The sequence below is a fragment of the Pangasianodon hypophthalmus genome, chromosome 13 (assembly GCF_027358585.1).
Source record: "Pangasianodon hypophthalmus isolate fPanHyp1 chromosome 13, fPanHyp1.pri, whole genome shotgun sequence".
NCBI lineage: Eukaryota > Metazoa > Chordata > Actinopteri > Siluriformes > Pangasiidae > Pangasianodon > Pangasianodon hypophthalmus.
Window position 1 is genome coordinate 19,560,264 of NC_069722.1, and position 72,089 is coordinate 19,632,352.

General features: G+C 38.5%; 2 protein-coding genes across 5 annotated transcripts in view; both read right to left on the bottom strand.

Annotated features, from left to right (window-relative positions):
* Positions 1 to 13,588: 13,588 nt before the first annotated feature.
* cacng3b (calcium channel, voltage-dependent, gamma subunit 3b) lies at positions 13,589 to 48,716 on the bottom strand. Of its 4 annotated transcripts, none has more exons than XM_034310298.2 (6): positions 48,421 to 48,716; positions 48,118 to 48,169; positions 47,653 to 47,879; positions 23,244 to 23,327; positions 18,520 to 18,660; positions 13,589 to 17,442 (listed from the first exon to the last, which is right to left on the bottom strand). In XM_034310298.2, exons 3-6 carry the CDS (start codon positions 47,861 to 47,863, stop codon positions 17,024 to 17,026), a joined length of 855 nt encoding a protein of 284 aa, XP_034166189.1. In that variant the 5' UTR covers positions 47,864 to 47,879; positions 48,118 to 48,169; positions 48,421 to 48,716; the 3' UTR covers positions 13,589 to 17,023. The 4 variants fall into 4 exon arrangements, with proteins under 4 accessions (XP_034166189.1, XP_026773035.1, XP_026773033.1 ...); XM_026917234.3 differs by having other exon boundaries at positions 48,329 to 48,715; XM_026917232.3 differs by having other exon boundaries at positions 47,653 to 48,169; positions 48,329 to 48,714.
* Positions 48,717 to 63,282: 14,566 nt separating this feature from the next.
* The window catches only part of prkcbb (protein kinase C, beta b), a 106,842-nt gene continuing 98,035 nt past the window's right edge, over positions 63,283 to 72,089 (bottom strand). Inside the window, exon 17 of the mRNA XM_026916503.3 lies at positions 63,283 to 68,935. Within this exon, the coding sequence (XP_026772304.1) occupies positions 68,777 to 68,935 (159 nt within the window). The 3' untranslated portion in view covers positions 63,283 to 68,776. The remainder of the gene's footprint in view (positions 68,936 to 72,089) is intronic.

Here is a 72,089-nt window from a genome sequence, read left to right on the forward strand (position 1 = left end):
ATTCCAGATACTATCGTCTATCATCCTAAGCCTAGTAGTGTTGCTGCCTCACAGCCCCAGGGTTGGATCCTCAGCTCTGTGACGTGTTTCACATGTTCTCCCTATGTCCATGTGGGTTTCTCCCAGGTTCTCTGGTTTCCACCCAGAAGCATGCCCATAAAAAAAGGTGCCTATAGCTGTGAATGAGGGTGTGAATGTCTGTGTGCATGGTGCCCTCCAATGGACTGGAGTCCCATTCCGGGTCTATTCCCTCTTCACACTCACTGTTCCCAGGCTAGGCTCCGGATCCACCACAACCCTCATCAGGTTGAAGAGGTTACTAAAGATGAATGAATAAATGAATTAAAATTTTCAACTGATTTCAGTTAGGGACATGTAGCTGCATATTGCACTGGTAAGCACCTTGAAATAAATCTGTCACACACTTTCCCCACTGCAGGAATTACCCAGTGGGAGATTTAATCAAAGTCTTTTTGCATTCCTTCAAATTTCAGAGATTTAAAATGATAGAAAAAGCCATGAAAGGAAGCTAATTAGAACATCAAAGTGTGTGAGAGACAGATGTTCGAGGCGGGACCTTCTCTTCATTATGCAGTCATGAAAAGCATCTGATTGCAGTTTTTGTGTGTCTGTGTGGTTTGAGGGGTGTTGGAATAACTGTTAAGTGACAGGCAAAGAGTTGGCCCTCTGTGAGGTACCACAAGCAATACACACGCACACACACACACACACACACACACACACACACACACGTATACTGTATGTATGTTGATGCTTCATCCAGATGTTCTGCCTCACAAACTCACATCAGCACAAATGGGCATATATTTCTCCATCAGTGGACATTTACAAGCAAGATAGGACATAATCCAAGCAGCTGAGCAGTTAAGGGATAAAGGCTCTGCTCAAGGGCCTAACTGAGGCTCTCTGGTGATCCTGGACTTTGTGCTCACAATACTTTAATTGCATTTCACTTCCCCTAGTTCTACTTCCTTATGTTCCAAACTGGCAGAACAGTTTTAGTGGAGGCGAGGGATGAGAGTAACTCTCTCACTCTCGCTTTATCCTGGTAGGGTCATGGTGGATCCTGATCCTATCCCAGAAACATTGGTAGTGAGGTCAGAATATACCTTGGATGGGATGCCAGGCCATGCCAGGGCAACATGCACACAGAGGCATACCTAAAGGGCAGGCAAGGCAGGCAATTGCTTGAGGCCCCGAGTTTTAAAGGTCCCACTGAAGGCCAAGACTAAGTCCATGAAAATTTCATATCTTCAGTGCAGAATCTCCCCAAAATCAGAGATGGGTAATGTACAGTGCTACACCAGGAACCCCCCTAAAGCATGTATGCTCTAGCATGTGGTACTTGCGCAGGCTTATTTTGAATTGTCATGCTTTTCAAAATGAAGAGAACCATCTGGAAGCCAGAAACATGAGATAGAACAAGAAGAAGAGTCCAGTCTGAGGCTATCTCAGATCATTACCTCATCTCATTTAAGATGTGTCTTAGACATAATATACATATGCACTTCACCACACTACCTATCAAGCATATGATCATGTCAGTTACTATACACAGTTACATACAAATCTACCAGAGTTTGTTGGTTGTTATGAAAGCCTGCAGCCACACCGGATCTTTGTGGATAAGATTGATGACCCCTGCTCTAGATAATGCAACCCCACTTAAAGAAAAATAATTAGGGAGAAACAACTTGCACCCTGGTATAGTGACATACCAGGTCATACATGCACCTTAAAACAGACCACACAAAAGTAAGAATGTAAATGGTGTTCAACAAAATTGGTAGTATTCCAAATTGCATGGAAGGAGAGCCTTCTCAGCTATAGAAAGGCTCTTAGTGCTGCTAAGACAGCACTGGTTAAAGTGGTAAATGACCTACTACTGGCCTCTGATCAGGGTTGTGTCTCCTTGCTTGTGTTGCTTGACCTAAGTGCAGCTTTTGACACCATTGATCATACTATGGCTCAGGTCTCCTCTCCTGGCTCAGGTCTTATTTGACTGATCATTATCAGTTAGTAGATGGTCACTTTCCTATGCAAACTTAGGTAAAGTTTGCATAGGAAGGTACTGCTTTTTTCTCTATATATGCTACCTCTGGGTAAAATTATTCATAAACATGGTATCAGCTTCCACTGTTACACACAGTTGTATGTTTCAGCAAAGCCCGATGAGAGACACCAGTTTAATAAATTTGAGGAATGTGTAAAGGACAATAGCCACTGGGTGCTTGTTAACTTCCTTCTACTTAATTCTCACAAAACAGAAATACTTGTGCTAGGACCATATGCAGCTAGAAGTAAGCTTTCTGATTATATAGTAACTCTGGATGGCCACTCAGTTACATCATGTGCAGCAATAAAATATCTTTGTGTGATTATTGACACCAGTCTTTCATTTGAAGTTCATGTAGATAATATTACTAGGATAACCTTCTTTCCATCCATCCATTTTCTGTACCGCTTATCCTATACAGGATCACAGGGGATCCTGGAGCCTGTCCCAGTGGCCTCGGGGCACAAGGCATGGACCCCCTGGATGAGGTGCCAACCCATCACAGGGCACAATCACACATACACTCACACACCCTTTCACTCACTATGGACAATTTAGAGATGCCAATCAGCCTACAACGCATGTCTTTGGACTGGGGAGGAAACCGGAGTACCTGGAGTACGTGAAACCCCCAAATCACGGGGAGCACATGCAACTCCACGCACACAGGGCGGAGGTGGAAATCAAACCCCCAACCCTGGAGGTGCGAGGCAATTGTGCAAACCACTAAGCCACCATGCCCCCTGTTAACCTTCTTTCATCTCAGAAATGAGAAGGCTCAGGGCTTTCTCTTACAAAGCCCAACAGTTATGGAACAGCCTTCCAATTAGTGTTTGGGACTCAGACACAGTTTCAGTGTTTACATCTAGGCTGTACATAAACATATTTGTTTAATCAAGCCATTTATTAATTGTTTTTCTTAGGTAAAGGTGCAGATCTGGAGGTTTCATGGGCATAGAGTGTTTTGGTAAACTGGGATATTTGGATGCTGTCACCCCCCCCCACTCTCACACATTCACTCAGGTTTGTTGACAGTGAAGTGGCTGGAAGTTTTATGTATCAGGGTGTCCTCATGTCTGTGTTACCATCTGGCTCTCTCTTTTAGTTATGCTATCATAGCTAGTCTTCCCAGAGTCTCTGGTTGCACTTTGCACACAATGTACATTTGCTTTAACCATTATATGACAAGAGCATACCTAATAATCTGTGTGTCTCTCCCCCCCCCCCCTCCCCAAGCTAAACATACTACTCCTGAGACACCAGTCCATCTGGGGCCATCCACGCAGCAGCGAGTGATTTCCAATTGATGAGAACTCCAACCAGAAGTAGGGCATCAGGATGGATCAGGCAGGTCTGGAGAGCAGAAGGGGCCAGGATCACAGGTATCTCAGGAGTAACATGTGTAGCTTGACAGAGAAAAAGATTAGCATAGATTATTATGTATGCTCTTGTCATGTTATGGTTAAAGAAAATGTACATTGTGTGCAAAGTGCAAGCAGAGACTCCAGGTAGACTAGCTATGATAGCATAACTAAAAGGGAGAGCCAGACATGAGGGCACTCTGATACATAAAACATCCAGCCACTCCACTGTCAACAAACCTGAGTGAATGTGTGAGAGTGGGGGGTTGACAGCATCCCAGTTAACCAAAACACTCTATGCCCATGAATCCTCCAGATCTGCACCTTTACCTAAGAAAAACTATTAACAAATGGCTTGATTAAACAAAAATTTTTTCAGCCAAGATGTAAACACTGAGACTGCGTCTGAGCTCCGAGCACAAATTCGAAGGCTGTTCCATAACTGTTGGGCTTTGTAAGAGAAAGCTCTACCCCCTGCTGTAGCCTTCACTGTTCAAGGTACCAACAAATACCCTGCACCTTTTGATTGAAGTAGGTGTGGCGGATCATAAAAGACCAAAACTTCGCTCAGGTACTGTGGCACAAGACCATTCAGTGCTTTACAGGTCAAAAGTAGTACATTATAATCAATGCAAAATTTGATTGGCAGCCAATGCAGTGTGGATAAGATAGGGCTGATATGGTCATATCTTCTGGTTCTAGTAAGGACTCTTGCAGCTGCATTCTGGATTAACTGGACTTGTTTATGCACCTACTGGAACATCCAGACAGTAAGGCATTACAATAATCCAACCTAGAGGTAACAAAAGCATGAACTAGTTTTTCTGCATCATGTAGTGACATTATATTTCTTATCTTAGCAGTATTTCTGAAATGAAAGAAGGCTATCCTAGTAATATTATCTAAATGAAAGACTGGAGTCAATAATCACACCAAGGTCTTTTACTGCTGCACATGAGGAAACAGAAAGGCCATCCAGAGTTACTATGTAATCAGAAAGCTTACTTGTAGCTGCATGCGGTCTGTGTGTCATCAGCATAACAGTGGAAGCTAATATCATGTTTATGAATAATTTTGCCCAGATATATAAGATATATATGCCCAGGTAGCATATATAAAGAAAAGAGCAGTGGGCCTAAAACAGAACCTTGCGGAACACCAAACTTTACCTTAGAATGCGTAGAGAAGTCACCATTTACATCTACAAACTGATAACGATCAGTCAAATAAGACCTGAGCCTGGGGAGGGCCGTTTCCTTAACGTCATCAACATTTTCTAGTCTATCAAGGAGAATAGCATGATCAGTGGTATCAAAAACTGCACTAAGGTCAAGCAACACAAGCAAAGAGACACAACCCTGCTCCTGTTTACATAGTTGCACTTTTTGACTATATAGTATACAGTTATAGTAAGGGAAATTATTTATAATCACACTATCTGGTGTCACCCAGATGAGGATGCGTTCCCTTTTGAGTCTTGTTCCTCTTAGCCCCTGAAAACACAAAGACAGGTTAGTACAATGGGTAAAGGAAGTGAGTGCACATGTATGCCTGAACACAGAATGCAGAGATGCCTTCATTCATTAAATGTCATTTGACATGCCCTATGGCTACCTCCTGGGTGGCACTAAGATATGAGCACAGCAGTATCAGCACTTTGAGCAATTCTTATCCTCAACAGTTTCCTTCTAGTTCCTCAGCCCCAGTTTTTGATTTTCCTAGTTCCCCTAGATATGCTAGGTATTGTAGTTCCCATTTCCTCTTAGTTCCCCTCTTCCCCAGATTCCCCTAGTTCCTCTACTCCTCCTAGATAATAGCCCTAGCTTTCTACTCTCCATGTTTTCTTCCCTAGTTCTAGTTTCGTAGTCCCCCTAGTTTTCCTAGTACTCCTGGTACTCATGGTTACCTAGTTAATCTAACCTACCCACTACCCATAGTTATTCTGTTTTCATTATTTGACCTAGCTCTGATGTAGATGAATTCCTTCAGCACCCCTCACAATTTTAAATCTCTTTAAAATACTTACAGATCCTTAGTACATGTACAGTCAGGTCCAGCATTTTAATGCACTGTGAAGAGCTGTTTTTATTTCAGTTATCACACACTATTTCAGCATATTGTCAAATGCTAACATATATTGCCATGTATTGATGAAGTAAACAGTGTGTGAGCAGGATTGGAGCAGTGCTGTCTTCTCTGTGGTGTTTTTATTAATCCCAGAAAGTGTGCTGTCAGCGCTTGCACTCTTTCATTTGGGTATTAAGCAGCTTGTGTGCTCTCTCATTATCTGTTCCCACCAATTGACTTTGCCACTTCCTAGCACCCCTATCTCCCTCACGCAGAGTGTGAATGACATTATGAAAAGCTTCTATGAGTGCTTCCCTCGTACTGTAGGAGGAAGCATTTGAAATGAACTTCATGTTCAGCTTTTTTGTATGGCCGCTGATAAAGAAACTGAATAAATAAATAAAAATTGGGGGAAAAAAAACCCTGCAGCTGTTAGTCAAACAAACAGAGGGAGAAGGCTATTTATTCAGTGAAACTGACATCAAAGAACTCCTTTAGCTCTGGCCTTTGAAATAAATCTTATTTTATAGCAACAATAAAAATAATGTTTTTTCTATATTGTCACTTCATTAACTCTGCTGTGGGATTTGGAACACTGTTCTTTCTGTTACAGCACAAAATGAGTTATTTGTCTGTTTATATATCTACACAATTATTGATTGTTGTGAGTGAAAGCATCCCCATATGTTTAAGCCCATAATGTCATTCATTTATTCATCTTCAGTAACAACTTTATCCTGGTTTGTCATGGTTGCAGTGGATACTATCCCTGGAACACTACTGCAGGTTTTAATAAGGTTCAAATACAGAGACTGAGATTCCCATTTCAAAACACTGATTTTGAGTTCCTGCAACTATTTCTCAATCAACTCTTGATTTCCATGAATGTTTGTATGTATGTATGTATTGTCATTAACCATCTTTTATTATTTTACAGTCATGGGTGCTTTTCTTTGTATATAGTCCCCATTTTTCGCCAAACACACTGATGGTGTGCATGGCCAAAAAATTCAATATTGGGTCTGTATTCAGAGTTGAGTTATGAGACATGTCTCATATGTGCTTAATTCTGACCTAGAATTTTGTATGTCACTTAACAAATCTTATAAATACTACTCTATACTAAATATTTTGAAATCTCAGTACACAGAGAATAATTGTATCTTATTTTTTGCAAGAGTCTGCATTTGCAAATTTTAGAAAGGGGAAGAAAGAATTACATAATTATTATTAAAGCAAATAAGGGAATTTATAATATTGTATATGTCAGACACACACACACACACACACACACACACACAAAAGACCCTGTTATGTTTGAGGTTTAAAGGACTTTTATTATAAAATGTTAGCACAGGCTTTTACTGTGACGAGTTGCAGGTATGAGAGAGACACCAGGAATTGAGCAAATAGCAAGCAAGCATTGGACATGTATATTTTGGCTTCTGTGTGAGTTATTTCTCATGTATCAGGTTCTTCAGACCCAAAAGAAGTCTATGTACAAATGTACAATACATAATGATTCCTGGTCCAATTGACTGCTGGTTTCTAGCTCATCAAGGCACAAAAGCTTGATGGAGGTATAGTGGTAGTAAGTCAGAGTTTGTGGGTGTGTGCCTTATAGGGCTTTTTAAAGAATTTTATTCCCCATTCAGATCTAGCACCATTCATGTTTCAGAGATGTTGCTGGTGCTGAGCGGTGTCAGAGAGTCAGAGGGTTCATGCTAACTCTGGATCTCCCTGACAATGGTTATAGCTGGTAATGATCTGGGAAGACACACTCTCCTATATGTCTGAGACTTCACAAGGACCTTTGATTGATTGATTGATTGCAACAGTTCGAATCACTGTTAAATTGACACTATGTTTACTGTTGACAACTGTATGTTTATCCATTGTGCTCATCAAAGACATTTTTGTTTTTCTTGGGCCAGTATACCACAATGCATTGGTGTTAGTGAAAGCAAACACAGATGTCCCCTCTCTGGACTTTTCAACGAGTTCTTTTTAAAAGCTCTGCCTTGTTTCTATCTGACAGAAACTTGTCAGCTTTTTTATTATTTTTTTATTTTTTATACATTTCCTCCCCAAGAATGTAAGTTATATTCTGGTCACATACGCACTTCAACTGTCAAATCCAGGATGACCCACATGCCCTGGTCCTTTTAAGGATAGTTTTGTAGAGTGTTTCCTGTATAAATTAGCATTTCCCAAGCATAGTCGGATTTCATATCACAAGTGACCCATAGCATACATGTATTTTGCCAGCTTGTTGGGCATATACTCTCAAATGTCACATTTTCCCCTGAAAGCAATAAGACATTTATCAACAGTTATGTATGGCCATGAGTTGTAGAAAAGTGGCAATTGCTGAACCCATCCCTCCCATCCCTTATGGCTGCCAGCTTGTCATGTTTCCATCTATGTATTCTTGTATCCCTGTTATCAAAGCGTATGTCACAGGAGAGTACATGGAATGTCTCATAAGACATTGTGGTTGGAAATATTAACATACCAGTAACAACATTCCAAAGGCTCGATGTTGCTTCACCTTTAGACCTGTATGTTCTTGCCAGAATTAGTAGCCCAGTGTAGCCTTTCAGGAGGGTCCCAACTATATTTTTCAATTTTTTCCATACACCCACCTCCTTTCTATGTTTATTATCTCAAGAATGATGTTCTTTATTATATGTGAGATGTACAACTTAAAAGCTAATTTGATATCTATGATATGGCTGGCAGCATATCTGGTGGGACTTGGAGGCATTTTGATTGTATTTTCCACACTAAGTCTGCCCCATCTTTCAGGTGGGGTGAAAATTTTCCTTTTTAAGAAATGAAGGTAATCTATATAACTAGGCAACAGGTAGCTGATGGTTTTGAGTAGAATCACTTTTACTAGAGGAGGACCCTTCATAATCCAGGTCATTTTCATCACATTCAGACACATCATCATGTTCACTCCCACAAAATCACATTTCTAGGACCTCAGCAGCAGTAAATGTCATTTTGCTTGTTAGTAGCTTTTACGGGTACTTATGTCTTTCAAGCTAGGTTTTTTAAGGGTTTTTTTTCCTGATATTTTAGAAATTGAGTAGGTCAGATTTCACTGAAGTTAGATTTAAGTAAAACTTTACTTATAAAGGTGAGGCACATTACCATCTAATATTTCAAAATAAACAAATACTTAAATCATATAAACAAAATGCTGAAAGAAATTAATCAAACACCAAAAGACAATATCAGAATGAATACAATTGCAATGTTGATATGAAATTAATAATAATAAATGTGCAATAATAATAAACGTGCAACACAACTTATAGCCCATTATCCCAGACCGTACACAGTTTATATCCTACTGTCCCAGACATCTCTATAGATTTTTCAACAACACATGCTCAGCAGCTCACAAACCATTTTTAATTAACTTTTATCCCCCCCTTGTTCCTCCCTGGACAGAATGATGTACACAGAACTGGTCTGTAACTTCTCAGTTTTTTTAATCCTCCGTCCAGTCTTGATTTAAAGACTAATGCCCTATTGATGATGAAGATGTGGACTTCACAGTTCATGCAGTGTAAATAGGGCCCTTATTGATTTAACAGCTCAGTTTGGTGCTAAGCTGTGCCCTCTCTAGCATACTAAATTCTTGCCCTTTCAGAGGGGCTTGATAAATTGCCTTTCACTCATCATTCTGTACGTGACATGAATGTGAAAAATGTCTTACCTCTGCTGCAGTCCTGTGTTCCATTCCAGGTTTTAATGCATACAGTAATTTGCTTCCCATTGATTGTTATGATTTCTCAGCTGTTCAGTTACTGATTTTATTTCTGAAACCTGTATTTTATTGGTTGAGGGGTTTGTGGAGGAATTTTGTCCTGATTGATAAAACACTGAGAGGAGACATGGAAGGGATGAATTTTAGGCAGATCAACTTGGATGGGTTGACAGTCTTAACAGCTGAACTGAAATTGATGAATAGCATCCTAATGTAGGAGTTGCTATTATCCAATTAGGTCAGGGCAGACTGAAGTATTGTGCTGGTGGCGTCCTCTGTTGACCTGTTGGGACAGTAGGCGAATTGATAGGGATCTAATATTGAGGGCAGGCAGAAGTTCAGATGGGAAAGGATTGGCCTCTCAAAATTAGATCCCTGTCAATTCACCTACTGTCCCAACAGGTCAACAGAGGACGCCATCACCACAGTAGGCGAATTAATAGGGATCTAATATTGAGGGCAGGCAGAAGTTCAGATGGGAAAGGATCAGCCTCTCAAAACACTTGGCAGTGTTGGTGGTGAGGGTGACAAGATCTCTTTGAGGGACATGACAGTGGGATGCTTTGGCATTGGCACAATGGTCGCTGTTTTGAAGGGGGTCGGGACCACTGCTTGGGCTAGAGACAGGTCCATAAAGACCCCAGCCAACTGCTCTGCGCAGGCCCTGAGCACCTGTCTTGGTATGCCATCAGTGCCAGCAGTCTTGCATGCATTCACTCTGCTGGCAAAGTGAGAGAGTGTGAATGGTAAGTCACCAGGTGGGAGCTCCGCTTTAATGGGCAATTCTATTTCCCTGGTTGAAGTGGGTTTGGAAAATTCAGGGAGGGAGGCATCACTGATTGAGGGGGAAATGCTGGTAGATTTGTAGTCTGTGAGGGTTTGGATGCCCTGCCACACGCGTTGAGGGTCAAGGTTATTGAAGTTCTCCTGTATTCACAGTTTATGCTCATATTTGGCCTTCATCATTCCCCTTCTCAGGTTGGCCCGGGATAAACTGTATACTTCCCAGTCACCAGACCTAAAATCAGCATCTCGTGCCCTCAGCAGGAGGCAGATTATTCATCCATGGCTTCTGTTTGGGGAATGTTTTAATTCTCTTACAGGTACTGACTGTGTCACAATGTTGGTGTAGATAAAAATGTCAGTGTGGGGGTCTAGAGTGGTCTAAGAAGCAAACGTTCCACTCTGTGTGCTGGAACTGGTGCTGTAGTGAAGAGTCTGCTCCCTCTATCTGTACACTTCTACAGTCTTCATTGAGGGATTCACATGTTTGATGATGGAGGTGTATTTGGGGAGTAGAAGCAGTGATAGGTGATCGGTTTGCCCAAGATGGGGGAGAGGAATCGCTCTGTATGCTTCAGTAATGTTGGTGAACCATTATTCGAGTGTTTGTCTCCTCTCGTGGGACAGGAGACATTCTGATTTGGGGAGCACAGTCCTCAAATTGGCTTGATTGAAATCACCAGCAACAATAAAGGCTCCATTCAGATGTGCTTTTTGTAACTTGCTAATAGCAGCACAGAGTTCTTTCATGGCTAACTTAGCATTAGCATCCAGAGGGACATAGACTGCAGTGATTATGGTACATGTGAATTCACAGGGCTGGTAGAAAGGTCTACACTTAATAATGCAGAACTCAATATCAGCAGAACAGTGGGTCTCAGTAACAACAGTGTCCATACACCAGGCCTTGTTAACAAAGATGCAAACACAACTTGCCAAGTTCCTGTAAAAAAAAAAAAATCATAAGCATTTTCCATGTAATCCAAAGTAGTAGTTTGCCTGTTTTGTTTGCCGGAGACCATACGTTGGTGAGGAAGATGCCAGTTAGCACTGATCAGTGAGGTTTTAGCCTTAGCCTAGCCCACAGCCCATCTCACTTACCCCATCTTTGTTTATGTTGTTGACCCGGGCACTGAGTGTTCCCTGTTGGACTAGCTGGCTTACTTGAGCACAGTGTCCTGGCTATCTCCAGTGGTAGCTGAGAGAAGTTGAATACGGTGTCCATAGCGATGTCTGTGCAGTGAATTTTTATGTCCAGGAGTGCTTGTCGGCTGTACGATTGTTTGCAAGGTTTTAACGAACAACTAGACAGAAAATCCCTAGGTAGAAAATGATAAAAATAGCCTTTTTCTTTTCCCAATGGAAAATATCATATTTTCCATTATATCATTAGCCTTGAACAAAAAGAAGTCTTTCCATGTTTGCCATTATGTTCCATGTTTCCATGTTTGTTTAGTCTTGTCACCATTTATTGGTACAGTCAGGTCCACACAATGGTTTTAAGGCAAAGTATAGGAATGTTCTTAAATGGCCGAGTCAGTCTCCTCACCCAACTCAAGTGAGTGTGCTTTTCACTTACAGAAGGGAAAGCTGAAGGCAGAAAGACCCACAAAGAAGCAGCAACTGAAGGCGGCTGCAGTAATGGCCTGGCAAAGCATCTCAAGGCTGGAAACTCAGCATTTGGTGATGTCCATGGGTTCCAGACTTCAGGCAGTCATTGACTGCAAATTAAAAATCTTAAAAATAATCCTTATATTTATAATCATGTTAGTTTGTCCAATTACTTTCGAGCCTGTGAAAATGGAGGGACTATGTAAAACATTGCTGTAATTCCTTAACAGTTAATGCAATATTTTTGTTAAAACCCTTGAATTAAAGCTGATAGTCTACACTTCAATCACATCTTGATTGCTTCATTTCAAATTCATTGCGGTGGTGCACAGATTCAAAATTACAAAAATTGTGTCACTGTCCAAACACATATGGAACTGACTGTATATTAAGTGTAGGAAATAATCACATCCACAGTTTCACAAGGCTTCCTATACGAACACGACTCTCCTTCCTTTCCCAGAAATGCTTACACTCCCACTTATGGTCACTTACAAAATAATACTTGGCTTCCTTGCTATTGCACCAAGAAGTCTTTGGGAGCTGTCATATATTTCAGGCATGGGGAGGTTACTTGATAATACAACTAGGGCTATGATCTATGCTTGGAGTTGCACTAATTTGATGGGCTACACAGTGGAAGACATGTATTAACCCCTTGTTTACCTAGGACATTTTTTATGCTCTCTGTAATTCAGCAGACTCATCAGGTGTTATGGCCCCATATGCCAAGTTTTAAAGTTTTAAAACCTACAAGGCAAACAAATCCAAAGTACAGTCCTGACTGCTATGAATCTCTTGGGTCTATAATGTAAATCACATGATGATTAGCAGCAGCTGGATTTCTAGATTCCAAAGCTCTCTTTTGAGTGGCCAAATTGAAGCTTTATGCATATGTAACTAATCTGTGCAGTTTATGCAGACTTAAATATGGGATCTTCTTGGGCCATATTTGACATTCCACTGTAAGAACAAAAACACTCCCCACAATCTAGATTCTTTAGGGGGCTCCCCTGGTTCTGTTGTCATCTATTTTATCTTATTCAAGTTAAGAAAATCGGTCCTAACAATTGTCAGATTCTTTTTAAGAATATTGTCAAAATGCTGTACATGCTACTTTAGTAGTAGTACTTTTCTTTACTACTCTACTTTTTACTTTTCCCCAATTTAGTCATTCCCAATTTTCAGACACTAGCTAGTTCTTCCTATTAAGAGATTGAGGGTTAACATGCTACTGTTCATGCAATGTCATAGGAAGGCTGAATGCACTTGGAAAACAGTGCCGATTGCTCAATTCCTTGATCTCAGTCTCATGTCTGCGACTAAGTAGTGTCACTAATAGGGGCGAGAAATGCTGTGCTTCCCCACAGAAGGCAGAGCCAGCCAAATTCTCTCAAACTCCTGGACATGGATGGATATTTTACTGTCAAGATTTGAATTTGAGATCTTCTAACATTGGACTTCCAAGTTCTGTAGTGAGTAACAACCTTTCTCCTCTTTCGAAAATAGTCTCACCTGCCTGGTAATTTTGTGTAGACTATATCATACTTTCACTAGTTTGGGAGTAAAGTATCTTGTTTTCCATTTCAAAAGTTCCACTTTCTCTACCTCTGCTTGATCTGATGTTTCATTCTGTATGCTGGAAAAAATAGCACTTAGCTACTTTACTGTTCTTGATTTTTGGAATTTTGGATTTCAGTTTTTGAATTGAGACACTTGCGCTTGAAACACAATCACAATAAGTCAGCCATAAGCCACACTGTTTTTTTTTTTTTTTTTTTTTTTTGGTTTTAAATGCCAGTCGCATACATATCTTGGCTGATTGACTATATTTAGGGTTGAACTGTTCCTTTAAACGATCAAAAGAAGCACAGATAATAGACGTGCAATTTTTTAAATGTACTTTATTATCTATTTTTAAATATCTCTGGCTATAATAATTTTATTTCAACTACAGTATTCAAAAGGTGTGCTTTTTCTACAGCATGTTTAAACTGAAACTGAAATTTCATTGAAAGGGTCACATGCATGGCACAAGCTCCTGATTGGTTGAGCCAGGGGAATGGAGGTGGGGCTTACAGGAGTAATAACAGTCCTATTACAGGTTTAGACATGATGAAGACATTTTAACCTGTTTTGTTTCAGGTCAAAATAACAATTTAAAAGTGTAAAGCTAAAAATATATTTTTTTGCTAAGAAGTGCACACTACAGGAAGTTTAAACACACCCAGTACACACTCATTAGGTTACATATAGAACAGCACAACTTTAAGAACACAAATAAAATCATATCATCAGTGTATAACAGTGCACAACAATAACCCAAATAGTCATGGCAAGCTTTTGAACAGGGTTGTATACCCAAAGTTAGTTTTTGATTATCAGATTACGTAATAGAACCCCAGTACCTAAAGGATGTGGTGGGGGGGTGGGTGGGGGTTGGGGGGAGATGTATGGTTTTAGATGGTGTACACAGACACTACTACACAAAAAGAGTTGCTAGAAAAGAGAACGCTTTAATGTTCCTATACTGTAGTAGCTAGCTAATAGGGTAATTAAAGATTAGCGTCTGAGATAGCACTCTCAGGGCACCTATAGTTTCACTAAACATACAGTGTATGGCCTTTAGCTCTAGGTTACAGATATCCTAGCAAACTTTTCATTTCACACTCATCTGAATGTTACGTATTTCTAAATCAACTCGCCACTTGTGATATTTGTTACCCTGCGTTCACACTAGGAAGTGACAAAATGACAGGTGACCATTTATTTTCTATATACATGCACAAAAAGGAGCTGCTATTTCAGTGACAAATGACAGTGCAATTTTCTCAATTCTGTGGAAATTAGGTAAGACGCTGTGCAGTGAAAAAATCCAAATGATTAGCTTGAATGATTCCGCATCCTATGGCTTGTGTGGTCCAAAATTAATTCAGTCCCTCACTCACAACTTTACCTGCAATTACTGTTTGACACATAAAAATAGATGAAAACCTTACAATCATGATTTCATCCTGTCATACACGACCTCTCATTAAATGTGTATAGAGACATTAGGAAAAAAAAAAGCTTAGAAGGAAGTAGCAGAGATAGTGAGTGTATGTAACTAGTACAGTTTTCTTGCTTCGCTAATCTGCCCACAAAGTCTAAAGCCTGGCACATAACATGTAAACAACCAATTTTCACATTGATTAGTTTATTATTTAACATGTTTAATTAGATAGCTTTAGAAGCTATATATATAGTTGCTGCCACTGGACAGTATACGCCCACAAGTGACAACAGTAGCGTAGTCACTATATGCCGACAAGAGACAAACTATCAGCAACACAAGTGACTACTCGCTTGGTAGCGTGAATGTAGGGTTAGTGTCAAACCTGATGTATGCTAGCAGTGCATTATGGGTAATAAAAATTCCCTCACATACAGGTTTGTGTGTTTGTAACATAGCTTAGAATGACCAATGGTGTGGTGTAACATTAATTAGAAACCTTCAAAATGATCATCATTCTAGTAAAGCATGACTTCTAATTTTTGGGCGTGTGGGACCCACAACCTTTAGACAAATAATACATGACAGATGTACATTTGGACTTGACATGACAGAAGATGAACAAATAATGTATTTTTACATGATTATACCATATATCTGCATGGCTTTGTAGTTTATTTACCTTTTTTTTCCGAAAGATAAAAGTAGAAGGCAGTAAATTGCATTACTATGTTTATAGCAGTATTTCATCTGGCCATTTTAATACGAATATGAATATGTAAATGTCCTATATTTAAATGTGATTCAGTTATTTCCTCAGGCATTTCTATATGTTGAATTTAAACTTCTTCAAAGCCCTTGTAAGCGTAAGTAATTTTTTTTCCCAAAAGCCCTTGGAGGTGTGATGTTAATATATACCACTAAAATACTGTATTGTAATTCTATTTATGTATTTACATCACATTTATATAGGTGTATGTATATAATAATGCATGACTCTAGAGTTTAAAAAGTGCTAATTATGTATTTTCTTCTGCTGAAAAGGTAAGGTTCTTTTGTATAAAGAGTTTGAACATCTTTTCTTATTCGGAGATTTATTTTTAAACTTCTGAACTTCTTTAGTTTATGGATAAAGAGAGAACATATCTAATATATTCTATTTCATTTACTCGCTACAAATAAAATAAGCCTACTCTCAGCAGACACTGGCTAATCTGTTCTCCAATACAATATAATTAATAAATACATATACAATTGCTATTATAATTTTGAATAGTACTAAAAGTAATGGAGAAACATAACACCAGGGAATGAAATGGACTGTACATGACATTTAATAACAACTTTTTTTTCACCCTGTTTGTATTAGTATTGTATTATGTGTGTGTGTATGTGTGAGAGAGAGAGAGAGAGAGAGAGAGAGAGAATATTCAAATAAGATACAAAAATTGGAATTTTAAGGTACAAATGCTTGCCAGTGGAATGGGGAATGGGGTGGGACCCTTAAGGGTACATGCTTTATACCTTCAGTTAGAGAAACACAATTGTAAAGGAACACCTTTAATATATATCAGTGGACCTGAAAGACCACCATTGTACATTTGAGGCTACATTTAAATTGTTTGTACCTTACAAAAATAAAAACAAAAGGAAGCATCAACGATCTAGCTCAACTTCCATCTCACTTTCCTGTTTGTAACATCCTGGTGGAATAACTTCCTGTGTAAAAATATTATATATGTTTGTGTATGTATGTATATATATGTATGTGTGTATAGAGAGAGAAAGGAGAGAGAGAGAGAGAGAGAGAGAGAGAGAGGGGGGTTTATGTGAGGTCTATGTGGGCACCCAGCTTGCGTTTGTCATTTTGTGTTTGTTTGGATGCTGGGATTTACACTTAAAACCCTGGAGAAGAGTGTGCACTTGTTCCAAGGATGAATTGATGACTGAAAACAAACAAGGACTAAAAGGAAGCACCAAAAAATCACTATCTAGCTTTGACTATAACATAAACTGATCATATAATTATTATCCATAGTGTTCTGTTCAAATCAAAGGATTTCCTGTTAGGCCTCTGTGAACAAAATTCCAACTGTGGCAAAACTGGCACTTCCTGTGTGCTTGTATTCCTCCTTAAATCAGTCAACAAAATTAAAAGAACTAACAATCACTAGCTAGGCTTTTATATTATTATAGGAAGAAGGTTTATATTAGGAGAGAAGGCTTGTAAAGTTATTTCGATGTCACTTCCTGTGTGCTTTGTTCCTGCTGATTGGTTTCTATCCTTCTGTGGAGTTGTGTGTGTCTTGACGCCACTTCCCGGGTCCTTTGTTTTTCTCCATCCACCCGTGTCACACTGGAGTTGTTCTCCGATTGGCTGCATCCTTAGCATTAGAGTTGTGCAGGAAGTCTCTGTCAGAGTCAAGCAGCTTCCCCGCGGCAGTTTTGTCAGAGTCGCGTGAGAGCGTGAACATAGGGACATCGCGTGATGGTGTTTCACTGGAGCGGCGCCCGAAACGGTAACGGTACGTGGGGATGCGGCCAAAGCCGAGACTGGACTTTTTGACGAGTGTCTTGGCACGCTGCTGCTTGCGATGCTTTTCAATAAACATGTGCACAGCAAGCACCCCCACTGTCTCAGCCATGATGAAGGAAAGAGCACCAAAATAAAAGGACCAACCATATGAGTAACTCTTCTTTGAGTCACTCTGACCCGGATCGCCTGAGTTAGCTGAGATGTAGACAATTATTCCAATAATGTTACTAAGACCTGCAGAGAGAGAGAGAGAGAGAGAGAGAGAGAGAGAGATACAGAGAGAGACAGGCTATATAGGCTATTTTATAAGTTTGCTATAATTACCATAATAATTACAATATATTGGCAACATACTAGACTTCTATTAGATGTTTATTTGAAGGCTTGCCATCTTCTCAGTTACATATGATCATATTAGTGATCATATTATGTCTCTTGCTTTTATGTTATGTGGAATCGCAGTTGACAGCAAAGAAAAGGTGATCATTTTTCCTGACTTAAAGGCAAGTGCTTATGTTTAAAAGTCATCAGTGATCCAAAATATACATTTAATTTGATCTTTCTTATTGGCTTAGTTTTGAAATGCTATCACTAAGCAAACTTTCCAACCCAGGTAGTTACAAAATCTGGTCACAAGTGGTCAGTGGAGGCACAATCTAAATACATGAAAATACTGGGTGTGAACGGCTATCCGTCTCAGCCGTCTATTTCTGACTGGATTACATGAGCATGATGTTAATACCAGATCTAGACACGACCTAAGAAAAAGAGATGAAGATGTGAATTTGAGGAATAGGGAATTGAGAGTTAGAGAATGACAGAAGACAAAATGAGAAGAGGTGGAATCAGAGGGAGTGCAAGTGGGAGAAGTAGAAGGTTGGTGAGAGAGCAAGAGAGAATGACAGTGAGAGGGAGAGAGAATGAGGGAGAGGATTAAATACAAAGGAGAATACAGAAAGAGTGAGAACCTAAAAAAGAAAGATTGAGCGGTTAGAAAGGGAAAAGAATAAGAAGGAGTGAAATAATTTGAAGGAATTTGAAGAAAAAAGAAGAACAAAAGTGATAAGAAAGCTATAGAATACAACTCGGGCTGTGAAATAATTAACACTTTGTTAATTAGTGTTGTGCATTTGCTGACACTGAACAGAAAATGATGACCAGTTTGGTGGCAAACAATTACAACCAGAAAAAAGGGAACAAATGTATACAAAACAGTCACTACTAAGGCTTCTAATTGGATGGTAACATGGGCAGAAAGATTTACAATATGCAAAAGCAGAATGTGTGTGTGTGTGTGTGTGTGAGAGTTACCAGCAGAGACGAAGAATATTCCGGCACTGAGGATGACATTGTGTTTACTCCTGTAAAACTCGCTCGCTGCTACACACAATCCACCCATAAACAATAAACCCACACTCATGATCGGAAACACACTGGAGGCTCGGAGTGCACCTGAGAACAGAATAAACACACACACACACACACACACACACACACACACACACACACACACACGGAATTAGACTGTGAGTGCATCCATCTGTATTAAACAGTATGATAGAACATGTTATTACAATGTGTAATACTGTATACTGATTGGTCCTCATCATTACAAAAGCTTTTGTGGTGTTACACTCTCAATGTACCAGGCTGAAATAAATAAATAAATAAATAAATAAATAAATGTATGTTACTGTTTGGTAAAGCTACTTAGCTTGCGTTTGCTAAATAAGTTTGTTAGCATTACAGCAATGGGTTGTCATTAAAAGTATGTTAGCAAAACATATATAGCTAGCTAGCTAACAGCTCCATAAAAATGTATTCAGTGTATTCTATAAAAATATAACCAATCAACTTCATCCCTGTAATGTTGCTGATGTGCACCCTGTCACACCTTGGAGTATGTGGTTGTCATCTTCAGCTGGAGTCTGTGGAGTGTGGGGGATGAAGAAGCTTGCTGTTTTGTCTCCCTGCAACCTGCAGTTTACAGTTGTGTTTAGCTGTTTTTTTTTGTCTATTTTCTGCATTACTGATCACCTCACATTACTGGAAGAGTTTATCTTATGTCAGCTAACATGCTAGCAAATTTGGCTAGTTACTTGACATCAGCTACTGCTGCAGAGCATGCAACTCCCCAACACTCTTAAGTGAAGTGCTTTAAGGCAGATATAATGGAATTAAACCAAGTTCACACATTAGGCTCATGAGGAGAACCTTTTATGACTACAAAACAACAGGGGTTCCTACACAGGTAGGCTAGATAGAGTCTGGAAGAAAAGTCAAAATCCTAGAGGTGAACACCTTTCACAGTCAGAGCAGCCAGACCTGCAGACTCAGGCAACCTGGTTAGGGATGCCAAATCTTGCCTGGGACAGCAGATCTGTTCAGAGTATCTTGACTGTTACTGAAGCAGCAGTGGATACCAAGGTCTTGCCAGCCATCTGAAGCCAACAAGTAGTAAAATATAAGTGTTGCACATGTCCAAGATTGTGAAGCAGTTGTGGCTGCACAGCTTGAATATCTGCCACTTGTATCACATGAAATGGGAAGGTCTTAAGGACCCCGGTCTAGTATTCTGCCAGGTCTAGTATCCCTTTTTGTAGGGTCGTATCTACAAGATATATGTGGGGTTCTCCATGCTTACCAGAAGACTGAGAATGTACCAACAACTGCAGATTGGAGCAACTGCTCCAGTGCTAGGAGGAGAAAAGCCAGTGTATGGAGGGTGCATGCTACACATGATGCAATATTGTAAGTTTTCTCCAGGGAGCCATCAGTGCAGCATTTGGACAGTGTTCATCTGGGTGTAGGGCTTCTTCTAGGGAAGCCTCCAGCGACACAATGCAAACATCAATAGAAGGCATCAATGGCAGGACTGCTACCCAGGTATGGGTGAGCTGGGGCCTACCCACCTCCCCCCATAAAAATGACAATACAGTCTTGTTGAAAAGAAAAGCAGACAGTGTGGTCAGAAAGCCCACTCCAAAAGGAAGAGCTGTGAATGAAGGGGAATCCCAGCTAAGAATAGCAGTCTCAGCAGTTAACAGTGTGTGGTACGTAGAGTAAGTATCAACTTGACGACGCTTAGCAGCGCATCTTAGCCACAAGCTCTGTTAGCCAGTTAATTAGCAGAACCCATCAGAATGTGAAACACTCAAAGGGAGAAAAACAACAGGGAAGATGATAAAATGGTGGCAACATGAGTGGTGTTGCCCCATTCACACGACAAGGACTCACTCAGCTAACTGGAGACCATCCAATGAGGTGAATGAGGTATAATAAAATGGAAGGAGAACCAACTTAGGGACAGTATACAGTGAATAATATCTGAGTAGTGTGGTCACTAATACTATGAAAAAACTATGAAGGTGTTCAACTCCCTTGAGTCTGCAGAGGTGTTGTACGGAATACAAAAAAATCAGTGCAGAGCAGCAGAGCATGCAAGGGATAAAAACTGACTCGGGGCTAGCAAATGGTACTGAGCCCAGCAGCATTTTAAAATAATGCTTGTAATATCAGAGAAAGAAAAACAGCTTTGGAAGACAGGATACCTGTAGCTCCAACAATAGTCGAAACAAATAGGTCCATATTGTGTTCGTGTAGTCTGACATGCGTGCAGACGTGAAGGTAATAGGGAATGATTGTAATGATGCGAATGGTTTTTGTTGTGAATATGGCATCATATGTTACCTTATTGGAATATCATGGCATGATTGCACAGGTGCAGCTGTTATATGCCACCCCGGTAGTTTAGGAGGCATGAAATATCATAAATAATAAAAATTATATAAATATTATAGAGGTCAAAAATATGTTTCCGTGTTTGTGTACATTCCTAACGCATTAGCAGCCAACACCTGATACTGACTCCTCTACACACATACACACACACACACACACACACACACACAAAGACCTATCCATTCATCAGCGTCTTCAGAGGAGTCGGCAAACTGCAGTGACAGAACTCATTCATCTATTAACGCTCAGGGGAAGAACAAACACTCGTCCATCATCCAGTTCTCCTTTCGTTTTTGAAGAATGGATCAGTCACAACGTTTAATTACAGAGGAAGAGGAACACGCTCGTTGAGGTCTGACAGAATATTTTATTCAAAACCTGTCAACATAGTTTCAAATATAAAAAAAAATTGTGATACTACAGATCTGTCAGTTAAAAAGCACTTACCAATGGTAGATTCAAGGAATATAAACCTATAAATCCAAATTAATTCTTATTAAACGCTAAAAAAAGCTACTGTATGGACTATTGCTGCATTGCATCCAGCTAGTTTAAAAAGCTACACTGTTCAACAAAGGATTGTACTGTAAGCGGAGTGGTTAGAGCTCTAGTTTAAAACAAGCTTTACTGTCGTTATATAACACATATATAACAACTATCACACTGACAATGAGGTGGGAATACAGTGGGAATACAATGGCATTCGAGGGGTCAGCTTTTATTTCCTTAGTGATTGTACAGGAATCCTAACACAGGTGTGTGTTTCAGTGAATTGAAGTCTGACACTAATGACATTTTCTTGTTTATCTAATGTAATTTCTATTAGCCTAGCTAATACACACATTGCAAAGCACAGATATCATAAATATAATAGTGCAGCTATTTCACATTACTTAACAAATTTGGTATTGAGTGCATCTCACACCATATGGGCCCAAAGAACAGACACATATTTACTTAAAAAGAAGACAGCTGTGAGGTCATGTTTGCTCTTTTCCATGTTTTTGTGTTCCACGTTTCCATGTTTGCTCTTTTCCTGCTCACTTCCAAATTAACTGACAGTGACAGTGTGATAGTTTATTTGTTTGTTTGTTTTGCTAGATCATATGCTACATATGCATTATAATGTCAAGATTTATTTCTTACATGCCTCCACGATTTCTGATATCTTCTTTGTAATCTATTCTGGACAAAACTAACACTTTTGATTGCTGGAGTCTGAATTAACCATTAGACCAATCTAATGCCTGGATTAGGACACGCCCCTCTCATTATCATATAAGCAGTGAGGTTAGGAATTGGTGCGTGAGTATATAGGAAATATGTAAATGTCAATAAAAGTAAGAAAAGTGAGAAACTGAAAAATGAAAAAAAGACAGTACATGTTAAAAGGAGGAGTAATATGAAGTTGAGACTTTAGGTTCATGTCCAAGCACAACACAGACACTCCTATATTCAGGATGAAACCTGCAGGGTGCATAGGGCTAAATCTGTGTGTGACTTGTTCAATGAGCATGATGGAACACTGCGACACTTTGATTGGCCTGCAAAATAAATATAATATTTGGAACACCAAAATAGGCGCATGTGTTATTTCTTTCTTAATACTTGCTTTTTGCCACACTCGCCTTGATAACATCACCAGTCCTGTTAGTTAATGATATCTGTATATTTTTGTCCACTCTTCCACTGACTGTGTGCAAGTCAGCTGGCGTTTCTGAGTGCTTATTTTGATGCATCACCTGCTGTTCCAAATAATCCCTTGCCTAGCTAATAGCTGTCACTGGAAAAGGAACATGAAGAGGCAAATAGCCCAATATGACAGAGTGGGAAACCATTAAAGGAATACACACAAACTCTTCTGTGTTAGACCGTATTATACTACATCTAATTCTAAAAACTCACGTCACTCAAATGTCATAATACATTTTTGTAAAATTAAAATGGCAAATAAATAATATCTTGTTTATAATAATAGAATAAATAAGGACAGGACACTGAAAATCACCCTACTGACCTAGTGTTGTTATCTCTGTGGAATATGTTCAAACCACTAGCTCTCTTAGGTTTGACTAGAGTTACTTGTTGGCACAAAACAGGCTTATTTTCTTCAAACACTAGCTTTTGGGACACAGCGTTTTAAATTCTGTACAATAGAAGTCTCTGAAAAATGCTCATCTAATGCTGTCTGTCTGAACCTAACTACTGTCTGGGTGGATACATACAGCAGGAGTGTGTGTGTGTGTGTGTGTGTGAGAGAGAGAGAGAGAGAGAGAGAGAGAGGGCAGACTCACGCAGTAAATACTCAGCTGTGTCCTGTTTATAATCAGCATCCTCAGGAAAGTGATCAATCTTCTTACACACCCCACGAAATGTCCCTACAGAGAAACACAAAGGGAGAGATTGAAAAAGAGATAGACAGAAAAAGAGAAGGAGAGGCAGAGAGAGGAGAGTCAGATATAAAGAAAAGAAAACAGAGACAGCAAAGAGAGAGTGAGAGAGACAGATACCCAGTGAGACAGATGCACTGTACATATTTAATATTTTATATCTTTAAGTTTCAAACATTTGTTTTCCTTTGTGTTATTAATATGGATGGTCACACTGAGTGCTGTGTGCGTGTGTGTGCGTGTGTGTGTGTGTGTGTGTGTGTGTGTATGTGCTCTGCCTGAGGGCAGCCGTGTTATTTTTGTTCATTTGTCATCTTGAGCGTGCAGCCAAGCAAACACAAACACACACACACACACACACACACACACTAAAATGAGGTTTAGTGGCCCTTATAGTGCACTATGTCTACTAATTAGTACACTATGTGTACTAATAGTATAAACACGTCACACAGCAGCAACACTCTTCACACTGATCATCACACACTTATTCCACACAATCATCCGACTGATCAATCAGAATATAAAAATGCATATGTTTAAATCTTCCAAGATTAGATCCCAATAAGCTAAAAGATTGTTATATATACATATCAGATATACACTCCTTTAGAGATGCCAGTGATCCTGACCCCTTCTGCTTCCCGGACCTGCCTGATCCATCCTGATGCCCTACTTCTGGTTGGAGTTCTCATCGGCTGAGATCGCTCGCTGTTGCTGGGGGTGGCCCCATATGGACGGCCTGAAGAACCGTTCGGATTGCTGGGGATGGTGCCACCTGGGCTCTGTGGAGATGGCTTGGGGATCACATATGGGGAGCTGTACTGTACTGTAATGGCTTGGGACTGCGATTGCTGTAGTGGCTCTGGGGCTGCAGTTGCCACGAGCACCTTCATACTCAGAACTCCATTAATGGACAGTGGATAGATTTTAACCAACCGGACTTCTTGTGAAAACTGAGATGAATTTACTGGTTGCACATTTGCACTATTTGTCCATATAGTACACAATAATAGAAGGGATTTATTTATAACTGCACTATCTGTTGCACCCAGATGAGGATGGGTTCCGTTTTGAGTCTGGTTCCTCTCAAGGTTTCTTCCTCATATTGTCTCAGGGAGTTTTTCCTTGCCACCGTCGCCACTGGCTTGCTCATTAGGGATAAATTCACATATTTACAATATATTTTTTTACTCCATTTATTTCTATAAAGCTGCTTTGTGACAATGTCCACTGTTAAAAGCGCTATACAAATGAAATTAAATTGAAAAGAGGCCAAAAGGCAATCTGATTTCAACCATGTTCCTTAACTACTGTGTCTAAATCAAACCCAAACAATCAGAGATGCCATAACCATAAAAAAAAAGAGCTGAGCAGTGTCCGCCCACACGGCTCCTGAAGTCTCTGGGGCAAGAGACCACACCATGATTATAACACTGCAGTGTAGCTCACTGCTTAAAAGCCTGGTTAAAACTATGCAATGTGAGGATCAACAAAACTAGACCAATACAATATAAAACATACTGTATATACACAAAACAAAAATGCATGTAACTACTACACAACGTTAACATCTATACAAAAGCGTAACACTGGAGAAAAAATGTGAGTATAGAGTTTGTGCATCAACCTGAGAGTGAAGAGAAAATGGTTCATGACATATTCCTTCGCTAGAAACATTAACTACACAGTCTTGTGACTTTTAAACGTTTTAAATGTTATCGAGGTGATGAATAGAAGACAAATAGAAGTGAACAAAGTCAGTGTCCAGCTGGGTTTATACTTGCTTTTAACGACACATGAAAGCTACCAAGCATATCCTTTCATACTTTCATGGTGTACATTGTGTATGGCCAAAATCTATGTGCCACATGCTACATGCTACTGAACCAACGTAAGTAGCAGGGGCAGTATAATGTGATGTGACGTGACGACAGCAGCAGGCTGAACAAATGTATGTACTTATTGACTATAAACACTAACGGATTACCTGTTTATGGTGACAGTTTGAATAAAAAAACCTCTCATGTAGTCTACAAAAGATGTACTACTTTTAATAGTAGTAATTTGATATGCAGCTCATGACAACAAGCAAAACGATGGCGTAAAGTTTTTAAAACAAAATAACAGAGCTTGTCCATGCCACTACACAGAGACAAACACGCATCCCAGAATGAAATGAAATTACTTAACATTTCGGCTCTGACATGCCCTCTAATGGATATCGCTTTTATTCCTCCAGATGGACAAAAGGTACACAGGCGAGTATGTGAACAAATACGCTTGTGTAGCTGCCGGATCTGCAGCTTTACGTTACGTTGCTATGCAACTGAACATATAAATAACCAATTTAAGAATGTCTAATACCAAAGAAGGATTATCAAAGGAGCATTTGAACCCAATTAACTTCACAATTGAATACAGTTAGCATGTGTGTTGCAACATGGATGGCCACTGCAAACACAAAAACAGTCTTGGGAAGAATAAAGTTTAGATTTAGCTCTAAATAATAAGCGTAAGTTTAGAGGCAGGGTTGATAGGGGATGCAAATGCTACTTCTGTTCAAGAAGGACATATTCTGCTAAGATGGATTGTTACTTATTAATGTTTATTAGTCAAACACATGGCTAGCACAGAGCTAACATGAACTACTTTGTCTAGAGAACTCCGGAGCTTTAAGTTTGGAATATATCCAGAGGAATTGCTGGCACACTGCTAAGGCGCTGAAGACCTGGCAGAGGTAATGGAGGATAGCAACAGTTGCTAAGCAGTGATTTGATTTTTAAAATGACATCCCACTAAGGTACTGAAATAGATTATTACATGACAACGTAGTGACCGTTTGGTTACTGTTTCTTCTCTCAGTCAAACACAAGTGAAAACGACAAGCATTGAGTGAACACACTACTGACTCTTCTGTCACAGTGTCATGCAAAATTACAGCTAAATTAAAGTCTGGTGTCAAACCTTTTCACCTGAACAGATACGAAACTCAAGTTGTTGGGCCATTCATTTTTTTGATGAAAGAAATGGTGTGTCAAGTGTTTTGTGAAAGCTGTAGGATTGAAATTAATGTGAAACACAACCAGGACCAAGGCTGTCTCAACTACAGCCTCTGGGCTCTTTTTGTAAAGGCTTTCATGCTTTCATGCAAAAAAAAAAAACACAAGTTATCAACTTATTGAGGAAAGTTAAAATAGTTCCTGATTTAAATATTGGGTAGTATTTTAAATAAAACCTAAAATAATCTCCTCATTATTTCTACCTTCTTCACAGTAATAACAAGGTTAATTCTACAGGCAGACATAATCAGGGAAGTCATGGCTGCACCCTACACACGAGTGAGATTACTGAGGGTCTGTAAGGCTTAAAAGAATCAGCCATTCGGAGTGCTATTCCACATTGCTTTTCAAAGCCATAACCAACCACCAAAACGATGTACAGCAAAATATCAAAACAACCTAAGATTTTTTTTTCACTACTTTTTTCCCCTTATTTTTGCATTCAATTTAATTTTATTTATATAGAGCTTTTACAATGGATATTGTCACAAAGCAGCTGTACAGAAATTCAGATGTACTGTAGGTTTCGATCTCTAATGAGCAAGGAAAAACTCCCTGAGACAACATGAGGAAGAAACCTGGAGAGAAAACAGACCCAAAAGGGAACCTTTCTCTTGTGGGTGACACCCAATAGTGTGATTATAAGTCCTCACTTCTCCACAGCTGTACACAGCATTTTCTCAAAACCACCCTTAAAATCAATGATGTTTGTTTAATTCATTCATTCATTCATGTTCAATAAGCTTTTTATCCTGATCCACGGCCTATCTCGGGAACACTGGGGTGGGAATACACCCTGGATGGGACAATAATGTACCAGCGATTATGCAAATGAACTAAAATCAGCCATGCATTTTGAAATAGCACAAACTGAAATTTAGTAACATATGAGTTTAAACAAATAATAATCCAAGATATTACACCTGCCAGAGCGACGTATGAACTGTGGTTAAAATAGAAACATATCAACAATAGCCCATTTACTTTCAAGGAACTTGCTTTCTGTAAGATGTTTCTTTATCATTTATGAAAGAAAACTTATTCCTTACATAGTCAAAAACACACTATTTAAGACAATTTAGTCATTTCTCTTTAAAGTTGAGTGCAAAAGTTTGCATACAAATAAACAATAAACTGAATTATTAAAAAAAAAACAAGAAACAAAATGATATCTGTTCAAAAGTTTGAATGTAGTATAAATATTCTCTAACATACCTTTAATACGTTGCCTAAAATTGCCTATAATAAACTCTACATATTTTTGTGGAGCTTTTGGATCCTTTCAGTGAAAACAGAATACTAAAAACACTGAATAAAGCAATAAAATGACTGGAATCACCACTCAGGCTACTCTCAGTAGGGGTTGGAATGATATAATAATATTCCGGTGTGATAATGCTCCAACCTATATGGTGGTTTTCATTATGTCACGGCTTCTGCTTACGGCTTTTATTTTCACAGAGAAGCAGAAATTCACTATGTAGGGTCTGAAATAAAGGCTTCTCAGCTCTATATAGTGCAGTTTATGTTCACTTGGGATTCCACTCCAATATAAAGGCCTTCCAATACAAAGGGCATGACTTTATCCATGTGTTTCACACTTTAGTCGAGCAGCAAATTTCACCTTTCAACCTTATGCTTATAACAAAAGACTAACAATGTACCTGTTTTAGATTACCACAGTAAATAATACAGAAATCTGTGATTTCTGTGTGTGGGACAGACTTTTTTTTCTGCTTTTCTAATAAATTTAATTGGTTCTATTTCCCAAAATATAAGCAAACTTATTTAAACCAGAACAACCCTGATCCTAGTCCTGATGCACACCTCTAGTCTCAACCAGATGCCCTGTTCATCTGTCTAGCAAGCTTTCTAAAATTAAAAGAAACGGAAACAAAAAAGTGTTTTCTTTCGCAAATACTGATTTTCTCTCTCACCCTCTGTTTCTGCTCCTTTCTGTCTTTCCTTGTCTCATCTTTTCCTTTCTCTGTTCTCTCTCAGTCTGCCCCTTTCTCGAACCCAGTGTTCAAAATAGTACCCTAATCACTGTTCCCTACGCTGGACAATCAGGCTCTACATAGAACGCTATAATAGGGAACAAAACTGATGATTGAAGTAAATCATTTCATACACATTACACAGATTTGCTCAACAACAATCTGCTCTGTGAGAGTAGTCATACTCCATCGCATCAACACCATGCTAGAAAACTCGTTATCCACACAATTATTTGAGCTGTATCAAATTTACAGACAATAAACAACCATACAACCCAACAACTGTACACTGAACATTCAGTATGTCACTATGGAAATGACAGGAAGGCAGCATGCTAAAATTATAAAGTATCCAAATAAAGTGAAAAACAATCAGAAACTTTTTTAGGGAAAAAAGGAAAAAAAAAACCTTACAATAACCTAGTTGCATAAGTGTGCACACCTCTAAACTAATATTCAGTTCAATTTTATTTGTATAGCGCTTTTAACAATGGACATTGTCAAAAATCAGCTTTACAGAAATAAATACGTTCAAATTAATACTTTGTTGAAGCACCTTTTGATTTTATTACAACACTCAGTCTTTTTGGGTAAGAGCATCTTGGCAATATTTTCCCACTCTTTCTTGCAAAAACATTCTAGATCCATCAGATTGTAAGGGCATCTCCTGTGCACAGCCCGCTTCAGGTCATCCCCCAGGGTTTTAGCTGGATTCAGGTCTGGGCTCTGGGTAGGCTATTCAAAAAACATTGATCTTCTTTCAGTTAAGCCATTCCTTTGTTGATTTGGAAGGAAGACAGCCTGCTAAAATGGAAATGGCCCTTCAGATTTCTTACAAATGTGAAATGACATTTATAAGAAATCTGAAGGGCTGTTTCCATTTTAGCATGCTGTCTCCCTTAATAATGGTGTATACAGATCAAACTAATAAACAAAATAGTGTATTATGGGTATTCACTGAACAACCAGGAAAATAGTGCACTATATAGTGAATAGGGAGTCATTTTAGACTCTCTCTCTCTCTCTCTCTCTCTCTCTCTCTCTGACACACACTGTTAGTCACACTTCACAGTAAGACCCGCTTGCCTTAATTTGCTTTCACATTCAGTACTGGCTTAAAGGGGTTTACCCTTCATGTGTAACAATGTTATTTATACTGCAATGATGTCAGTGCTTCCTTTAAAATGCATTTTCCCTCCTTCTGGAACATTGCTTTACTCCTGGAATGAAAGATCTTTGTGTTCAGTGTTTTTATAAGAGCTACAAAATATAAGCCATTGCCAATACATCTAATGTTTTGACAAGCAATACTAACTCCAGTTGCATGGTTTATTGTATATAATAGATTAGATAGATTTCACACAATCCATTTAAAGTAGAGACATTCTCAGTAGGGTGCCAAGGTTGTACAGCAGGTAGCATTGCTGCCTCACAGCTCCAGGATCTCCTGATTTTTGCATGTTCTGCATGTCCTTAAAAACACTGGTAGGTGGATTAGCTATGCTAAATTGCCCCTTTCTGTGAATGAGAGTGTGCATGATGCCTTCCCGCCTCTCACCCAGTGTTCCCAGGATAGACTTGATAAAGCAACCCTGACCAGGATAAAGCAGTTCCTGAAGATGAATGAACTTTCTCAATATTTCAGCAAAAATCTAATAGGGAATGGGCATATACTCACTTGCCACTACAGGAACATCATACTAATACTGGGTAGGTCCCTTTTTACTCTCAGAACAGCCTCATTTTTTTCCCACAAGCTTTTGGAAACATTCCTTTGAGATTGTGGTCCATGTTGCATCACACAATTGCCTCAGATTTGTCAGATGCATGCTGTGAATCTCCTGTTCTGCCATATCCCAATGGTGCTCTATTTGATTCAGATCTAGTGACTGCGGAGGCCATTGAAGTAAACTGAATTAATTGTCATGGCCATGGATCCAGTTTGAGATGATTGTGCATTGTGACATAACACATTATCATGCTAGAAGTATTATAAGATGGGTAAATTGTGGCTATTAAGGGATGCATGTGGTCAGCAACAATACTCAGATAGGCTGTGGCATTCAAACAATGCTCAACTGTTATTAAGGGACCCAGTGTGTGCCAAGAATATATTCCTCACACCACTACACCACCACCACCAGCCTGAATTGTTGGTCCATGGAGTCATGCTGTTGATGCCAAATTCTGACCCTACTATCTGAACATCGCAGCAGAAATCACGATTTATTAGACCAATTGACATTTTTCCAATCTTCAACTGTCATGTTTGAGTGAGCCTGTGCCCACTCAGATTCTTGTTCCTGGCTGACAGGAAGTGGAACTGATGTGGTCTTCTGCTGTTGTAGCCCATGTACCTGAATTTTGGTCCCAGTCTGGCCTTGATATAAACCTATCATTTGAATTACAGCCAGAACTATTGTCAGATTTAACAACACCTTCTGTTTCAATAATTCAACAGTGCTGTGGCATAAACTATACTTATTATTACAGGATGACATGGTAACCAGATACTTTTGGCTACAGGACTAGTAAACAGGCCAGTGATTCTGACACTGGAACTCCTGTCTGCTTATTACAAATACAATCTACATTGCTAACAGTTAACTAGCCTCCAAGCTTTGTGCTAGCATTACAGTACAGTACAGAATTTTGATACTCGAGCAGTTGGGCTATTGTAGTTTAGTTTTTAAACTTTCAAACACTATAAATACACATTAAACAATTTATTATTCACTATAGATTAATCTTTAATGGTTTAAAATAACGTGTTCTAACAGGAAGCTAGTGAAGAGAGAGAATGTGAGAAGGACATTGGTATTAATCGGAATTTGGCAATATTCTAATTAGTATTATGTCATGTAAACGCCGCAATCCGATTGCCCAATTCAGATTAGGACAATATTCTGATTCCCGCCCCTGGAATATCCCTGTTCTAATTGGAAATTTGTTGCATGTAAACACCTTATTCATATACATGTGCATGCTCAGTCAGGAATTGTGGGTGCTAACAGATGCTTAGCTGTAGTCTGGGTATTTAAGAATGGCAACTCAGGCATACTTACAACAATCATGTATACAGGAATTTTCTGATGCCTGTACGCATATAAACATTGTATTTGGAATATACTCCGAATATAGACCTTAAACGGAATCTGATGTGCATGTAAACGTAGTCATCGTCTCTCTTTCTAGTGACAAACAGGAGACAAGCAGCTGCACTTTCAACTAACTGTAGGCAAGACAAAGATGACTGACAAACACCCACGTTAACAAGCCATGCAGCAGTCAAGACATGAAGTGAAGCATTTACCACTATTTTCAAATCCATGATGGTGAAAGCTCTGAGCTGGGGGAAGCTTGCTCTCTGAACTGAGATACTTTTTAGTCAGACTTTCATGCCTAATTTGCAATAACACCAAGATGTAGAGCGGTGGCACTCCAGATGACAACTTTGCAATCTGGATGTTGTGTGACGGGGTTGTGATTAACTGTATCAAAGGCATTTGTAAAGTTGAGTCAATTAAAACATGCACTTATACAATTACCAGAAGCAGCAGGTCAAAAGACCCTCATAAAGAATGCAAGAGCCTATGAATATTCATGAATATGTAAATAAATATATACCCCCCATGGTTGTGCTGGGATATTAGCAATGGCATACTGCCAGACTGGCTCAGTATCATCATATCGTCATATATCATATATCATCATATATATCATATATCGTCATATCATCATATTCTAATAATCACTAGCCCAGGTGCCTGGGACAAGCAAATTACATATCCAGGCTAACTCTACTCACCGACTTTTGCAAAAGAATACTTTTCATTTGACTTGTTTGTTTAAATGTAGCATTCCCCCAATTGGTTCAAATAATTCTCTGTGTTGCAAAGCAAAAGCACACTTAATTAGCTCATCATCACTTGCAGTTATATTATGTTATTTGCTGCTTTTTAGCCAAAACATGGGACTACACTGTAGCTTTCACTTGCCCCATGTCCACCCCTGCATGCTACCATAAAGACTTTTCGTAACTGACATTAGGTAAGTTAGCTAGCTAGCTCATCAAGCAGCTAAAAGCTCTCAGCTACTGTAGCATAGTCATGTTTCCACTATGGTTCCAGAGCCATCTGACAAACTTCAGGTAATGACAGTCACTTGTAAGAGTAGTCCACAGTTCCGGAATGAGTTCCTGTTCTGCATGCCCATTTTGTCTCCATTTTGTTTTTACCTCCAAAAATTAACAAACTGATGCTATATGCTAGCAGGAAGTGTAATTACCAGTAAAGCCCAATGTGGAAGTTATCTGTTCATTCATTTACCTTCACTTTATTCTGTTAAGGGTTGCAGAGGATCCAAAGCCTATCTCATCCTCTGGATGGGACTCCGGTCTATTGCAAGGCATCATACATTTTCATGCTCATTCACACCAGGGACAACTTAGGATACAAATCCACCTAATAATATGATTTGGAAACTGTAAGTGCTCAGAGAACACCGACAGAACGTACAAAAAGGATCGAACCCAGAACCTGGAGATATAAGGCGTTCTGAGAACACTACCTGCCATAACACTGTGCCACCCCAGATATATTTCTTATATCTGATGCTACATAGATGTTAATATCAGTAAGCAGTGTGCGTTTAATGGTGCAGGTGGAGGAGTGCACAGTGAGAACAACACTTCTAATGGCTTGTTGACTCATCGGCTTTCATTAAGCACGGGCTTAACGATCTCCACAGGGCGCACTTATCTCCCCCACTGCTCATTGCAAAATTAATCCACACATCGCTTATTAAACACTAGCAAGACGAACGCTGTGCTTTATCCGTACGGTAAATCAGCTTCCCAAGGAGCGTCATTACAAACATGGCACAAGCTTCTGTCTAACACAATGAGCTGCAGGAGCTCACATTTACAGCTAACCTTTCACTCTCCGAGCTGTGAAAGGTTTCACGTTATTAGTATGACTGTAGTTTCAATAGTTCCAACCCAATCTAATTCCATACTTTATCTCTCCATCTCCTTCTCTCTTTCTTACATTATATTTTACATTTCTATAAACTAAAAGAGCAAATAAAAATGATAATAATAAAAAGACATCAGTATAAGGTTTCATTTTTGGCATCCACATCAGATTATTTGTTGTTAAAAATGTCTTAAGGCAGGTTATTTTGGACTTTTGTGGAACCAAGTGCAACTGCACAGAAATGTGCACAGCACAGTGTGAAGCGAAACTGGGGCTGATTTCTTTCTAGCCCAGACTGTAGATTCATGCAGCCCCACTATGCTGACACATCCATAAAACATCATCAGTAATGATGCACGTGAAATATAGTCATAGGCGTAATGAACACGAATAAGGTGAATATTTTTTTATTTGTCCGAAAGGATCAGCTTTTCTATTTGGTATTCAGAGGAAACATAGAATGAACCCGGTAGACCATTATGGATTTGAAACACTAGAAGTCTATTATGCAGCTGCCTTCAAATGTGTGTTACACAGTTCCCTCCAAAACTACTTGAACAGCAAGGCCAATTCTTTTGTTTTTGCTGTTTTTGAGATCAAAAGATGAATATGAGACAATACACCTGACCATAGGTCTTCATTTCCTGATATTTACATCTGGATATCTTAAACAACGTAGAACATGGCACCATTGGTGGCAGACCATTCAATTTGTAGGTGAGAAAAAGTATTGAAACAGATAGTCTTAAAGTAAATTAAAGTAAATAACACATAATGGTTGAATACAGTCTGTCCTACATCATTCTTAATATGACACTGATTAGACCTTGTGATATAATGCTTAACCCTAATAGTCTCATTGTCACACTATTGATAGTTTCCTCTATCTAGTATCACACTATTGATAGATAGTTCTCTCGATCTAATATCTAAACCTGGGACCCTGAAACTGTGCAGTGGCAATGCTACCTGCTGAACCACTGCACTGCCTGTCAGTGATTTCATGCATAAAATTTTGTGTCAAAGCTACCAGAGAGAGTAAATGGGTACAGATTTTGTGTCACAAGCCAGATTGCAGCCACAAGCTGAATCCCAGCATTCTCATTCTGATGAATTAGGACCACTCATTTCAAATCAGTAGGCAGCACTGCATATTTATTAGCATATAGGGATATGTGGATTAGTGAATAGATCCAGACAAATGAGTTCTAGCAATGTCAGAAATTTTGGATCAGAATCTAACAGTGTGATTGCTGCTACAATACACAAATAAAAAAGTCATGAATAGCAGAATGTTGTCACTAATTTGCATTGTAGGAATACTGTACGTAAATGTTAAAACATGAGAGCGCTTTCTGTTAAAATTAGGAAAATTATTCATGACAGGATTGTGATGCAGTCTGATGCAAAGTTACTGTAACCAGTCAGAAGTGGATTATTTTCCTATAACTGCATGTCCCCAAATGTTTTATTCATCTTGCACCGCAGCAATTTTCCTCTCACACCAGCCACTCTTTTTTCTTTGTGTTGTCAAGACAAAAAAAAACACAGCTGGTCATGATACTGAAAAACCTGAAATCACTCCTATGTCCTGAAGACTTTTCTAAGGTGGAAGACTTACTGACAGTTAAAAAATGCTGAGACTGGAGACTCCCATTCCATTAGTGTTAAATAAAAGTCTCCTAACTGAAAGCTTCCTCAGATCAATGATTATATATACTTCTTTCTTTAAAAACAATAACACATTTTTAAATCCATGTATTATTAGCTTTAGATTATGTATGTATGTGGAGCATCTGCCATAAAGTTCCTGTGAATGAGCTGTTACTATAGAAATTAGAATGTATTAGAACAAATGCACTAATATCAACCTATCATGTGAATTACAGCCAGCACTACTGTCCGAGCTGTGTTGTTACAGAAAATTAATCAACAATATAATAGAATCTTAATGATGTCCACTGACTTGCAGCACATGTGAACATAAGTGATATCGCATATGTTACCATAGAACTTCACCACAAATTGTATTAACATAATCTTGTACAGTGTGACAGTGTGAAACTTACAAGCCCAATGTAAAGCAGCCTTTAGCGATTGTGTGATTGTGCTAGAGACCCAAAACTGAAACAACAAACTAACGCTAAAATGAACAACTAGTAATGCTTGCATCCATTTCTTATTTTTATTTCTTAAATATAGCCAAGAAGAAAGTTTAAAATTAAGAACAAAGAAGTGGTGGGACAAATGATGACTGTAATCAGTGATTGGTTGTTGGGAACAATGGTGGGAACAAAAGGCTTGTGCAACTCAGTCAGCCTATACACAGTAGCGGTAAGTCAACCAAACCTGCTCTCTCAACTCATATAACCTCAACTCATATAACCATCCCACACAGGAAGGTGCTGGTCCCATTACTTGTAGAATAGCATATTCTGAGAACAGGTCTAGTAAATCAGTGACAATCCAAAGGCAGTGCCAGGCAGCTGACCAACAGACTAAACTCACTGTAAGTTCTTTATACTAACATAACATACACAGCCACAAAGTATAAGTCTACTCTGCCGGTTCCACTAATTAATATTTATAGACCCCAAGGACCATTTTCTGAATTTTGGTATTAATTTGCAGACTTTGTTTCAAACATGGTTGTTTTTGTAGAAAAAGCAGTAATTGTTGGAGACATTAATATTCATCTTGATGACCCTCTGAGAACAATGTTTGTGTCCATTTTAGACTCAGTAGTGGTCAATCAGAATATAATAGGACCCTCTCATTACGGTGGACACATCCTTGATTTAATATTGGAACTTGGATTAAATATAGAAAGCATAGTCACACTACTGCAGTCTGAAGCTATTTCACTACCTCATCCATTTAAAATGGGTCTTAGTCATAATACAGTACATGCACCTCGCTAGACTGTCACATCAGGGGTACAGTCAAGTCATCTAATTTTTTTTTTATTAAAAAAATATCAACTTTGGTTTGATTGGTTCACCCTCTGACCCCACAGAACATGATCAGGTGAATAAATGCTTAGAGTCAACCTTATTCTACTCTAAGCAATGTAGCCTAGCTTAAGAAGAAAAATAATCAGAGAGAAAAAAATAGTATGCATTAGTGATGACTTTATGATTTTTTTCAATGGAAAAATTGAGAATATCAGATGGAAAATTCTGAGTATTAACTTATAATCGGACAATTTGATAACTAACTGCGTAGAAAGCAATATGACCACATCAGTAGATCGATTAGAATCTTTTCCTCCAATTTCACAGACAGAACTAATTTAACTAATTTTCTCTTCAATATCATCAACTTGTGTACTAGATCACACACCTACATATTTCCTCAAATAGATACTACCAGAAGCAATCGAATCTCTATTAAAATTAATCAACTCCTAACTTACTCAGGCTATGTACCTCAATCCTTTAAACTACAGCAGTTATCAAAACCTGGCCTTGACCTCTGTCAGCTTTCTTACTAAGAAACCACCACTTCAAACCTCCTATTATCTCTAAGATGCTAAAAAAGGTTGTAGCACAGCAGTTACGGTCATCGTGCATAGGAATAACATTCATGGAATCTTTCAGTCAGGATTTAGGCCTAATCACAGTACTGAAATAGCACTGGTTAAAGTGGTAAATGACCTACTGCTGGCCTCTGATCAGGGCTGTTTCTGCTTGGTTGAGTTACTTGACCTTACTGCAGCCGCTGATACCATAGACCATAAAATTCTTCTAGATAGACTAGAAAATTCTGTTGGAGTTAAGGGAATGGCTCTTTCCTGGCTTAGGTCATATTTGTCTGATCTTTATTAGTTTGTAGATGTAAATGATGGCTTCTCATTGCATGCAAAAGTCAAGTTTGGTGTTCCAAAAGGCTCTGTTCTAGGCCCACTGCTCTTTTCTCTATACATGCTACCTCTGGGTACAAGTACACATACAACTCTGGAAGAGTAATGACTCATAATTTGGTGCCTCTTAGAAGAAGATTGGTTCCTTTTTGAGTCAGGTTCTTCTCAAGGTTTCTTCCTCATGCCATCCCAGGGAGTGTGTCCTTGCCACTCTCGCATCTTGCTTATTAGGGATCTAAATCCAAATCTATATTCAGATGCATTGATAAAAGCACAATGTAAATAAAATCGAATTGAAATGTTAGCTGGAGACAGGACAGGACAGCTGACTTTTTTTTTCTTTTAAAATATGGCTTTTTTAACTGAAAGTCACTAAAGGAGTCTAAAAAGTTTACAAATCTAGCGACAAAGTCAACACTGTTTAAGGGTGTATGGGACATAGTAGGCCACTCAATTTTAAATTTCAAAGCCAATCAAATGCCTCATGTTTGCAGGGGTTAAAGTAGGGGCAGCAATTGAAAAAGACATTGTGCGAGGACAGCAAGGTACCACGACTGTAAACAAGGATGGCTGAAGTCTCTAAATAAGACACCAGCTATGCATGTATCTGTGTTTTGTGTGCACGGAGAACAGATTGCAGGCAAACAAACAAAACCAAAAACAAACAAGGCCATAATGGTTCAGATAAACAACAATTCAAGAATTGCTTGAGATGTTACTTATCTGGACATTAAAAGTGCACCAACCACAGGAAATTAGGGCAGGGTTTTTCAAGGGAAAGTCTATGGCTATAATATTGTCTGCACTTGTCCGTTTCTCATTTTCACTGTAATTCCCTGCCAGGTTTTTGAAAGACTGTCTCCAGTCTGGCCCTGCTGGACTAGCTAGCATTATGTTGGCTTAGTTAAATATAACCATGGCAGCAATGACCTGGCAATCAACCACAAATATGAGTGTTAATGAGAACAGGAAAGAAAATGTTTGCTATGAGACAGTTAACTTCCATTGTTCAGTTGGAGAAGCAGTACTTTCCACCATGTTTCTCACACTCTCAGGGTGAACAGAATGACAGAAAAGAACTACAAATGCCACTTCACACTTGTCCAATGTTGTCTCCATATCTGTCCATATGTTGCCTTCCAAATGAGACAGACTTTATCCCATGATGTCTTTCTATTCAGGCTACTGCCAAATGGAAGGGAAAAATGTTGGAAGGGCCCATATTAACAGTATTGTGTTAACTCTTGCTGTTTAACTGTCTAGCTGTTTTCTGAGCATTCACTTTCCTTATGTTCCAGAAAACACGGTGTAAATGCTGCGGGATGAAATGAGTCAATGTGTTTAACTACTGTAGCATATAAAATGGCTTGAATAAATGATAAATATTCATTATTCATTCAATCCTGCAGTTTAAAACAATGACAGAATAAAACACTTAAGTTACATTATAGAGTTTCAGCAATATCCTACAAAGACGGGACAAGATTTTTCCATTACTATAGCCACACACACGCGCGCACACACACACACACACACACACACATGTGCGCGCAACACATTCCCACACATGCATACACCCTATGCTCACGTACAGTGTTGTATAAGTGTGTGTACAAGGTGTAGTACAAGGTGTTTGGTAGTGTGTGAGTTTGTATGTGTCATTCCCAAGAGCAGGCAGCAGTGATGTCCATCCATCCATCCATCCATTTATTTATGTATGTAGGTATGTATGTATGTATGTATTTTTTTATTTATTTATTACAAAAACCTATTTATATGAAGAAAAAACAAAAAGAACTAAAAGGATTCCTTCTGGTTACAGAGGTTAAGGATAGCATTAGATTTAAGTGTTGGTGTATCATTAATTAGCTGCATTAATAATTATGTCACTGTAAGGTCCTTATAAGGATAGTAAGACACGTGTGTGTGTGTGTGTGTGTGTTTCTGTTTGTGTGTGTACAAATCTGGATTTTTCTAGTGACCAACAACAAGTAGCACTGATGCCCATTAGAATGAATGTATAAAGTCCTATTTGGTTGGGATTAAATTTGCATAGGAACCTGGAGTAATTCAAAATTTAATAAACCTGTGATTTTATTTTGATCCGGAATCCGGATCCAAATTACCTGCTCTGCAATCAAATTATAATTTTAGTCCCCTCCGGATAGATACACTTGTGATTTTGCCAGCAGATGCTGCCTTATGCATTGGGAAAATATTTTTTGACTACTGCTATCTATTTAGCTGCCTAGAGTGTGTATCCACTTCCTTCCTCCTTCCTTCCACAATGTACTTGATATGGATTGTATATCTTTGTCTCTATACTGCCTACACTGTGAGCACATTAGGAGCCCATCAGAAGCCCATACATTGGGAGCCTATAAAATCAATCAGAAGAGTGTGATCCCTAAGTCTGATTAAAGAGGTTATTATGTCAGCTATGTGTATAAAGCTACTTTATATTCACATATACCACAATATCAGGCAATGCTTTGTATTCTACAAATAAATTAATGGACAGTTGTACCACTGTCATCTAACGCTAGATGTTGGCAAATAAATAAACGTGATCATATAACGATGTGTGACACAATCCCCGTTCACAGACTAAAACAACCTAGCAAAAGCTAGTCCCTTCTGCATTAATTTAATTGCCATCCAGACGTGAGGGTTTTATCACAAAGAAGACAAAAAGGTAATTACAGATGTCACCCAATGAAACTAATCCTGTCTGGATATGGCTTGTGTGTGTGTGTGTGTGTGTGTGTGTGTGTGATGTTTTTATGTCTTGGTGGGGACCACAAGGATAGGAATATCTGACAGTTTTGAAAACATACGTAATATGTAAACATATGCATATGTAAGTTCAGAATTGGAAAGGTTTCTGTGTTTCAGTGGTGCTGAGGCTCCTGCTGTCTGTTGCTATATCAGGCCCTGGCTTTGTAAAGACAGAAACCTAGTAGAGATGGAGATTCAAGTTGCACTTCAGCTGAACACTGACTCGTGATTTGACTCAGACTCACAACTGAAGACCTGGATAAAACCATGAACAAAAAAAAGAGAATAAATTAGGACTGGCAAAATAACACAGTGATAAATGAACAAATCTGTACTTTTCTAACTTGCATGTGTGGCTTTGTCTGTCAGTTCAGAGACTACCATGTGCAGTAATTTATTGAAGTGTTATTTATACTATTTATTTATTATCGTAAGACAATGTGGACAGTATGTAGATGTGCCGTGATAGAAATCATATGCAATTAACATTATATTCTTAAACCACAATAAAAACATGACCAATAACACATACATGTCTCAGGCTTTTATATACTGTGGTGTTTATCTATTATTTTTTTCCTTTCAGCTATTGTTTAGTAATGGTATTATTAGTATTGATGTTATTGATAATTTTTTATTCTATTTTAAACAATAGAAAATAACTATCATATGTTAATTCACAGGTTCCCAACCTGTCAAGTCTCAACTTTTTGAAAATTTGAAAGTTGACTTGGATGTAAGATCGGAGACTTGGGACTTGACTCCGAATTCCAGCTCAAAGACTGGAGACTTGACTTGGACTTGCAGCTCAGAGACTTGAGACATGACCTGGACAGCTTAGAGATTTGTGATTCAAATATCAACTCAGAGACTTGAGACATGACACAGACATCAGCTCAGAAACTTAAGACATGACTCATATGTCAGCTCAAAGACTTCAGATTTGACTCAAATGTCAGCACAGAGACTTGAGCCTTGACTTGGACTTGCAGCTCAGAGACTTGAGACTTGAGTTCGACTTGTAGCTCAGAGACTTGAGATATGACTTGAACGTCAGCTCAGAGACTTGAGACTTGGCTCAGACATCAACTCAGAGACTTGAAAAATGACAGATATCAGCTCAGAAACTTTACACATGACTTAGACTTGCAGCTCAGAGACTTGAGACATGACTTTGACTTGTAGCTCAGAGACTTGAGATATAACTCAGATGTCAGCTCAGAAACTTGACGCTTGACTCGAGCTTGCAGCTCAGAGACGTGAGACTTGACTCAGACTTGCAGCTTAGAAATTTGAGACACAATTCAGTCTTGCAGCTCAGAAAGATTTAACTTGGATTTGCAACTCAGATATGTGTGACTTGACTTGAATGTCAGCTCATTCAACTTGAGGCTTGGCTCAGACATCAACTCAGAGACCTGAAACATGACTCAGATATCAGCTCAGAAACTTCAGACATGACTCGGACTTGCAGCTCAGAGACTTGAGACTTGTATTTGCAAAATCTGACATGTAACCAACTTTGGAACCCAGAACATCTTTCTGGTTCATTGAACAACCCTATTTACTGACCACACATTCACCCCTATAGAAAAGTTGACTTAATAATTGTCAACTGTGGGTGGCATGTCACAGCCAACAATATTTTCCTAATTTGACGATCATATGGAAAACATCTCTGAATGGAATTTCCACTCCATCATTAAAGTCCACCCACACAAACAGCCACCATTGCTTCCACTGAGTGCAAGATCAATAGAGCTGCTTTGTGTAAGATAAGACTCTCCAGTGTGAATTCTTTCACAGAAGCTGGTTAAGGATATATCTCAAAGGAGGTTCCTGGTGACTCCTGGAGACTGAGAGGTGAATCACTTATTGAGTTTACTTCAGCTGTAGTCTCCACCCATTTATTCCTCGATTCACATGCTTGGTAGGAATTTTGGTAGGTTCTATTACCTTAGCAGCATTCTGACTACCTGGACAACAAAGATCCAATCTTGAGTGGTGGGTTTCCCCAGTCCTTGATCCATAATGCATGTGTGTCTGCTTGCTCGCTATAGACTACAGTGTGCCTCTTGCTTTCGTCGATGGCAGAGATTTTGTATGATCATTCTGAGTGGTCTTGGGACTTCTTAGTGCTCTGTTCAGTGATGTGTCTGTGCTCACTTTGTGGAACCATGGCACAGCATTCCGAGTGGTGTTGCCCAGTGGCATTGCGGCTGTACAGGCTGTGTGGTACTATGAGCAGCTACACCCCTGAAATTAGATCCTGGCAGCTTCTGGAGGACTCTGTATTTGTCTTTTTCTTTCTGTGTTTGTTTGTATTTTTTGTAACGTTACCTTGGGTGTGAGAAAGTTGCTATAAAAATTAAACATATTACTATTATTATGTTCCATATTTGCTGCTTCAGGAAACGTTTCAATATCACTTTATCAGTCTGTATCTCATATTTTCCCAGCTACCTAAAATCTAACAAAGTCATCACAGAGGCAACCTTAGCTAAATGACATCTTTATCAGGTAGGAAATGTGATCCTGAGTGACACCGGACAACCTGGAAGACAAAAGCTCTGGTTTAAACACCACATAAAGTGCTGTAACCTCAAGTCCAATGACCTTGAGCAACTGACCACTGACATGCCATTATAGAGCTCCATTACCTCTTCTGCAGTTACCATTCTCAAATCCCTTTTATCTTATCCCTGAGGAATTCCAGAAGAGTTAATGATACTAATTCCAGAAGCACTAACTGAGCTTTTTTTGCAGCAAGAAGCTGTTTTTTTGGTGGATGGGTCCATTTCCCCAGTTGTGGTCGTGTTCCAACCTGGGTCTGTTGGGCGAGGGTTGAGCACAGTTTCTCCTCTTCTTTGGTGTGTGTACCTGTTTTCCACTCTGTGTTTCAGACTGCTCACTTTGCTTGCTCTCTTGATGCTGTTGTTAGTGGTGAGGAGGTGGCTCTGCCCTATTCCTAAGGCTCTGTGTTTGTGATGATTGCTGCTGCCATTCTCTGCCATCCATCCCACCTAATAGCCACCCCGCATGATGCTTCATGCATCTCTGCAGCTCCACAGCATGGCATTCATGGTGCTCCTGTCTAGTGGTATTGTGGACATTCAGATTATGTGTGTTTCCCTTGGGAATGGTTTGTAAGGTGACATTGAGTGTGAGGAAGACACTATAGAAGCGGACAGAATATTTGTTTCTCAATTTCTTGATAAGCCTTGGTGAGCAGGAGGATGAATGACTGTCTCTCTCTCTCTCCTGTTGTCTCTCTCTGTCTCTCTTTCTTTCTGTTTCTCTCAGTCTCTTTTAGGCGGGAGAGGCCTGTTTCCAAGGTGATGTGTGTGTGTGTGTGTGTATACAGTGAGTGATGTGAGTGTGTGTGACAGGCTGTGCTCTCCCCGAGGGTGGATTCTTCTTATCCTCACTCGTTCTTTGTGCTTTTCCTCCCTCATTCCCCTGCAACCCCCCACTCGATTCCCCTAAACGCACTCCTCTGAGACCAACTGCATTAATCACACACTTCTCCATCTCTCTCCCTCTCTATCTCTCACACACACACACAAACACAATAACAGTTACAGAGAGAGGACAGATACGTAAAGAGACAAAATTATAAATTATATATTATTATGTATCATTAGTGTTATTACATGTCAAAAATTATTCTCCGTCTCACTATTCATAATTATAAAATAATGGACATGTCGGGAGAGTGGGCATATCACAAAAATGGGCTTGAGATAATGGTAACCATAGAAGCTACCCCTGTGTTTTTGAATCTTGTGAGATATACGTACATGGACAGGAGTTACTGAGGGCCTTCAACCTGCAAACACAACTAGCTGCAGGTTATGAGCTGTGGTAGAACTTTTTTATACAACATGACAGTTATGTTGTCATGTTACCTGCACAGATTCCTAGCAGGACAGGGGTGACAGTGGAAAGGAAAACTCCCTGAGATGACATAGGGAAGAAACCTTGAGAGAAAAACAAAACTGAAAAGGGAGCCTATCCTCTTCTGAGTCATTCATTCACTAGCATTTCTGTTTTTTTCCAAAATTACGTGCATCCTGACGCTACTGCTAATGTTTTTCGTTAGCGTACTTTGCAATATTTCAGATAATTCAAAGCCTGAGTGATGCAAACATGAATCATCATTACTTGGTTTTGCCATTTTTGCCAAGAGATCAGGCTTTTCATACAGTGAGTCCCATTCAGCGGTGGGAGGTATATATTCAGTCAATTCTCCCAAGCACTGACTAGCTTTGTTGAAAAATACACTATGGCCATGTAATGCTATTTGCTTATGTTAGAATAAATGAGTCTTGCATCTTGCACTTCTCTAAACAAGGCTGTCAACAAATTCATACAGACCTCATCTGTCAGGAACCAGACACTTCTAGCAAGAATGAAAATTTCATATGAGTTTTTTCTATAAGCTTCCTTTGACCAGTTATCCAAAATGTTTCAGATGTGATGGCAGCAGGCTGTCATCTGTGCCCTTGTTGTAGGTGGTATACTGATATAAACAAGACACCAGTGAATATTTGTTAAATGGTAGCGATGTTCACAATTAAGCAAAACTGCAAAGGCAACTGTTGTATCTGCCCACTCTAGCGGCCTTTTTTCCTGTTTTCACGTCCCCATGTTCAAACATAACCAGCTGAGTGCTGACCTGATAATCATAATCACTCGTGATGGTAGGTCACCAATATAAAGGCATGCCTAAGTTATTTATTTGCCAGTAGAAACTGTATAGAGTAACATTCAGTGGCATAAAGTCTTTCTATAACAAATACTGTGTTGTCTGCCTGAGGTCTTTGTTTTTGATCTGCATGTGTTTAAATGTCAGGCGGTGGAGCAATGGAAAGAAGTTAAAAGTGAAAAGCTCATTGAAGTGTTATAATTGCCACTTTAATAAATTCTCATTTTAAACCCAATGCAAAGAAAGCTTTGTGCACCCTAAGCATATTTCGTCAAGCCAATAAACTTTATTTGATCATATACAGTGGTAATGCATGTTTATAATAATCTCACTGTTCGACACAGAATACTTCTGTGATATATTTACTTCCTCATAATGAGAAAACTCCTAAATGAAACTCAGCATTCTGATTAACAAATGATATCCGAGTCAGTATGACCTGAAATGCTGGACCTGCACAATAATTAAAGATTAATACCCCAATTTTTGGTTTTCGTTGTTTAATGTTGAATTCTAATCAACGTTAAATACCTCTAAAGGAGTTTTACGCAACACTTAATGCAGAAGCATTCTTTCATATGCACTACATTCAGGAAACTAAAAAAAAAAACACCCTAAAAACCAGCCTTAAGGGTTTTACAGCCACAAGTGCAATGGCTTTGAACAAGTTTTCCATTAAGACAAATAATCAGTTGCCTTTGTTGTTTTTCTACTGTCCCCACCAGTTTCTGACCTTTCTCATTTATACTCTAGTAGTAAAGCTCACAGCATTACCTGGCCTCTAAATCTGTACATTTATGAGGCCTGATTTTCTATAGTCTTTCACTATTATTGGGTAGATGAGCATGTATGTGTCTGATGGACTAGCTAAAAGATGTGAGATAATGTGAGAATGAATAACCCTTGCTCCCAGGTTGAGCTAACGTCCCAGTTCTCAACTTATGACTAAAAGCAACCGCCAACTTTTTTGTAAAATACGCTAGTAATGGAACATTACTTTTTTTAAGGCCAGGAATGATTTACAAAATATATAATACATCTTACCATCATGTTTTGGTTACAGTTTTCATGAAATTCGCTCGACTTGCTCTTTAAAGCATTACTTGTAATGTAGATTACTTGCATGTAGAGTTGCAGGGAGCAGGTGTCCCTACTGCTTTATGCTTTTGAAATTTTGTGTTGCATAAGTAGTGCTGATCAGAAGGTAGTTACAAAAAGTTTCATAGGCACAGTGCACTGACGAACAGCTGTGCACTGTCAAAGTGCCACATTAGCTATGATTAAGCCACTTTGACTGATCACTGGACCTGCACATCCTAGTGTTGATGCATCAACATGACTCAGCTATCACAGTCCTATCCCAACTATCACAAGCTATCATGCAGTTAAACAGTGCAGGTGTGGGTCTCTCAGAACCACTTCATAAGCCAATTTATCGACAATGGGCAGATTTGTGGCACAGTATCTCCTGATACTATAATCTTTACTTCAAATTCTTGGTACATTTGTTATTTGGAATGTTTTATTGCTGTTTACATAACTGTTTAATTCATCATTCATGTTCAGTAACTGCTTTATCCTGGTCAGGGTCATGGTGGATCTGGAGTCTATTATGGGAAACACTGGGCACAAGGAAGGATTAAACCATGGATGGGATGCCAGTACTTTGCAGGGCATCATGCACACACTCATTCACACCTAGAGACACTACAATGTGGCCAATCTAGCTACATGCATTTTTGGGACTCAGGAAGGAACCGGAGAACCAAGAGGAAACCCATGCTGACACGGGCAGACCATGTGAAACTCCATATAGATATTACCAAACCAGAGACCCTGGAACTCTGACCCTGCTGTACCACCTTGATGCCCAGTTCACGTAACTGTTTAAATAAAAAAAAATAATAAAAGATGTGTGAGTTTGCAAGATTTAAATAAAAAATCACTAGTTCTTGATGACATTTCCATACAATATTTGTACATTATTAGCCTATATGTCAATTGCCATCTAAACTGTTGGATCTAAGTGTTTCTACTGTGTCCTGTGTTCATGTGTAAAAACTGTTTTGTATCAGTCAGCATCACATGTTATTGGCATAAAATACACAACCAGATTCAAATACACAACCAAGTTCAAGCGTACAGGTAGGAGTGAAAATAAGAGTTAAGAGAACTGAATGGCACTAACATCCATATACTGCTTTATATTTCTCATTTTTAATATGAAAATTTGTTTTTAATCAAAATGAGCTGGAAAACATCTCTGTAGGAGTGAAAATAAGAGTTAGGGGAACTGAACGGCACTAACATCCATATTCTGCTTTATATTTCTCATTTTTAATGTGAAAATTTGTTTTTACTCAAAATGAGCTGGAAAACATCTCTGTAATTTATTCATTCATCTTTATCCTGGTCAGGGTTGTGGTGGATCCGGAGCATGGGTGTGAAGCAGGATTACACGCTGGATGTGACAGCAGTCCATTGCAGAGCACCACGCACACACACATTTACACCTACATACGCCCTAATGAACAATTTTAGGCGTAGCTTCATACATGTTTTTGAGAGGTGGAAGAAAACTGAAGGACCTGGGGGAAACCCATGCAGACACAAGACAAACATGCAGAGAAACACCACACAGTAACCCAAGCTCAGGATCAAAACCGGGGACCCTGAAGCTGTTAGGCAGCAATGCTACCCGCTGCGCCACCACACCACCCACGTCTCTGTAATGAAAATATGAAACAATGTTGTCTGCACACACACACACACACACACACACACACACACACTCTCTCAGGACTGTTATATTGATCCTTATTGGAATGAAGATAGATTGAAATAAAACAAATGGTATTGCTAATAAATTGAAAGAGATGGCTTGGGGCGATGGGTGAAAGCACTGTAAAGGTGTAAACAGAATGCTTTACCTTCCAGGCAGCAGGTTCTCCACAATCCGGAGTGGGTCATCACTTCCTCATTTTTCCTGCTCGTTTCGTTTTCATGGTTGGCTTTGGTTTTACACACTCCTCTGGAGTAAAGCCAGTAGTCTGTGCCCACTGCGATGGTCATGAGGCTGAAGGCGGCAAAAGCGCCCACTGTAGTGATGAGCATCTGCACGCCTCGGTCACACAGCAGCATCTCTCGGCATGCAAAACTCAAACATACACAAACGTCACGTCTAAAATGTGCTGCTGGTGTGAGAATAGATCAATTCACCATAGTGCTGCTAGTTACAGTCAGTGATGTGATGTGATGTGATGTAGCGTCTCTGTCATTAGTGGTGATTAACTTGTCCACTCTATCTGGTAGCTAGATTTTGGATGTGTGTGTGATCCTGTTTGAGATCTGTTTCACATAATTTGGGGTATTTTCTTCAATTTCTGCTACTCAACTTTTTTTCCTCAGGACCTCAGCGCATCAGAAATGCTTCAAAATGTCTCCAAGCTGCGGAATAATAATAATAATAGTGATAATAATAATAATAATAAAAAGCTTTTTCTTTTCTTTTGAGGAAAACAGTTCTTTCAAAGCCAGCTACTGTTAGTGTAACATTTTACACTGAAGTAAATTTGAATAGACTACCATTCACAGAGAATCTCAAACCTGCTCTTTTGCTGTTTTCTGTGCTGAAGCTCGGCTAAAATCGGCTAACAATGAAATGAAAATATGTATTAATGAATAAAATTGTCCTTCACTTTGTTAATCCAGGAAGAAATTCTCTTTCCCCCGACGAAAGCAGCCGTTTTCCTGTCGAGTCTCAGCCTGAGAAATGATATCCGTGGCATTTTCCCGCGCTGCCATGTTTCCCTCAGGTGAGGGGGAAAAAGCCGATCATAAACGCTTTACTGATATTCACCTCAGCACTAGCTTAGCAATGATGATGTTTCTGTCCTGCTGCTGCTCCTCAAATGTGACTCTACAGAAGGATGAGCGGCTTTAGGAGCGCTCTGATATGGAAGGCCAAAAGAGACAAACACATGGAGAATTTATACGTCCATCCATCCATCCATCCATTCATCCATTCTCTGTACCGCTTATCCTACACAGGGTCACCGGGAGCCTGGAGCTTATCCCAGGGGACTTGGGGCACAAGGCGGGGGGACACCCTGGACAGGGTGCCAGTCCATTGCAGAGCATAATCACACACACACACACACACACACACGCACTATGGACAATTTGGAAAGTCAGCATACAAAGCATGTTTTTGGACTGGGGAGGAAATCAGAGTGCCAGGAGGAAACCCCCACAGCACAGGGAGAACATGCAAACTCAGGCTACGTTTACACGACAAACAATATGTAGTCCAAAACGGAAAAGTTTTTGTCTTGCGTTTTCAAAAAGTTTCACATATACACGACAACGTTTTCAAAACGATTCGCGTTTACACATATCCGCGATAACGGCCAAAAACTGCGCATGTCTACATACCTAACACGTACTACGCACGCGCATGACGTCACCGTTTTCAAAGATTCCCGTATTGGGTGTTAGTCATTATTCTGTAGTGAACAGTAATTGATTTATGGTAAATACTGACTGGAAAGTGGTCAGTAGATTGAGTAGATTAGGTAGTGGTGTTTTAAGTTCATTAGGCTGTAGGTATCAGTGATTGGCCATTAAGCAGTAATGAATGGTGACTGGTCAGCAGTGATAATCAGTGATTGGTCATTACATTGTGCTGATTAATACATAATTGTTCATAAGGTGATGCTGTTTTGTAATTGGTCACTGTGCCAACCTGTGCTGACCAGTGATTGGATTTTGGGCCACTTTGATCAGTAGTTGGTCATTAGACTGAGATGATCTGTGATTAGACATTAACCTGTGTTGACTGGTCACTGGGGAGTGAGGATTTCAGTGTTCAGTGTTTTGTTCAATCATTAGTCCTTAATATCTGGTGGTCAGTATTTGGTCTGTGGTCAGTGATGATTGATAATTGGTCAATAGGTCAGCAGTTGGTCATTCAGCAGTATATATTATAGACTATACTGAGCTATAGGCATCAAAACAATGTTACAGCTGTAAAATTGGTGTACAGATTTGCCATATTTATGGACCATTTGGCATCCCATATGGACTCTCAAACTCTCTCTCTCAAAGTGCCACTTAAGCCTTCATATGCAAAGATATTGTGAATTCATGCATGAAGAATCAGACTCTGGAGAAGAGAAACACATTTCAGAGAGCCACCAAAATTTCCCTCGTACACAGAGACTACACAACAAAAAACAGTGTTAAATTAACAACTACAGTATTGAATCAGTATATACAGTGTTGACGTAACACTTACAGTAAGGAATTAACACTTTATTGTCCATTCAACACCTGAAGCTACAGTGTCAAATAGCTGTTAAGAGTGTACACTGTTGAAATACCACCTAGGTAATTTATTTGAATGAAGCTGGATGCAATTCAAATCTGTAATCATTAATTCAATGCTGTAAGAGTTAATTCAACACAGGCTTGCACACCAAAAACCTCAGTGTTGAATTAACACTTAGTATTAAAATAAGCATATAGGCCAGGGTTGTGTGTCTATAGCCTTGAAAGAGCTTGCATTATAACTTATAGTGTTTACTTTTGTTCAGTTAAGTACTACAATGACTTGAGTGCCAAAATAGCGTGTCAAAATAACTCGGCTTTGTATTAAACTCTTACAGTGTTGAATTACCACCTACATTGTTTATAGACTAAAACGGTAGGTGATAATTCCACACTGTAGGTATCCAGTGCTTTAAGAGCTAATTCAATACCTCAGTGTTTGCTTATGGTGTTACATTAAGTGCATTCATTGAATGAACATCTGCAGTGTTGTATTAATTATAGTCAGATATTCTGTATTTATCACTGTATGGAATTTTGCACAAATAGGAAAGATTACATTAATAATGTGCTGGAATGTAGGTATATTAGAAACGTAGGCCTACATTCACCATGTGAATGCTGATTTCTCAAGTGATTTCACATCAGAACATTTTCTCAGGCCTTTACAGAAATTCCTGAAGGATGGCAACTCAGCATGTCTGCATCTAACACATCAATACATGGCGACACATGGTGAGTCAAACAGCTGTTCTCTCTGATCCACTGATTACCATCACATTAAGGACTCACACACTGTGTTTGATGTAAATGAACTGCGGCTCTGTCTCAAACACATGAACTGACGCATAGCACTCTTTCTAGAACATTGTCCATTTTAAGGCTCCATTGCAATTGCTAAAACATACAAATTCTTTTCTAACATGACTCTCTGATAGTGGTTATTTTATGTTTGTCTGTTTATATGGCATTAATTTTAGTATGTGAAGGAGTGTGTTACCTATACTGCACTGTCAGGGCATGTCCAGTTTAACACTGAGAGATGAGTCGGATTATTACAAAAATAACATCTAAATGGGTGTCTAATGAAATGCTCTGATTAGCTAGTAGGTTATTGATACTTGTGTTTTTTTTTTGTTGTTGTTGTTGTTGCAATGTATACTTAAATGTATACTTATTTTTGTGGCAGTGTATACTTAAATTTTGTGGCAAATATTCAAGTTGCAACAGAAGTTGCAACAGCACAAATGTATGATGCTTCCTTCTGTTTGAAATGCAAAATGCAATATTTTCATCAATATCTTATTTACCAAATCAAACACTGGTTTTATGTACTAGTTATTACAAGATCTATTCAGTTATAGCATTTTTTAATGAACTCTTCTTCTTAATAAGGATAGCAATTTCAAAGACGATTAAATATATTCTTAAATTTGCATTTAAAAAAATTTTTTCAAGGCATTATTTGAACAGTATTTAAATATTTGAATGAACTCATTAAATAACATGTAAAATCCACTGCAGTGTGTGTGGATGTGCACTAAGCTAGGCAGTACAAAGCACACTGAGTAACACTTTGCACATATAGCCAGCGCACACCATTACATTTCACATTTAAACCATATATACTTTATTAGGAACACCTGTACTTCTGCACATTCATGCAATTATAGACTCAGCCAATCATGTGGCGGCAGCACAATGCATAAAATCATGCAGATACAGGTCAAGAGCTTCATTTAACGTTCACATCAAATATCTAAAAGGGGAAAAAGTGTGATATCAGTGACTTTGACAGTTACATCATTGTTGGGAAACATGAGTGTTTCAGAAACTGCTGACCCTCTTGGATTTTCATGAGCAACAGTTCAAAACATCAAGTGAGCAGGAATTCTGCGGGTGGAAATGGCTTTTTTATGAGAAAGGTCAAAGCAGAATGGCGAGACTGGCTTGAGCTGAAAGGAAGGCAACAGTAACTCAAATAAACTCTTTTTACAACCGTGGTGAGTAGAAAAATATCTCGACAGCAGAAGATCACATTAGGTTCCACTCCTGACAGTGCAGAACAGGAATTTGGGCACAGGTCACCCGAAACTGTACAGCAGAAGATTGCAAAAAGAGCAGGAAATGTTGTGGCTCCGGCAACCATGCCACTGTCAAAGTCACTGAGATCATATTTTCCACTATTCTGATGTTTGACGTGAACATTAATTGAAGCTCTTGACCTGTATCTGTATTGCATTTCATTGATGCCACATGACTGGCAGACTGGATAATTGTACGAATGAGCCAGTGTACAGGTGTTCCTAATAAAGTGGTCAGTTCATGTATATTGCTCTAAGATCCTCATCTAAGGACAGTGGGGTATAACTCTTTTTCTGTTTGAAGATATTAATCAATTTTCATAGTTATCAGGTGCTAATTAACAGAAGTAGTAATGAGAAATGACAAGACTCACAACATTGTAGTTTGGCTGTCAAGAAGATATAAATGTTCAGCAATAAAATCACTTTGCACCAGCTAAGCCACTGTTTTCCTAGAGTGCGAGGGAGAGAGAGAGAGAAAGAGAGCGAGACGGCAGAGCCTGCTTTGGAGTTTATGCCTTGTGGCTGTAATTAAAGTTTAATCAAATCCAAATTTGACCCCATTTGCTGCTTACCTTTAAAACCTCAACCACAGAGACAAACCACTATATTAGATGTGGCAAGAGGTGTCTCAGTTTGTACATGGAGAAAAAAAATCTCTTTGTTTCACAGCACCAAATGATTTACACATCTACTGTGACACTGGGGGAAAAAAATTCCACATGGTGACTTGTTAGCACTGAGACAGCTAAGCATAATATGCTGACAAGTGTGGTTCTATGCCTTTTACTCTTAAATTGAAACACGTTTTTGCAAATTGTCCAGACAACATTGGGAGAAATAAACTGTCCATTCAGTAGCTTTCATCTTGGGGTATTTTTGTTGCATAATTTGCAAATAAGTAACAGAAGTTCCACAAAAATACAACAAGATCCACAACTTATGTATGTAGATTGTATTGAGATGTGGTTGCATGAGTAGTAGTTCAAAAAGATGCAGAGGTTGGCTTCACATGTCTTGGGTTATAGGGGAGAGTTAGTTAGCGGGTGGGAAATGGTAAGACCCATACTCGGAATTTGTGCTCTGCACTTAGTGAACACACACACACACACCGTGAACACACACCCGGAGCAGTGGGCAGCCGTTGCTGCAGCACCCGGGGAGCAGTTGGAGGTTTGGTGCCTTGCTCAAGAGTCTCACCTCAGTCGTGGTATTGAGGGTGGGAGAGAGCGCTGGTCATTCACTCCCCCCACCTACAATCCCTGCCGGACCCGAGACTCAAACCCATGACCTTCAGGTTCACCTTCAGGTTGCAAGGCCGACTCTCTATCCATTAGGCCACAACGGCCCCATAAAAAATCCATAAAAATCCATAAAAAATCCATAAAAAATCCATAAAAATCCATAAAAAACCATAAAAAATAGAAAGAAAGAAAGAAAGAAAGAAAGAAAGAAAGAATAAATAAATAAATAAATAAAATTATTTTTATTAAATTATTATAAATAATTTGTAAACATTTATTTATAATTTATTTATAATAATTTAATAAAATATATTTTCATATTGTTTAATACCAGGACATTTCATATATTTGCTATATTTTCAAATTGTATTTAATATTATATTTTCAAATGTATGTATGTATTTATTTATTTATTTTATCCACTTTTAAGATATTTCCAAATGGCATTTCTCCCTAAACACTTTCAGAAGGAGGAGGCTTTGTGCCAATGACTGTGGGGCAGTACCGCTCCCCTGGAATTCTCAGTGATTGATTTTTTTTTCTCTCTCAGGTGGTGGGAGTAATGAGAGTGTTGTGAGAAATTAACATGGAGTAAATTCATTCATTCATCTTCAGTAACCGCTGTATCCTGGTCAGTGTTGCGGCAGATCCAGAGACAATGCCGGTAACCTCTGGGTGCAAGGAGGGAGAATACACCCTGGTTGGGAATGCCAGTCCATCGCCAGTAATTTAATGCTGTCTATTTGATCAGCCAACATGTGCATTAAGCTACTCACTTTTCCTTAAGTCCTTCATAAATTCCTGCTTGACCCTCATTAGACAAAAGTTTTTTTTTCTTTTTATTGGGTTTTGATTTCCTAAACCTATCTGAGACAGTAGCCTGATTGTTTGCAAATTATGCAACAGAAATACCCCCCATACTTTCAGACTAATCTACAGTGGGCCAACCATGTTAATAATCTGGTTTATGTTATCTCTTCATTATGTTATGCTAAGTTGTGGTGCTGTATTAGGTAGCTAACAAGCTGTGCTGTTCTCTTTTTCTTGCTAGCATGGATGCTAGCATAGTCTCTTCTATCAAACATGTTTCAGTATATTCACTATCCATTTGTACCAAATTCTGCCGTGTAGCTTCTGGTGAACACGACACTGAAATATGACATGAAAAGATTTTTTTTTTCTGATAGTATTTTCTCAACATATTCAATGAGACGCTTGTGCTCCTCATTAAGCATGAGCTACAATGAGCCACTTTGCAATTCTGACACGTTTATCTGAGCTGGGAAATAAATGAGCAGATGAAAAATGTATGTGTCACACCTTAGAGTGACTTTCAGGCCTGCGCTGTGTGAAGAACAGATCATTCTCTCTCGCCATTTTCCTCCAAGACATGAATTACAGTCATCATTTATCTATTAATCATTTTCCAGTAACAGATTTGGGCACATACATGACATGTTTTGAACTTTTTTTTCATTCACATAATATATGTATAAATTCCCTCTCCTTCTTGATACTATAAGACTTGTGTCTCTTTGAGGATGATTTTGTACCATGGATAATACTGCATAATTCACATCCCTATGAGCAAATGTAGATGGATAATGAAGTACTAAACACATTCACTAAACACCAGAGCTCTGAACTGGTTTGAGAAACGATAATGAAAACCAGAATCAAACAGTATTTCGCTTGAAATAAAAAAGAAAATGTAATAAAACTGTTTGGATACAGAAACAGTAATTTAATATATCTGTAGCTGGTTAATAACACTTTTTTTTTTTTGCTTTGTGTAGCACAACTCCAAACTCCCAGATGTTTTAGATCAGCATCATATCTCATGTGATCTCAGGAGTTTTAACTCACCATAATGAAATCCATGTAACTGCCAAGGCACCCGTGATGACAAATCAAATTTCAGTGGGGGTCAGTGCCACCCCAGACACACCCCTGCTACATACAGCTTATGTAAAAGGAATGGAACCATTTTTGAGACCTGCATGAATAAAGTCCACTGAAATAACACATATTAAAAAGAGCAGAGAGCCTGACTGGGTCATATTCTGTACAATTATAGTAATTAAAAAAGTGTCAGAATCTTCTTTTGCCACTGCCACACAGAGGAGCTTAGAAGTTATAGAGTCATTAATGCCTTTCATGGCGAGAAAATAATAGAGCAGTAGAGCAGAACAAAGAGCCGTGACCTGAAAAGAAGGGGTGTCATGTATGTGTCACATCAGCTCAAGCCACTGCAGCCACTGTATATAATATTGGAAGAATTTCATATCCAGTTGTCACTAGCTCCTCACGTTAGTCACTAGTCAACTTAGTTAGATGGATAGATAAATAGAACTTAGCACAGTCCAGTCACCACTATTACCAAGACAAGGTGTGCCTTATTAAACTGAAGGTGGAACTCTAACGGAACCTCAATGGTTAGATTGTCTATTAAGCATATTAATGAATTAACCCAGACTTATTAATTGCATATAACCATGGCCCCATGTAGTGCCTTGGCTCAGCTTGAGGTGCCATGAGGTGAACTTTGGAGCAGTGTGACAGTTCAAGCTGCTGGTATGATACACATACTAGGCGCCTACCTCTCTGCTTATGCCTTAGAGCATTTAACAGATTTTACAGTGTTCAACAATCACAGCTGATTTTTGATTTCACAGCTTGATATGTTTCCTGCACTTATCAGCTCCCCTTATTCAGCTTATTAGCTCGTTAACGTGGTCGTATTATCCTCATGAAGGAGGTGTTAACGAGCTGATGAGAAACTCGAGGTATCCTATCCAAATGATATATGAAGATATGAATGCTTGATGCCCTGCTGATTATTTTTAAAGAGGAGCACTAAGATGATGTAACGCTGGTTGTACTGAAGGAAAGTGAATTTATCAGCGTATAAGAAAGAACAGAAAGTACAGAAAATTGGTGAAATTCAACGTGAGTGATTTGACCATAATATGGACAGGAAGCTATGACCAAATATGGAAAGTGGGATAAAAAGAAGAGGCAGTACCAATCAACAGAGATTGTGAGTGTTAACAGGAACAGGAAACAATGACCAAATAAGGAAAGCGGAACATGAAAAGTGTTGCAAGAGTGCAGAGTATGGGAAAATATAGGAGTGTATAAGACATTTAGTAGGAAAAAAATACAATATATAGAGAATTATATTTTGGTTGATAGTCCTAGTTGTGTTAGATCTTTCTAAATTTGTCTTACAGTAATTTAGAAATCTGGAATCAATACAGAGATTCCTGCCAGCTTATAAAGTAACACTTTGATACCACAGCAGTATGCAGCATATAGTCTTAGTCAGAAATTTTCACATGATGAAATTTCACCACCTTGAAGTGGACACCGTTAAATAACGGAATTACCTGAATTCACAGGTCTTTGCTGTCATTTAATGATACTATTTAAATGCTATACAGAAATCTTAGTGGGTGGTTCCCTGGTGGACTAGAGGCTAGCATGCGGTGCTCTCACTGCCATGGACCGGTCAGGGAACCAACCCCAGCCACTGGAGGGTTGCATGAGCCAGATTTCCTATATCCTATACCCCAATATCCTATATTCCTATGTCATATCTATATATTTAATATTGCCCTTATAGGAGAGTAGCCAGCCAATTCTACTGCTTGAAAGCCAGGTTATAACACTATAAAAACACTAAATTTTCAGCTTATACTGATTTATAAAAATGGTTGAAAGTGCCTCCACTGTCCTGTTTTTCTTTGTAATGAGCTCTCATGAGCTTTTCAGCTGTCACCTCTGACAGCTTCGTATGGATTGTGTTTATGTACCTCTGAAGGATCAAGGTCGCTAAAACTGCACCCATCTTCACTAGTAATAAGTTACTGTTGGAAAAAGCTTGGAATCATAGAAAAGCACTGTCAGTGTGTGTCCTCATTTTACTGCATTTTTCCTGTCATTAAGTTTTTTTTGTTTTTTTCTGAAGCACAGTATTTTTTTCACAGTATTTTTGCTCATTGAAAACATATCAGGCTGTAATGAGAGATTAGCATTTGTTAGTATATGTCAATAATTCTGGAAGGGATGTATATAATTATTCAATGCTCTTATTACTGGTTGGCATAGAATTTCAGTGTAAAGGTTCATTTAGCTCCTCTCTGAATGTCAGAATGCTGTGCATTCCACCTCTCCGGTTTTAAATCTGCATTTCATTAGTGTTCATTAATATTCTCTTTTCGGCTCTTTCTTATGGGATCGTCACCTATATGCATATTAATCCACCACTGAATACCAAAGACTTTGAACTCAGCATACACACACACACACACCCACACACACACACACGCACACACACACACTCAGGGCTAATGGCTAACATTGATCTGTTTTCAGCGTGCACACACTCGGGGCTAAAGGCTAACACTGTTCTGTGTTTAATACACATGCATTTCTGTGTGAAATGTAATGCCAGATAAGCGATTACAGAGCAAACATTGCCTGCTCATTAAGCTTCTGATCACCTACCATGGGAGACGGACAGACAAGGATGGATGGATGGATAGATAGATAGATAGATAGATAGATAGATAGAGTGCAGACACAGAATAAATACAATATAAAATAAGAAAAAAAATAAAGAATATATAAGAAATTCAATTAAAGCAAAAGAAAGAGGGAACAGGGAAGCAGTGAGATAAATAAATGCATGAGCAGGAGGAGGACATTGCACTGATGGGCTTATCTTCACCCACAGTCTTATTAGCATAGAAATTACTTTCTACACCAACACAGGTAAAACTGCGGTTAGCACAGGAGAGAAAGAGAGAGAGAGACAGAGAGAGAGAGAGAGAGAGAGAGAGAGACAGATGGAGAGATGGAGCAGCAATGAGCAAGAGATAAATGGACAGAGACAGAGAGAGAAAAAGATTAAGAGAGAGATGCCTCTCCAACTCACAGCCTATTTTCACTGAGCCCACCCAGTACTCATTAATATTCACAAGCAGACCGCTTATTAATATTAATATTCATTAATTGGTTCAGGGAGGGTCCAGAAATATGTCTGCTGCTCCTCAGTTGTATCTGTGTTGGTGTGATGCATTTACTCACCTGAGTGAAGTTTATATCAAAGGATACCAATTCAGGAATGCAGACCAGCCCCCTAGCCCTCAACAATTTTGACAAACCTGTGTGAGGACGTTCAGGGGGAGCTGATGGAAGACAGGGTCAGTGTCATGGTGTTTATGATCTGCTGATCTTCTGGATTGGATTCCACCTTTGGTGGAACATTTTTGAATCGAAGAATCACAATGTGCGCACTATTGCATCCATCAGGAGGTGAATTCAGTACTTTAGGTTAGCGAAGAAGGTGCTTAGCTGCGTGCAGCTCAGCTAACACTTTGTCTGGAGAATGTTTGTCACTTACCTGTGACAGGATCACACTACAGCTGCAGAGGGTGTATTAATCTAGCAATGAAAACAAGCCTATCGAACAAACATTTATCACTGTTTATGACAGTGAAAGATTCACATAGCAACTGATACACGTTTGTTTGTAACCTAACCAAACCAAAAATGAACATATTGTAGACATTCAAAACATTAAGCATCTATTTAAGGAGACATAAAAGTGGATAGCTGGTTACCATTTTTTTTATTGTTGCTGATTACCTAGCTGGTTAAGAGGGTGATCAGGATTGACAGCATCAGGTGTTAAGTATTTTCTATTGAATTAATATGATGAAGCAGTTAATTATCAAAAATAGATAACCATCAAATCATAACAGCTGACCTCGAATATTTAGTCGAATAGCTAGCATCAGCTAGTAACAGCTATTTAATTAATGTTATATTGATGACCGGATGACCATTAATGTTAACTAGCTAGATATTTCCAGAAATTAACTGAACCAAGAGTAGTGGAGTAAACCCTCTCTATATTTGTTGCTTTTTATGATTGTTGATTTATAGTTAAGTAATTTTAGCTGCTGTTTTTTTTTCACTAAGAGTAATTTATCCAGATTAGAAAGGCAAGTTCAGTTTTTATGGCATAGCCTGCACAAACCAGCTACATTTTATTTTGCGCAATAAAGTAACTTGTCTATAAGAAGTTTTGAGAGCAGCTGGAGGATCACCAAAACCAAAATTATTAAAGCAGCATTTTATGTTAAAACTCAGTTTGGAATACAGATGGTCAGACATTCAGAGGTGGATGAAGGTGCTAAAGGAATTAAAATCATTACACACTAATAAAGGGAATTTACAATCAGTTCAAAATGAAACAGAAGTGCAAAATGATCAGATTTAGATTGCCATTAGCCATAATATTCAGCATTAAAGTATAATTAATACAAGAGAGAAAATGCTTTGTATTTATCTTGGTAATTATTTTTGAAGCCTGAGGAAAGGGATGGTGTTATTAACTCACTTATTCATTCTGCAGAGCTAAAGGTGAAGTGCACACCACACTTCTCTCCGATATGATATTTGCATTTTTGAGTTTCTCATATATATTTACTTCACAAGACAAAGACACAACCACCACTTTTCTGGGCTGTTTTATGCTCAATGGCTGTTTTTTTTTTTTTTTTTAAAGCTGAACCATCAGTTTTCCTCTGTTTTCCTGATGGAGGGATGAACAGGAGAGTTGAGCTCTGCAGTGTTCCACACCCACAGCAGCTGTAATTAACTGTTCCAGCATTTCAGAGATAATAACCACCCTGGTGATGCTTAATTATCAGCCACAGAAGAACCGGGAATTGCTTTTGTCCGTCTTTACTTTCAACAGCTACATCATGTTCTAAATGAAGATAGAAAACACAGGCAAGTGCTAAATAGTTTCCACAGTTCAAACTCTGCTGCGCAGTTGCAGAACTCTGTGCTGAGTGACTTCTCGTGTTTTGGTTGTCCATACGTTCATATCGTATCCATATTTTTCATAAATCCTTCGCTCTCTCATCTCTCTTGTGTGAGAACTTTGGCAAACAGTTGAGTCTGGAGACTGGATCAGTCAGTCAGCAGAGTCAGTCAATGTGAAAAGGGTTTTCATAATGTGTGAGAAAGAGAACAAGAGGGGAATTGTGATAAGAGAGACTGTTTCTGCTGAGTGAGGAGTGATCTTGATCTAGAACAGACATATACATCTGTTTTTGTACCAATACTTACCACTCACACTGAGCTGACATAAGGGAAATGTGTATGCCTATTAAATGAGGCACGCCAAAGGATAGGGTTTTCTGTGATGATCTCTCATTTGATTATGGCACCCAATATGGATGTATGGATATCAAAAACTGACACGAACCCAACTACTGCTTAATGTACTGGACTGGAGTGACCACGACTTTGCACTACCACTAGCTACCTTCCAATCAAGCTAATCGTTTAGACCTAAAATATACAGTGGACCACAGATAAGCTGATCTTTCCCTGACACACACAAATAAGACAAAGCTGACTTTTACATTCACATGCCCCATCACATTTCATGGGTTCTGTTATGCATTGAGACGTTCCACTACTCTTCTCATTATGATTTTTTTTTTCCCTCTTGCATTTTGCTTGCAGTATGGCAAACCTCTCTCTAAAGTTAAATTGAAGCTCTTGGGGGCTGTTAAGTGACTCTGCTGTTTCATACCCTTCTTTTCCCTTGGTGATACTTCCCTTCTGACTGAAATTTCTTTCCAGAGAATTTCTCTACAGAAAAAGTAAACCTAGTTGACTGTTACTATAACAAAACCATTTCTCATATGAACTTCTCTGTTTTAGTTTTTTTATGTTTTCCCTTGAAAACAGACATGGCAAACATATGTGCATTCCAAATTCATATTTTGCATAAATGCATACAAATTGAAATCCTTGGTAAATCTCTGCTGATGCCGTTGACCATACCCTGTTTGCTTGGGGTATAAGCATGAGGTTGCATATGTTACCATTTGTCCTTTATCACCTTAGAGAAAATCAAAGAGCTTTCAACACAAAAGAGCCAGATGGTGGTTGACCTTCACAAATCACTTAATTTATATAAAAATACATAAGCAGTTAAATACCATTCGGGGTCAGGAATTGCCCTTTGGATGTGTTTGTATCAAGATATATCTGTGTTTGACCCTGGCCTTTTTACTGATTACGATTTTGGATTGTGGATACTGTTTATAATAAAACTCTTTGCACATGGATCCTAACCATCCTTCTGAGTTGTGTATGTTATACTTATTGGTTTAACATAAACTTGTACCAGCAGGATTTACTGCAGGATCTTTCAAAAAGATGCTTTTTGCATCCAGCTGTTTGGCTGGAGATATACTCAATTTTAAATACAGCAGTTCCACTTATCCTTTGGAGCATTATATGATGCAACATCAGCAGTGATGCAAAACCAGCCAAAATTAAAAGGAAAAGTGTCTATTGCTTACATGTGAACAAGCATAACATTTTGTTGACTAATAGATGTAGATCCTAAGCCTCCAGATACACAAAAGGTAATGCTGACCAACTCTTGTTGAAGTCAATATAATGATTATTTTTGGTTAGACAATAAAATAGGCTTACAAAGGGGGTTAAGTTACAAATGAATGCTTTCGCTTTTATAAATATAGTAGCCATAGCCTCAGTTTGTGTTAGGATAGCTCAATGTTGCAATACGCAATACATCCAGGACAACTTGCTGTGTAACTCTGGAAAGTGGAAGTCTGTAGTTTTTGCTCTGTGTAGTTTTTGGAGATGACACACCCACTGATGGGCTACAGCGGATCTAAACATCTACACACCCCTGTCAAAATGGCAGGTTTTTGTGAGAAGTTAAGATAGGTAGATAGATAAGTTAATTGGGAGGGCATCTCCTGTGCACAGCCCACTTCAGGTCATCCCCCAGGGTTTTAGTTGGATCCAGGTCTGGGATCTGGCTAGGCTATTCAAAAAGTTTGATCTTCTTTTGGTTAAGCCATTCCTTTGATGATTTGGATGTATGGTTTGGGTCATTGTCATGCTGAAAGGTGAAATTCCTTTTCTTCTTCAGCTTACTAGCAGACACCTGAATGTTGTGCACTAAAATCAGCTGGTATTTGTAGCTATTCAGGATTCCCTACACCTTGATAAAAGTCCCAATTCTGGCTGAAGAAAAGCAGCCCTAAAGCATGATGCTGCCACCACCATGCTTCACTGTGGGTATGGTGTTCTTTTGGTGGTGTGCTTTTTTTTTTTTTTTTTGCACCCAACATACCTTTTGGAATTATGGAATTATTATAAATTTTGGAATTGGTGTCATCACACCACAACACATTTTGCTACATGGTTGGGTGAATTAGTCGGGCTTGGACTGAATTAGTTTGAATTGAATTAGTAGATTGAATTAGTGGGGTTTTTCGTTTTTTTTTCTGTCTAGCCACCCTATCCCATAGCCCAGACATGTGAAGAATATAAAAGATTGTTGTAACATGCAGGTACTTCTCAGATATTCCTGCAGCTCTTTTAATTTTGCTGTACATCTCTTGGCAGCCTCCCTGGTAAGTTTTTGTCTTGTTCTTCTGTAAATTTTAGAGAGACATCCTGTTCTTGGTAATGTCACTGTGGTGCCCCATTTTCTCCACTTGTTGCGGATCATGGCTTCAGCAGTCAAATGAAGATGTCAAGAAAATCCTACAGAATAACTTCACTGTTGACAGCTGTATAATAATTACTATTGAACATGAGATTGAATGTGATTGGTTCATTATGAACACAGCCACACCCCCAATTATAAAAGGGCGTGCACATTTATGCAACCAAGTTATTGTAACTTTTTAATTTTTCATATTTTTCCCTAAAATGTTTCTGATTGTTTTTCACTTAATTTTTATATGGGGTAATTGTTCTGATATAGTTCTGACATGATTTATTTTGTTTTCTTTTTTTTTTTACATCACAAAAACCTGCTATTTTAACAGGGGTGTGTAGACATTTTATATCCATTGTATATAAGCTCAAAGAATAGCAGCGAGTGAGACACAATGTGTAACTAATTAGGTTTTTAGTGAAAGAATATCTAGAGCTGAAAATGAGCATGCACACTTTTTAAACAGCACACACAGATCACACTGGGATCTTATAAACAAATCATAACACACATTCATCAGTTCTAATATGATGATGTTTATAAGATGTTTGAGGCAGATAAAATAAAATATCCAATAATATAACATATTCAATAAAATGAAATGATAACAATCAGAAATAAAACATTAACAATGATAAATGCTTCAACATTAACATCATTGTGTTAACCAATATATTGATTGCATTTATTAATTTATTCAATAACTCTGAGATTATGTTACTATTTACTATGCACCTCTACACACACATCGCACACACACACACACACACACACACACACACACACACGCACACATTCGCCTTATGGGGACCATTTTTGTCCCCCTATGTCTTCAGGAGGTTGGTGTGTGAATGATCTTCGGATCATTCTAAAATACACAAAGAATGTAAACAAATGTACATAATTAAATGCATATTAAACTCAAAATAATAAAGTGGAGACACAATTGGAAATCATAACCATATACAGAAATGTACATTATATTCAGAAACTAAATGCTACAAGATGAGAAATTTTATCATTGATACACATTCTATTAGAGACTCTAATTATAAGATAGCTAAAATAATACAATTCTACCTACATTTGATCATTTTAGATTTTTTTACACAGGCAGTGTACTCAGCTGTAGGAGAATCATTGAAAACTATAGAAGTCATGCAAATGTAAAAATTAAATATCTTATTTAGCTAGTTATGCACTGTAATGATTTTAATCCTTTTGTATATTCCCAAACACACCCTGTGCACTACATAGTGCACTACGTTGGAAGCGTTGTAACTATGTTATACAGTAAAGCATAGTGAAGAACAGGAAAATCGGAAAATCCCACAATGCACTGCAAGTTAGTATTCAATCTAATGTAACCTACTGAATATCCAGAAAGCACTTGTTTGTAGGATATGAAGGATTGTTTTTTTTCTTCACTTCTATCAATATATCTCTTTCAGTGTTTCTTTGTTTTTCTATGTTTCTTTCTGCTTCTTTATATTTCTGTCTCATTCTTTTTGTCTCTGCCAATTTATGTCTTTTTATTCCTACCTTGTTTCTGTCTGCCTCTCACACTGTCCCTCTCTTCTTCCATATCTGTCACTGTCTTTTTGTATCCCACCATCTGTTTCTCTTCTTATCTCTCTCTCACTCGCTTTCTGCTTTTTTTTTCCTTACGCCTCTTTCCTTTTTTCTCAGCCTCTACCTGTCTCTCTCTCTCTCTCTCTCTCTCTCTCTCTCTCCACCCCTGTCTTTCTTGTTCTTGCTAAAATGATTTATAATAAATTGACTACATAAACTCAATATACATTGACTATATTGATTGTTGAATGTCTTTAGCTCTGTACTGAGTGAATAGATTGTGAAAACTCAGCAATATCATATCCAGAGGGAGATAATGATCTTTCTTGCATAATGAGTTTTGAGATGGTGAATTAAACATCAGCCCAATGTGCCATGATCAAACAGAGCAAAAATGCAGAGGGGAAAAATAATGAGCCGTGGATGAATAATTGAGCATGGTGTTGTTGTTGTTTTTGTTTTTTAAATTGCCCGTTTGGGGTTGGTCACGCTTTTTCTTAATTTACTGCATTCCCTGTTAGATTAACAGTAATATGACATTCAGTGTAGGGCATAGAGACAAACAGTGCCTTTCGAGATGGTTTTCAGTGTAGCATAAGTAACTGTGCATAAATGCAATGTCAGGTCATATTTTTATGAATCAAAAAACCTTAGTAATTTAGTAAATCAGTAAAAAAAAATTAAATTTGGGTGTCAAAACCTTATGTGACATTTATCGATTATTATTCAAAGATAGTCACGGTCAAATTTCATGTTCCATCCCCTCCAAAAGTGGCTCGTGACCACAGATTTTGGTGGGGCAGGACAACATTAATAACAACATAGCCTCGAACAAAATTAAACCAAGAGCCTATCACAGCTGACTTTTGCTATAGGCTACTATCTAATGAATTTTTAGAGTAATAGGCAGTTGAGAATTGACAACATACAGTCATCCAGCAACTTGTTTCGAGCAGTTTTTTTGACGTACCGTTGTTCAACTGTGTTCACGGTAATATCGTTAACCAGGGTGAACAGGTTTCAGCAATTCCAGCCTAGCTACATATCAAAAATCACACAAAAAAACTGAAACTAGCCCAAACAATTTTGGAAAAGGGAGACATTCTTCTTCTCTTCTTCAGACTTTTGCATGAGAAACAAGTATTTCACACGTATTTCTGATGCACAGACATTATCCATGCCAAAATTCCCCTTTCCCTCTTCCAGTATTTGCAATATATCTTAAAATAGAAATGGTTCCGTACATCAAAGACACTGTCTGTTCTTACACTTTACCTTCTTTGCTTAAATTTATTAAATTTAATTTCGGTAATGTGCTATAAAACAAGGTCTTAGCAACTATGGAGTATTTTTTAAACTAGCCCAATCTGTCAACACTGTCATTATCTGTCCTTTCCGCCGCTCCTCCCCCGAGCACAGGGCAGCGTGAGTTCTGTCCCAATGGACCTCTAGGTGCAATAATAACTCTTTGGTTGCTAATTGGGCTGCCACTGATCCTCTGATCGTCTTAGTTATCTGGAGTCACCCTCTTGGCCCTGCCCTTTAAATGGTTACAATAGTGAGAAATTCTTGGGGTGTGATCATGTGATTTGCTGACTCATAAATATAGCATGAAAGCTGTGTTGTAAAGGTACATTTTGTAGGATTTGTAGCTGTAATAGAAGTAGGTTACCATCCGTATAAATAATACAGATAGACATTACTTATAGAATGATGGACTTGTGGATAGAATGATGCACTTATGGACTTATAAAATTACATTTGATAGGGAAATAACTGCATAGTCCATAAGTCAGCTCAAAACAGGAAATCTGCCTACTTAAACAATTTTGAACAATGTACGGTGATCTGGGAAAACCTGATGGATGTTGGTGCAAGTAAACACAGCAGCCAGTATAACAAATGCAGCTGTAAAAACGCTCAGTCTGCCTACAGATGCTTTACTTGCTTGTTAGCTTTCCTCACACAGTAAATGTGCTTTGGTCAAGATGTTGGTTATGTGCCTTAGCCAAATGGACTTAAATACACTATATGGCCAAAAGTATGTGGACTCCTGACCATCACATCTATATGGTGGCGTTACCCAAACTGTTGCCAAAATGTTGAGAATGTCATGTCTAGAAATTTCTAGAATGCATATGCCGTAACATTAAGATTTCCCTTCACTGGAACATGTTCCAGCATGACAATGCCACGTTGAATGCTAAAATAATATTTGAATACTAAAGGTACCAAAAGGAACAAAACTCGCTGAATTAATCAGTGGTTATTTCTGCAAGGACAAACAGTCAAGAGCAACGATGAGGCTACTGTTCTTTATACGCTCGTTAAATGTTTCTGTTCATTTAAAAAAAAAAAAAATGATATTTTAAAACATGGAATGACTGTTGGATGGGTAAGACTTCTGAATAGCCTGTTAGTCTGTAGGCTATGAATAAAGGCAGGTATAAAGTTAGATATTAGCTTTTATGGTCATGTTTATTATTTTATATTTTATTTAATACATATTAAGTCTAATGCAAATGAAATTAATAAAATAGCAGTTGCTTTTAAGCAATCAGTGTGTTATTGTCTGTGTGCAAGTCTGCAAAACCCCTTCACATTGTCAAATTTGGACATTTTCTACACTGAAACTTGCAGTTTTTCCTGAACAGAAATATATTTCTCTTTTGCATGAATCTCAACCACAGGTAAAATTCTAGCATTTTAAAGTCTGGCATAGGCAAAAAAAGGGCAAAAATTTCTTTTCGATTCCACTGAGAGACACCCCACCTACCTCTACATATATAATATTACTGCCTAATTGTATAGAATTATACATTTACAGTGGGAAATGAGTTCTCACTTTGATTATCAGCATCATCCACGTCAGTTTCTGACAAAGTCACTCGCAACATTTAAACATGAGCCTCATTGTTGTTTCTTCACTCAACTGATCTCTGTTCACGCTAACATTGGTGGGGAAATAATTGCTGACAGTGAGTTACGTTCTGTTGTTATTAATGTTTTTTTATTAGGTCATTTAAACTTTTTAAAACTTTTTCTATTGTCATCTGTACAGAGTGTGTAAACGCTCTTCTTTGTTTTGATGATGATATGACGGCACAGGAGCATCATGTACATTTTGACAGCCGGTATCTGATTACAAACTGAATTGATTAGGCTTATGTCCATTTCTCTATAGCATGTATATATATCCAGAAGAATTCATCAAATCGTGAGAAAAGTACACTTAGCTAGCAAGGTTTTAGATATCTTTAGGCAGACTGACTGCATTTACTGCTGAGTTTGTTAAACTGGCTCGATACCTAACATTATCTTGGCAGATGCCAAGGCAAGATTAGAAATTAGCCTAAATAAAAAACATTTCTATGTGGTTTTGGTAAAATATTTTCATGTACCTTAAAGCAGAGAAGGTATATTTTAGATTTTTCAAAAGTAGATTTTTTTGTCATTTTCAGCTATAGTGATTTCTGATGACGTTTTCCAGGCTGCCTATATATATATATATATATAGTGACTACTATTTCTTTTCAATATTTGATGTTATATAATGTCAACATGCTACCATGATTGCAAATTTGTAAGAATTCTTAAAAATTCAATGTATGTTTAAAATTATGAATGATTAAGTTTTTAGATTTAGTAGTTATGGTTTTAATTTTCAACTTCATAATTCTTCAAATTATGAATGGTTAATGTTAGAATGATGGGCAGGGTTAGGGCAAGGAGTAGGAATGGTGTGGGTTTAGAGTGGTGGGTAGGTTCTGGATGAGTGAGGACATAGTTACAATAGTTGAGGGTGTTAGAGTAATGGTCGGGTTAACATTAAAGGGTGTGGGTGTGGTGATGGGTGGGACTAGACTGGGGTTAGGGGGAAGGGGTGTCGAGGGTGGGGTTTGCCTGAGGATGGGGATACAGTGAGGACCAAGGTTTGCAGGTGAGGAGTAGGCTGATAGTGTGGGGTCAGGGTGAGAGGCTGACCATAGTTAGAGCAGGGGATGGGGTTAGAATAATGGCCAGGGTTAGCACTAATAGCTTCATCCATCAATTGCATCACTCAGCTCATAGAATTACGATAAATTTAGAGTGAAATATTAGCAAGCTCTCAGAAACCTGAGTTTTTGGGATACAAAAACTGTATTGCTATAAAATCTAGAGAGTTCCAGGGCAGCTTCTGGGATGCAACATTGCTAAATAGTGAACACTACAGGAGGTTTAAACCCTTTGTAAGGTATTTCTAGGATCATTTTCAGCACTGAGATGGAGGGACATATTCTGGATTTGTGTAAGAAAATCCAAGAAACTCGTCTTGATCCAGATTCATGATGAAGAGTTTATCAGTTGGCGTGAGCTCCGTTGGCATCTTCGTAAACTCACGATCAAAGTTGCATGTATCTCGGCTGTTTTTCTGTAAAAAAGGGAAGGCCGGCTATTAATTTGTGCACAATTGCAATTTTCCTGTAGTCCCATGATGGCTTGCACAGGAAATGTAGGAAACATCTGGTAAAGTGCAAACAAGCATTAAGCTAAATTCAAATGTGAGATTACATGATTCTTTAAAACAAGGTGACATTGTCCTACCCCACTCATCTTCCATCGATGAAAGAGGCTAAAAATGATTTATAAAGTTTAAAAACAAATTTTTGTAAGAGATTTTATTAAGGATATAGCCAATAATAGCTAAACTACAAAGCCACAAGGTACACCTGTACTTTCATAGCATTAAAGCTGGGCAGGGTCTGATGCTGGACTGAAGACAGTTATATATATTTGAAAGCAGACATTGAGCCGAGCCATAGTCTGAAGTGTTCATCCCGTCAACTGTAGGTGGACACTATAGAGACTAGGGATGTAGCCAAATAAAAACACTTTCTTCAGAATGAACAGATAATTTGTTCTAATCAGATATAAATACAGTCATGAATAGATGTATATTGGGACTGGGATCCTGCAGGACAAACCTTCACGTGTTTTTACTTTCACACGTACGAGCAAGAGGTCGGATATGAAGCTTGTGGGACAAACAAAGACCATGAATGTGCAGTGCTCTGTGATGCACTTCCGTGTTCCTTCATTCATCCTTAGTAACTGCCTGATCAGGTGTGTGTTTAAATTAGGGTACTAGTTTGTTTACATTTTAGGAAATAGAATGAAATAAATTTGTTAGAAAATATTGCTGGCAGGTATAGCCAAAAATAATAGCTGAGCGAGTGGGATAAATCAAAACAAATGAAACAAAACATAAAAAAAGTCCATTGCACATCTCTAACATTTCTATTTGAAACCAATTAAATAAACTGTCAGAGCCAGAATTCATAGACTGTGCTGACTATGCTGGCATTTCTACCTTTGGGGTTTAAAAAAAAAAAAAAAATAAAAAATTATTAAATAAAAAAACCCTGAAAACCCATTCCAGTTTAGGCCACACCCACTTCGTGTTTACATCTGATTACAGATATGGATAGCTGGTGTTACATGACTAACAGAGACAGGCTGTCCGTTGTCCCTTGATCTCATATTTTTACTACAAACTACAAAACAAAATATATTTTGAAGTTTATAGAACAGTGGGTACACTTTGGCTACTACATTTCATATTAGAATTTGACACAAGAGACTAACTGCAAGCCATATAAGCAACTTTTCATCTCCTGGTGTGAACACTATTTACACTACTGTATGCACTATGGAAGCCACTGCACCAGTATTGCGCACTCACCAGAAGCAAGTGTCCTCCATGAACTAACACTGATTTACAGCTATTTTTAAATCACCTCATCTTAAAGACAATCCAAAACCCATTATACATTGTAGTTTCTTATACACTTGTAAATTTTTTCTGCTACACCAAACACATTTTTAAGACAACTGAATTGCCTTAGCTAGGTCTCTGTTATCAATTTTCCTCACCAGCCTGAGATGCCTTTACGTCTGAGAGACAATAAGAGTGGTAACATCTTAACAGGATACCTGTCAGATTAAAATTCTGAGAGATGTAAAGTAATGGTTGATGGGTGGTCAGTAATGATGATCTTCTTTTCATGAATTCTTTATTTAACAAGATAGAACTACAGACACACAGAGGGGAAACCTCCTTCTGCAGATCTCTGCAGGAGGGTTTCCCTCCAAAGCTCCCATACTGTATTGGAACACACATACACACTACGTTTCCTTTTGTCATTCAGAATCTGTGTACGACAGAGATGTAGAGAGACACAGACACAGTCAGAGACTGAGAGAGTCAGAGAAAGACAGAGAGATTCTCTGAAGCTAACCATTAATGTAAATCCATGAATAGAAGCGATTCAGCTGAAAGAGGGAGACAGACACACACCCACACACACACACAAGCCCTGCAGTGACACAAGCACATATAACAAACTTTTTTGGAAAACATTTCACACAGGCTGTGTCTCAAATCATGTTGTGTGGATATGCTGGGAACTCAGTGAGACGTAGTGCATTATTAATACTCAGATGAAATGCTGGAACCACCCACTGAGTAATGAGATATAGAGCACAGGACAGTGTTTGTGTTCAGTGGTCACAGCAACTCTACATGGCAGAGTGGAGCCATCAGAGGCTGAGATTTTCAAAAGTTGTGCGATATGCAGTTGTTCCCATGGGGGCTGTTCTGGCAGATCAATTTCAGTTTATTGCAAAACATTATTGTTCTTTTTGAGATGTTACTGCCCTACAAATGTCCTGGTACTAGATAGTCATTCAACATAGTGTAGGAATATAGCGCTGTATTCAGTTGAGTTAAATGTAAGCTTTAAGATTACTGATTTAATATTATTTAATATTAAGTAATTAATAGTATTTGCCATTTATTTATGGACAAAATAATCAGCTATAGTGAGCTGGAACTGATGCAGATGAGTCAGCGGATCAGTCAGGTTATTCTTCAAACTGTCAGCATCTTTTCTTTACAGGAGAGCACATAGAATAAACAAAAACATATATTTTTTTTAATTCGCGCAGCAATATATTGGTAATATACTAGATTCACATTAGATGTTTATTTCAGTGCTTACTATCTTCTCATCATATTAGTCTTTTTTATTTTTCTTCTTTAAATTATCTTTTGCTTTTATGTTAAATTTGACAGCGAGGAAAAAACTCATAATTTCCTTCATCACTCCACATTTTCAACTCTGAATATGGTCCATAGTGCATAATGTCCAATCGGGGACAGTGTGCCACTTCTTAACCGTTTTGTCCTGAATAGCACAAATTGAGATGTAGACAAAATTGGCACTGCAGAGAAACTACTGTCATTGGTAGCCATATCTGTTCTGTCTGTTGCCTTCTATGCACTCAACCCCATCACTTCACACTTAAATTATTCATCAAATCATCTGGTCCATCATCTGGTTTCCTTTATTTGTTTCTCAGTGCAGGGGCAATGGTGCTAGCCCCAGTGAAATCTGACTGACGCCTTAAGCATCCCTCTCCTTTTGTTTATTACCACCAAGGACCAAATTGGTGGTAAGTTTAGAAGGTGCTTCTCATCATCTGAACTTGCCAAGAATCTTTAGTCATCTTCTCCAAAAATGTTC

Coding starts and splice junctions, on each gene's coding strand:
- cacng3b (XM_034310298.2), bottom strand. CDS start 47,863: ATGCTGCTGTGTGACCGAGGCGTGCAGATGCTCATCACTACAGTGGGC. Junction 23,328..47,652: donor GAGAACCTGCTGCCTGGAAG/GTAAAGCATTCT, acceptor GTTTCTCTGTAG/GGACATTTCGTGGGGTGTGT. Junction 17,443..18,519: donor AATATTCTTCGTCTCTGCTG/GTAACTCTCACA, acceptor CTCTCTCTGCAG/GTCTTAGTAACATTATTGGA.